Here is a 62848-nt window from a genome sequence, read left to right as displayed (position 1 = left end):
GACTGGCAGCTCTCAGAGGCAGAACAACAGAGGGACTCTTACCCAGCTAGACAGTCCTCCTGAGCCAAACAACACCCGCCCCCTGCTGTAACCTTGGACTCTCTGGGCTTTGGCCTCCCAGATAAAAGTCACTTTCCACCTGCCACACCACACATTTTATGGATAAACTGCTTTGATCCGGGAAAGGGAGTGGGAAGAAATTCAATTCACATTCATTCATTTATTTGTTTACATTTATATATATTTGTTATATATAAATATAAATATATATATGCCACTGTTTCATAGGAAAAATATCCACATGCTTTAGAATAATACATAAAACCATGCATTGAAAAATATATATTAAAAAATTACAATCAGACATCAACCATTGTGGCAGGATGTGCTGTTCTTACATGCCTGTGTAAGCTTGGCAGAACAGAATAGTTTTCAGCAGCTGTTTAAAAGCTGGCAGAGAAGGGGGCCTGCTGAATCTCTAGTGGCAGAGAGTTCCATAGGACTGGGCCAATGGAACTAAAGGTTTCTTAAATGTATAGTCACCTGTTCCCTTTTTCCATCTGGCCATTAAGAATCATCCCCATGTTACAGATTATTCCCCTTGCACCAGGTGACAAAATAGCATCCTGAATCTCACCTGAGGTCAGTAGACCTAGTTTGGTGGGGGTACCATACAGGGCAGGTCATGTAGCGCATAGCAGTCTCTTTCCCCACCCCTCATCACCTAGCAGTGGAGCCAGCCCTGTTCATAATACAGTGGTACCTCGGTTCTCGAATCCATTCTGGAAGACCATTTGAGTTCCAAAACGTTCGAAAACCGAGGCACAAAGGGCTGGCTGCAAATGCAATAGAGAAAATTGAAAAACACACAGCGGAAACCGTTCAACTTCCGAGGCGCGTTTGAAAACGGAACCATTTATTTCTGGGTTTTCGGCGTTCGGGTTCCGAAATGTTAGTCAACGGAGACGTTCAGGAACCGAGGCACCACTGTATATCCTACAATTCTAAAACAATTCAGCTATGTCCTTTTGATCATCGTGTATGAATTCAAGTCCCACTTATCTCTCTCGGATAGTGTCCCTTGTTATGTGTCCACTGGATAAAAACTTTTAAATTAGCCAAGGCACCAGGCTTAAAAATAATTGCAGAAGCAATTAAGCTGGGCTTTCTGATGGATACGCCCAAAGCTCTATAGCAGAGACTTAGGCAAATGAACAGTGTTGCAGAACAGGATGGAACAACCAGAATCGCAAACGCTCCATGCCGTAACAATTTCTTGCTGTTGTCGGTGGCAGCAGTTGCCCATTTTAACACAGGGAATGATCCACAGTGGATGGCTCAAAACCATCACGGTGTAATTAATTCGTGTGGGTGGGTGTGTTCATCTGCTTTGTTCAGCATGTTAATCTGTTGGCACGCCGCCCTTTGTTTCAACTGTGAATGTAGTTAAACATCAAAACCACCTCAGAAGGGAGTGGTGTTTTTCCTCCCCCACTCTTGCACCCATGAACTTACTGTGATTAGCGTAAAAGAAGGAGCTCAATTTAAAGCCAGTCCAGATTTGAGTGGGTGGAGATTAGACAACGCGGGAAGATGGCGTCCTTGATTTTTTAATCAAAATGGTTTCGGAAACAACATAAAACTTTATCTCTAACCCCATAAGAGTTTCGCTTCAGTTCCACGTGTGCAAAACATTGTACAGGGTAGGATTTGTCGAATGGTTGGTGGTAGAGTGTCTGCTTTGCCTGAGAAGATCTGAGGTTCAGTTCCTGGCATTCGTAGAAAGGGCAGCGAAAGACTTTGCCTGAAATCCTGAATAGCTGCTGCCAGCCTGTGTGTACAACACTGACCTAGACAGACTAATGGTCTGGCTTGATACAATGAAGGGCCACAGCTCAGTGTCAGACCATTTGATTTGCCTGCATTGGATCACCAGCATCTCCAGGTCGAATCGGGACCGACTCTTGGCACTGTGGGTTAAACCACAGAGCCTAGGACTTGCCGATCAGAAGGTTGGCAGTTCAAATCCCCGCAACGGGGTGAGCTCCCGTTACTCTGTCCCTGCTCCTGCCAACCTAGCAATTCGAAAGCACGTCAAAGTGCAAGTAGATAAATAGGTACCGTTCCGGCGGGAAGGTAAACGGCGGTTCTGTGCGCTGCTCTGGTTTGCCAGAAGCGGCTTAGTCATGTTGGCCACATGACCCGGAAGCTGTACACCGGCTCCCTCGGCCAATAAAGCGAGATGAGCGCCGCAACCCCAGAGTCGTCCACGACTGGACCTAATGGTCAGGGGTCCCTTTACTTTTACCTTCTCTTAAAACCCTGAAATTTCTGGCCCTGTGAATTATAATCCTAAAATTATAATGCTCACCCAGCATTAGGAGTGGCCAATATTTGTATTTCTTCATCCGAAAATATAGTAACATCACTTTTTTTAATAAAAAGAATTGTTCTAGCTTATTATTTTTCTGCCAACCCAAGTTGTGCCTTTGTTAGTTACCTTGAGAATCCTGTACTCAAAAGTGGCAGAAAGTATTTTAAATGAACGGAGGTGCCAGGAATTTCATCTGGAATCTTTGGCGTACAAAATGTGTATGGTGGTCCATCCCAGTTTAGGAAATGAAATGTCTGAGCTGCCTTTGACAATTATACATCTTGAATCTTATTGATAATGTAAGACTCTGCTGTTTACTTTGCTATCTTTCCCTCTTTACCAGGATGGGGGAACTTCAGGGCCTGGACCCAGATGTGGCCCTAGTCTAATGTTCAAAGACAAGATTCTTTTTGGTTCCAGCCCTGTCCACCTGCCTCTTGGAAAGTGATCCAGGCAGGGAATGCAGAGACCTCAAGACAAGGAAGAGCAGAGAAAGGGGTAGAGAACCCAGGTCACCAACACTGGAATGCCAAATTGGTTAGAACATGATGCTGACAGCAGCAAGCTTGCAGGTTTGATCCCCAACCTGCCACCCTCCAGCTGTTTTGGACCACAACTCCCATCAGCCCTCCAGCCAGCCACACCGAGGCCCTGCTCGGCAAGAAGCAATAGGAGGGGCAGAAGCTGACAGCAGGAAACATTTAACTAAAGGCGCAGGAACCCCAAAAGCCTCAGTCGTGCTTTGCCTGTCCACACCTGAGAGAACACAGCTATCACATTCATTTTTTTTAAAAAAAAAATCTCAACAAATCATGATTTAGCAACAGTGTCATTGAGATACTCTGCAAAATGTGGGTGAACATTTGGGAAATGTGGGTCCAGGCTAGTTTGAAAATAAATTTACTAATGCAGAGAAGAGCAGGCAGGATCTAATACCTAGGGAAGATCGAAGAAGCTCCAGTTCAGAATTATCTAGGAGCAGAGTTTGGGGGTTTTTTGTGGGGGGTGGGGGGTTGCTGCAGTTTCCAAGCAGTGTTGCTAGGCGACGAAGAAAAGGATAACCTAAAAAAGAAAAGGGGGAAAAGAGTGATTCAGAACCAGTTGCTAGAATTTTGTGTGTGAGAGAGTGTAAATCCAGAATGGCTTTAGTATAAATTGGTAGTTATAAATTTAAATTTAGTATAAATTGGACACGGGTGGCGCTGTGGGTTAAACCACAGAGCCTAGGACTTATTGATCAGAAGGTCGGCGGTTCGAATCCCCGCAACAGGGTGAGCTCCCGTTGCTCGGTCCCTGCTCCTGCCAACCTAGCAGTTCAAAAGCACGTCAAGTGCTAGTAGAGAAACAGTAGATAATAACAGTAGATATAGGGATAGGACGTTTTTTATGTACGCTACCACAGCGGCAAGGATCCTTTTAGCGAAGTATTGGAAGACACAAGAACTACCCACGCTGGAAGAATGGCAGACGAAGGTGATCGACTACATGGGACTGGCGGAGATGACTGGCAGAATCCGGGACCAAGAAAAAGAGACGGTGGAAGAAGACTGGAAGAAATTTAAAGTATATCTTAAGAACTGTTGCATAATTCATGAGTGCTAAAATGTCAAGGGAAAGGAAAATATAGAATTACAGCTGTAATTGATTAAGTGTGAGGAGAAACTAAAATAAGATGATGTTATTAATTGATTGGTGCGAGGGGTTGTTGAAAAAAGGTTAAAACAGGTTTGCAGAAAAGGGGAGGTAAGGGGAAGTCTGGGAAGTAAGGTTTATGAAAAAGAGGTTTTGAAATTATACATGTTTATATGTTTTTGTTTGTCTATGTGTGTGTGCTGTTTTGTTTTTAATTTGTGTTGGAAAATCAATAAAAAAATTTTTTTTAAAAAAAGATAATAACAGTAGATAATAAAACAGTAGATAGATAACAGTAGATAAACTGGTGGGATGGTAAACAGCGTTTCCGAGCGCTGCTCTGGTTCGCCAGAAGCAGCCTAGTCATGCTGGCCACATGACCCGGAAGCTGTATGCCGGCTCCCTCAGCCAATAAAGCGAGATGAGCGCTGCAACCCTAGAGTCGGCCACGACTGGCCCTAATGGTCAGGGGGTCCCTTTACCTTTTTAAAGCATGAGTAGGGAATCTACAGAGAAATGTTGGTGGACTACAACTCCCATCAGCCCCAGGAAACACGGCCAATGGCCAGGGATGATGGAAGGCCCACTGGTTCCTCATACCTGTCTTAAGATCGTGAAAGAACCTCGCAAACAAATATATCCTAAAATAGGCTGTTCTCTTCTATTGCTGTTACTATGATGCTACATTTTAAGCAGTCAAATTAGGTTAGCTTTTTTACATTGTTCAGTATGAGGCTCTATGGATTTATTTTATGTACTTTTTTTTTAAAAAAAGTTTTTATTTATACTTTTCAAGTTTATACATTGCATTAGTTTTACAATCAATTTTTTTTTACAATTTTTAAGAACTTCTGCAGATCCAAATTCATTTAATTCGCTCATTTACCTAATTACCTGCTTTAAATATATACTCTTATGAAACTGCAGGTTGTTACAATAATCTTGCCAATGTTTTTATCTGTTTGAAATTTATCTCTAAATATCAAATAAACCATTTCCATTCTTTTATAAAAAAGTTTGTTATCTTGAGTTATTATTCCGGTAATTTTCTGCATATTTCATACAAAAACTTAATGGATACACAAACTTATGGAATATTCTCTGCACTTGTTGACCTGGTTCTTTTTTTTATCGTTTACACGTTAATTTTGTTGTTGTTTATTTGGTAACTGTGAGGTGACTGGGGCACAGTTTTGTAGAGGGGTGGCGCACTGATAAACTGACTGTGAGCAGAGGTGTTGGGGTCTGGGGCTGTAGGCAGTCGAAGAGCTGCAGCTGTTTTTGCAGTAGGGTCCCTCTCTCTCCCACATCTAGCCTTGACAAGCTGACTTCTTAAGAGACTTAGTGGTTTCTAATGGTAGGTGACGTTGCTGTGTTGTATTTTTATTTCATATTAAACTGTATTATATTATTCATGTACATTGATTAGTTTCTGGGAGTTAAGAATAGGACTAGGATAAATTGTGTTTGCTGTACCCATATTTTATACAGTTTGTATATGTTGTTTATCAATGTGTGCTGTGCTATGCCTAATAAAGGATTTTGAATTGAAGCTGACTTCTTGATGCCTTCCAGTGAAAGTGTGAACAGTTAAGTGGAAAGGATGCTACCAATCTAAAGGTAAAGGTAAAGGGACCCCTGACCATTAGCGCCACCTGTGTCCTTTACAGCCCTTTTAATGTGTTGGCCTGGTGGAACTCTGATAACACCCCTTCCTTGCTGGTTGGCACAGAGAGACAGGTGTGGGTGGGTGTAAACTATCCTATGGGACAAAGGTAAAATAGACATTTATTGCTACACCTACATTTGTTTCCAGCCCCACCCACCACTGGCAAATGGCCCCCAGAAGCCTGCCAAGAAGGAAATATGGCCCTCATCTTGAAACACCTCCCTCACCTCTTTTGTTTGGCTGCATTAATTGGTTTAATGATTAGCTTGGTTGTTTCAATATGAATAAATAATGGCAGAGAACGTTTACAGTTAGCTCCTGTCGGGTGATTCTCCCTTTGAAACCTGTTCAGGTATCAGAATGGTTAACATCCAGAGATGGCAGACCTACTCCCTGGGCGAAACTGCTGAGCAACCCTCATTAGCGCAACAGCACCACAAAGACTTAATTTGTTATGTTGTTGTCAGAGCATCAGACCTGCAGTCATGAGGAAATCCTTGGAAAGGAGCCCAAGAGAGACGGACAGCATTGTCTCACTCATAATGTTTCTGACAGGAAAGGAGAAGCAGTTGGCGGGGGATGAAGAAATAGAAGTGGGTGCCCAGCAGGCCTGTCCCAACCGTTCTGTAAGCTGGCAAAGGACCATGCTGCAAACTGTTTCTGCCCCAGTTCCAGGAACCAAAGCTGGCAGGTGAATCTCATTTCAACAGGACAGTGGGATCCTCTGAGCTAGGCATGGATTGATCCATCAGTATCAGTTCTCTGTGCTTCTTGTTTTTTCTGCACTTTTCTGAACCAATTTGAATATATATTTTTAAAAGAATCCTCAATAAAGCTTGATAGCGAATTTCCCCTAATATACAAATTTTTGCAAAGCAATTTTCTGTACAGGCAATTCCTCATTTATGCATATATTGGGAACACCACTGGAAAAAGCCTTCAAACAACCCTTTGAACCTCTGGAAACCTTTGAAAACCCCTTCAGAACAAAACTCCACCAAACTCCACCACAAACCTCCTTGCTCTCCACAGGCCTCAAATGTCAGTGCAAAGGGTCCTGGGAATGCACTCGCAAAGGCTCATTAGATTGCTAGATCCTATTTTTGTGCTGCTTTTGCCATTTTTGTGCTCTTTCAGGCCCATTTTTGCCCCTTTCCATGCCACTTCCAGGTTTGCGATGATGTGCATGGGCGCAGTCATGTGTGCCTTGAACGCACATCAGTGGGGAGTTGTCTATAATTTAATACGTTAATGCAGCTTTCATTAATATATGCATTTATATGCACACAATTCCCAGAGCAGTTTAACTGTCAATCCCTCTTCCCCAGGTAAGTCTGAGAAATTTAATCTCTCAAAAATACTGATCTCCGGCAGTATAGAGGCTGCACCCTGGAATGCCGACCCTATCAAACCTGTTTGTTGAACCCTCTTGTCGCTTTTAGTGTGTCTGACCCTACGCTTTTGTTCCACTGTCTGAAAGGGGTGGAGAACGTCTCCTTGAATAGGAATGCAAAGTGAAGTGTGGTGTGGAATTATGCTAGTCTGGTCTTGGGGCCAAAACATAAATGTGCAGGCTTGGCTGCAGAGAGAAAGAAAAATGGCTTTCGATACCTTCAACCATGGTATCCTTCTAGATGTCTGAGCTGCTGGTGGGTGGCACTGTTGTGCAGACGTTCTGGTCTTACAGTGGTACCTCAGGTTAAGAACTTAATTCGTTCTGGAGGTCCGTTCTTAACCTGAAACTGTTCTTAACCTGAGGGCCTCCCACTGCCGCTGCGCCACCATCATGTGATTTCTGTTCTCATTGAGAGCCAGTGTGGTGTAGTGGTTAAGAGCGGTAGTCTTGTAATCTGGGGAACCGGGTTCAAGTCTCTGCTCCTCCACATGCAGCTGCTGGGTGACCTTGGGCCAGTCACACTTCTCTGAAGTCTCTCAGCCCCACTCACCTCACAGAGTGTTTGTTGTGGGGGAGGAAGGGAAAGGAGATTGTTAGCCGCTTTGAGACTCCTTAAAGGGAGTGAAAGGCGGGATATCAAATCCAAACTCTTCTTCTTCTTCTTCTCATCCTGAAGCAAAGTTCTTAACCCGAGATACTATTTCTGGGTTAGTGGAGTCTGTAACCTGAAGCATCTATAACCTGAAGCATCTGTAACCTGAGGTACCACTGTACTTGGATGGTCGTCTCCAGAGGGTGATGCTTGGGGAGTGTTCTTCAGCCCCTTGTGGGGTTCCTCAGGGTTTGATTTTATCCCCCATGCTGTTGAACAACAACATGAAACTGTTGAGTGGGGTCATCCGGAGTTTTGGAGGGTGGTTGTCAGCAATATGCCGATGACACACAACTCTATTTCTCCTTTACATCTGCAGGTGTGGTTGAGGATATGCTGGACCGATGTCTTGCCTGGGTAATGGACCGGATGAGAGCCAACAAACTGAAGCTCAATCCAGATGAGACAGAGACACTGTTAGTGGGTGGCTCCCTAGACCAGATGGATGGGAGGTTGCTTGCTCTTCACCTTCTCTCTGATGGAGCAGGTCCATAACTTTGGGGTGCTTCTGAATCCTTTGCTGTCACTCAAGGCTCAGGTGGCCTTGGTGGCTTGGAGTGCCTTACATCAACGACAGCTGGTGGCACAGCTCAGCCCCTACTCACACAGGGATAGCCTAACTTCTGTTGTCTAGGCTCTGGTAACCTCAAGGATAGATTACGCAATGGATTATACATGGGGCTGCCTCTGAAGTTGGTTCGGAAACTTCAGCTGGATTTGGTGGCCAGGTTGCCAACTGGAGAAGATGGTTTGGGCATATTACACCAATCCTGGCCTGATTTGCACTGACTGGCTGCCAGTTAGTTTCCGGACCCAATTCAAGGTGCTGGTTTTGACCTATAAAATCCTTAAATGGCTCAGGACCGCAAGACCTCAAGGTCCACCTCTTTCCATATGAACCATCCAGGACCCTGCAATCATTATCTGAGGCCCTTCTCCGTGTGCCTCCTCTATGACACATTGACAACATGAGAATGGGCCTTTTCTGCAGTGCCTTCCCATCTGTGGTCTACTCTTCCCAAGGAGGCTCACCTGGCGCCTTCATTACATATATTTTAGGTGCCAGGCAAAAATGTTTCTCTATAACCAGGCTTTTGGCTAATTAAACATTCCATGGCCTTTTTAATGTGTTTGTGGGAAGGGGGATTATTTGTTTGTTTTTATTATGTATTTTGTGTTATCCTTTTGTATTTTTATGTTGGGCACCGTCCTGTGATCTTCAATAATAATGATGATGATTGAAATATACTCGGAGTCAAGTGTGGATTTCATGCTCTTTATTCAGCTCATAGTAGTGAGGAATGGAAATTCCCCCGAAATGTTTGCTTTATATACATTATTTACATAATAGGCCCCACGTGATTGGCTAATTCTGTGATTCTCCTGTAGGCCAATCAGGTTGCAGATTCACTTCCATCTGGAGTTGGATTGGGTGGCTCCTGCTGACCAATCAGACTGCTGCATTCTGGATCCTATTGTTCTAGGACCAATCAGACTGCTGCATTCTGAATCCTATTCAACTCAGTACATAACAATGATAATGATAGTTTTGGCCAACTCAGAGCAACTGGTGGAGACAATTTTGCAGGCAGACCAAGATCCAAAGGGCCGGAGGCAGTCACTGTCAGCACTGTCAAAGGCCATGGTGCAAAGATGGTCAGGTTACAGAGGAGACAAGGTGTGGGGAACCTCTGGTCTTCTGGAAGTTGCTCAGCTAAAACTCCCATCATCATCCCTGGCCAGTTCTGACATCAGCTGAGCTCAGATCAAAGAGATGGCTCTGATGTTAGGGCTTTGTAGTTGAGGGTGGTCTTGCCTCCTACTTTGCATAGGCTAGTCTTCTGTTTGAAATGTTGTTCAGTTTGTGTCTAGTGCAAAGATTTAATGCTCCCAGTAACACCTTCACATTTGTTTGGTCATCTGTTGTGGTTTGTCGTAGTTTCCTACCCTTACAAATTTTATACATCACCTGATTGTAAGAAAACTTGGTTGGCCCCTGGACCAAGCCCATCCGCAGGTCACCTGGTCAAACTCCTTCCTGCCATGGTGAGGTTTAATGGACAGTAAGCCCGCAACTTAACACTCATGTTTCTTAGGTGATCGCAACCTTACACAGGCAATCAAAAAATAAATAAATAAATTGGGGAAACGTGGGGGAAATCAAAAGATGTGGTAGCAGAAATGTCAAAAGGAGGTGGGAGTGGGAACCCACAGTTGGAATTTCCATCAACCATTGCACTCATCCTGGGAGAATGTTTGGGGGTTGTCAGAGAGTTGAAGAGTGCGCCAGGGCCTAAAGAGACCACGGAGGTGGTCTGAGAGCAACAGTGAGTTATTTTTACATCAGGTTTTTAATGGGTTGTTTAAGGGGCTTTCCTAGCTTTATGCATTTTTGCATTTGTGCACAGTTCTCGGAAACCAAAGCTTCGCATAAGTTGCGGGCTTACTGCGTTTCTATTTAAATGGATACCACTGTTTTCTAAATTTGCTTCGGCGCAAAATTTCATTTTTCCAAATCTGTGCTCGTGTTTTGCGGCAGCGAGTATCCTGTTTCTGCAGGATACCAACCTCGGCAGAAGGTGCCATTTTTCAGGAGATCAAATGTCTAAGCCAGGACGGTAGGCGGAGGAGCAGCTTAAGAAAATGAGGTGCCTCCTTCTGAAAGTATGGGAGTTGGCCCCCAAACCTTAAGACTAAGGGAGATTCAAATGGGTGTTGGCCTCATTGGGCGAAACTGAGAATGACCCAAAAGCTTTTGGCGTTTCAACAGGGCTTTCCTTCCCAAGAAACTGAACTAATCAGTAGAGCTAAACTTTGTGGGTGTCACTAAGCAGACAACTGACTCCGCAGGATCTATGGGGGCGTGGATTCTGCCCAGCAATAATGCAGCATGTGGAACACAACACGCAACCCATTTTAGTAGGGTCATAAACAATAATGTGCTTCTTGGAACCAATGGGGCAATTGTCAAGCAGAGTAAATGAGCGTTGCTTTCCCTAATTGCATCATGTATCACATTTCATGATATGGTGCCCCCAATCTGGCACCTTGCAGATTTTTGGGGACAGCAACTCTCATCAGGCTCAAAGAGCACAGCCAACTTATGAAGCTGAATTCTTCTGATGCAGATTCCGGATGGATCAAAGAAAGGACTTCACACAGCACATAGTTAAAACCATGGAACTCCCTCTCACAGCAGGCAGTGATGGCCACCAACCCAGATGGCTTTAAAATAGGACCTGACAAATTCACAGAGGAGAAGGCTATCAGATGGCTTTGCTCTGCCTGCGCAGTCAAAGGCAGCAACACTTCTGAATCCTAGTTGCTGGAAACTACAAGTGCTCTTCTGCTCAAGTCTTGCTTGCAGATTTCCCACAGGCATCTGGTTGGCCACTGTGAGAACAGGATGCTGGACTAGATGGGCCATTGGCCTGATCCAGCAAACTCTTCTTACATTCTTGATAGACATCTTAGATTTAAGATCTAGAGAGCTTGGTAGTAAAAGGAAGAAAACTCTGCTTCTAAAGAGAACTATAGCCAGGTGATAATAATAATAAAATAAGAATAACAACAACAGTCAAAGTAACACAGTTTACATAAAATCACAATCAATAAATTGAAATGCATTCTAAAATCAATTCATTCTAAAATCAATTCAGAATCAAATTAATGGCAACCATTGGGCTAGAGATCTATGAGGATTACCAAAGGAGGGAGTCAGGCTGTGCCTTGGCCAAAGGCCTGGTGGAACACCACTGTCTTGCAGGCCCTGCGTCAAGATATCAAGTCCCTCAAGGCCCTAGTCTCTTGTGACAGAGCGTTCCACCAGATCGGGCCACAGCCGAAAAAGCCCTGGCTCTGGTTGAGGCCAGTCTAACCTCCCTGTGGCCCAGGGCCTCCAAGATGTTTTTGTTTGAAGACTGTAAGGTCCTCCGTGGGACATACCAGGAGAGATGGTCCCGTGGAATGATAAACTCAAGGAGAATACCTTCCACACTCAATGATATCCCACACTGATTTTTATTTTTATTTTTTTATTTTTAAGAAGGGCTGTAGTTCACTTGGGCTCAAAAAAGTCTCAGGACCAATCCTTAGGATCTCCAGCTAGGCCTGGAGGGTGGGGATAACATGCCTGAAACCCTGGAGAGCCATTCTCAGTCAATGTAAACAATACTGAGTGAGATGGACCATAGGTAGACAGGTTTCCTGGCTTGCTAATTACAATACTCTTTTTGGGGGTGGGGGGTGTAGCTCAGTGATAAAAGCATCTGAGGTAAGGTTACCAGACATCCCCGTTTCCCAGGGACAGTCCCCGGATTTTTCCCCTGACAAAATCCACTGAATTCAACTGAAGTTGAAAAGTGTCCCCCGATTCATTGAAAAAAATCTGGTCACCTTAATCTGAGGTGATCTACCGTTTGGGAACCCCTGCTCTACATTTTTCTGATTAAGACCAGGAAGATCATCCCTACAGAAATTGTAGGCTTAGCCTTTGTTCTTTGCAGTTCCACCTCTGACTGCAATGTCCCTCCTTTATTCGACCAGCTCCAACAGCGCAAGACAGCTCCCCACTCCTCTGTTTTGTCCTTCTTCAGAACGTCTGCCTATTGGGTTACTTCTCTTCTGGGTTTCCAACACGTCCATCGCTTTCCCACCCTTCTCAAAATTCTTCCCACAATGGGGGATTTACACACCTGCACAATTTCTGTTGGCAGTTCAGTTGAGCGGCTGTAGCTGCGACCAGGTGGCCTCTGATTCAAGGTGGTAGGCCAGCCTTCGCCAACGTGATGCCCTCCGAATCGTTTGGATTTCAGCTCCCATCATCAGCCCCTGTTAGTGTGTCCCTGCTGGCTGGGGATGATTGATGAGAGTTGTGTAGTGAGAGCTGGACCCTAAAGAAGGCTGATCGCCGAATAATTTATGCTTTTGAATTATGGTGCTGGAGGAGACGCTTGAGAGTCCCATGGACTGCAAGAAGATCAAACCTCTCCATTCTGAAGGAAATCAGCCCTGAGTGCTCACTGGAAGGACAGATCCTGAAGCTGAGACTCCAATACTTTGGCCACCTTATGAGAAGAAAAGACTCCCTGGAAAAGACCCTGATGTTGGGAAAGATGGAGGGCACAAGGAGAAGGGGACAACAGAGGACGAGATGGTTGGATAGTGTTGTCGAAGCTACCAGCATGAGTTTGATCAAACTGCAGGAGGCAGTGGAAGACAGGAGCGCCAGGCCTGCTCTGGTCCATGGGGTCATGAAGAGTCGGATATGACTAAATGACTAAACGACAACAACAAAGATCTGGAGGGGACCAGGCTGCTCTCTCAAGCTCTCAAGCCTGCAGGGTGGAGAGCAATACTGACCCACTTTGCAGGACTGTTAGGAATATAGGGTGCTGCTTCATACTGGGCCAGACCATTGGTCCATCTAACTTGGGATTTCCCAAATGTGGGTCTCCAGCTGTTTTTTGGACTACAGCTCCCATCACCCCTAGCTAGCAGGACCAGTGGGCAGGGATGATGGGAATTGTAGTCCTAGCTGGAGACCCAAGTTTGGGAAACCTTGATCTAGCTCAATTCTGTCTACAGCGACTTCAAGGCTTCAGTCAGGGAACACTTCCAGCCCTACCTGGAGAATGAAATTGGGGCCTTCCACATAAGGATAATCAAGAGTCTATTGCTGTTAGCTTGTAAGAAACAGCTCCCCACTTGCGATTCCCAGCAACTTTAACTGAAAGGCATATTGCCTCCAACCATGGAGGTTGAACATAGCCACCAGGGCTAGTAGCCTAGCCATGGATAGCTGTACCAGCTTGCCTGTTTCTGTCTTTCCACTTGCCTACTTCACGTGGACAGCTCATTGATTTTGCCTGCTGAAGTAAATCTCACTGGTTCCTAACGCAACTCTGCTAAGTTGTTATAGCTTCATCCAGCACTGCACGCCCAAGATCAGGCTCAGATTTAATTCCCTTCCAATCCCTTACAAATCCCTCACATGACCCATCTACTACCTGACACATTTATCCCTTCCTGGGATTGAATGGGAAGGTGGAATTGTCAAAAAGGCCCCAACAGGGCATGGGAGACCATTCTTCGAACCCTCTCCCCAGAAAAACTCGCCGGGCACCAACACTGTCCATTCTTAGGTACCAAGCAAAAACATGCCGGTTTACCCAGCAGTCTGGATATTAATTTAATCATAACACTGTATGGATGTGGACTCGTCCACCTTTTAGTGGAGTCAGTCTTTTTATTTTTGTTAATGGATTAATACTTTTATATTCCTATGTTTAATTTTGTGTTAGGGTTTTTAAATGTTTGATAAGTTTTCTGTTTTAATGCTCTGTAAGTCACTTTGAGGCATTTTGCAAACGATAAACAAGTATAAATAATAAGTGACGATAATTGAATCTAAAACAATTCTTCAGCTTAATGGACAATTTGACTTCATTTTCAGCTCCAAGCCATGGCGGTGCATTAAGAAGTTTCTTCTGAAATTCACTGCAATTCCTTAAGATCCATGTACATAATACATAATACCTTTAACCAAACCCAAATGTTTTATTTATTGATAAAATATTTATATAGTCATTCATTTTGAAAAATACCAGAGTGGTTTGCAACAATAGTTCATAAAAGCCATACAATAAACCATATTAAAAAGTTAGAAACATTAACCAGCTAATTACTGCAGAAACATTTATCCTTAATTGCTTGCAGAAGCATGGCAGCAGGTGTTTAAAAGTCAAATCAGAAGACACCTGCTGAATCTCTATTGGCAGAAGATTCTACAGGCCTGGGACAATGACACTAAATGATGTTTTTGCTGTTGTCAGATAGGCCTCACCAATAATAATAATAATAATAATAATTACTCTGGGTGGTTCCAACAGTTGATTAAAAATACATTAAAACATTAGTCATTAAAAACTTCCTTAAACAGGGCTGCCTTCAGATGTCTTCTAAACATCATAAAGTTGTTTATTCCTTTGACATCTGATGGTTGTTCCACAGGGCAGGTGCCACCACCAAAAAGGCCACCACCTGTAACTTTGCTTCTCACAGTTACAGATAGGTAGCCGTGTTGGTCTGCCATAGTCAAAACAAAACAAATTCCTTCCAGTAGCACCTTAAAGACCAACTAAGTCAAGAACTGACTTAGTTGGTCTTTAAGGTGCTACTGGAAGGAATTTGTTTTGTTTTGCTTCTCACAGTGAGGGAACCGCCAGAAGGCCCTTGGCACTGGACCTCAGTGTCATTGATGGGAATGGTCAATGATGCTTCTCCAAATGATCTCAGTGATGGAGCTGGGATATAATGTTATATATTCCACAGGAGATCCATGGTAGGGAGCCCCATCCAATCAAGAATCTTATATGTTCCTATGTTAGTGGTTACCAACCTTTTTGGGCCCATGGGCACTTTTGCAAACTGGAGAAACTGTTGGGGGCACAGCACACACACACAGCAACCAAGCAGTGGTACAATAGCATGCTTCTCTGAAGCCTAATTTCAGTAGGAGAACGGCCATGTGGTCATATGGGCACCATGTTGGTGAGCCCTGGTATTTATCCTTCTTGATTCAGGGTAGTCCAACCTAGCTAGACTCTCTCCAACTCTCTCATTCAGAGCGTTTTAGATGATATATCGATACAGTTGGATTAATACAGTAGGAAGATTGTGTCAATTGGAACAATTGATTGATTGCTTTTGGTGGAATGGAAAGAGATGGGAGAAAGGGGGCATTTAATATATATCACTGAGCTTCTGAGGCAAATTTTGAGAATAACCAAATATTGAAAGATCATCAGCATCTGCTGGTGTCTATCTCAAAGCCGGGGAAATATACATCACAAATAAAAATAAACCTCATTTGACCTAGTGAGTCCTACTCACTCAAAATTAAGTTTCAATGTAGCCCATGGGGCTTCCTCCCTAGCCAGCTTGTGGAGCTAGGATGCAACCCCCGATTGCTTTTAATCTATGAGATTTTTTTAAAAAATGCTTTTTACCCTAAGGAAAGGTCCCAGATCTGTTTCTAAAGCAAATAAAAGTAATACAAATTAAAAAACAACAATCACAATTAAAATCAGAGCCAGGTAACACAAAATCAAGCAATGGGCCAGTTAAAACCCCATATACCCCCAATTCTTTAGGGATACGTCTCACTGAGGCTTACTTCTGAGTAGACAACAGGATTGTGCTGTTTGTTTGTTTTTTAATATCAAACCTTCTATTTATTTATTTATTTATTTGCATTTTTAATACAGAGACAGAAAAGAAAAACACACATCCCTCCCCCCCTTCCTCCCCCACCAGTTGTACAACTTTCATATCAATCTCGACATACAACTAAATACCTGGTGACTTCCCTTCTCCCGGTTCCTTTTATTTTTCTATTAAATGGCATATTCAAAATTTTTCATATTGAAGAAATATTCAAATTTCTTCATTGGTTACAAATCCCATTAACTTCTATTCTGCTGGATTTACTCAAGACCTGCTAGGTTATTCATCACTTGTTTATACTGGATCTGAAAATATTCAGCAAGCATTTCCCAGTCCGCCTTTATATTCTTTATCATCCTTTCATCTCTTTCTCTCTCGCTCTCTGGCTAATTTTTATAATTTTTTTTTATTTATTTTTTACAATTTCAAATATTCATTTGACATCCTTAAGATCTCCATCCTTCTCTTTCCATGGTTCATTTTACACATCATATAAATCCCTGCATACTTTACAAAAGCTATACCATTCAGCCTTCCATTATTGCACCCATCAAAACTTGTTTACCCTGTTGAAATGATCTGAATGCTGCCAGCCTTTTCAGCGGGGATCTCTTTTTGTGCGTGCTTGTTTGATAGTTAGGCAGCTCCCAGCACTTCACCTGACAGCAAGCAAGTCGCCTTGCAAAGCTTCACTTTCTGAGCAACACAGGAAAAGGGTTGCTGCCGTTGCTGCAACCAGGTCGCGCGCATGATCCTTTCCCCACCGGGCCTTACTTCCGAGTAAGGCACCGCCAAGATCTAACCCAATTTCAGGCTACCCATCCTACTCAAAGCCAACTTGGGAGTGGAGAGGGGGGGTGTCTTGCGCACCGTTTTGCGCTGCCCATCCCGCGCGCCCTCTTTGCTTGAGAACGCAATCCCGGCTGAGCTCTACACCGGGCTTACTCCCGAGTAGACCTTTCCTTTGGCTGCCGGAAGTTTCTGCAAACCCGTCTGGGCTCCCGGGCAGACTTTGCTCGCCGTGCCCGGTCTGGGGGCTCCCCTTGCCGGGCCTTTGCTTCTGCAAGGGAGGCGGATTCCTCCTGCTCTTCCTCCTCCTCCTCCTCCTCCTCCTCCGCTCCAGGGCGAAGAAGGGCAGGAGAGGCGGGCCTGCTGCTCGACGACGCGATGATGGCGGCGGCTGCAGCGGCGGCTTCGGGCTCGGCCGGCCGGGCGCCGGTGCTGCTCTCCTGCCTGCTGAGCCACCTGGGCGGCCTCCTGGTGGCGGCGGCGGCGGGGCAGGCGCAGGTGGAGGTGCTGCTCTTGCCGCCTCCTCCTCCTTCTCCGCCGGCGCCCGAAGAGCAGCCGGCGCAGGCCGAGGGTAGCGGCGGCGGCAGCTACACTCTGCAGGGCGCGCTGCTGGGCAGGCCCGGCCTGGAGCCGGAGCCGGAGCGCGGGGAGAAGCGGCCTCAGGAAGAGGGCGAGGAGGCGGCGGCGGCGGAGGAGGAGGAAGCCATCCGGGGCAGCCTCGTCCTGGTGAGCGGCTGCCGCCCCCCTCCCCACGACCCTCCCCATCTCGCAGTGGGGCGACCCACTCCCCCCCCCGTCGCCCTTCTCAATGGACCCCCTTCCCCTCCCCAGATCTGTTTGGGGATCCCCCTCTTCCCCGTTAAAGATCCACCCTCAGGGCCCTTGCCAACCCCTCCACTCCCTGTAAAGAATAGGAATTAATAACAGCAACAAAACACCATCCCCTTCCCCCCCACCACCCCAGTAAAATGGCTGGGTAAGAACCTGCTGCTCTCTGCAAATAATTATAATTATAACCATTGTCTGTCTCTCTCTCTCTCTCTTCCCCCCACCGCCCCACAACAAAAGGGTTAGGTAGAAACAGGCTCTCTGTAAATAATAATACAGTAATAAAAACAATAACAGTAACAAATACCATTCTCTTTCGCTTTCCCATGGCTGGGTAGGAACCTGCACCCTGCAGATATTAGTAGCAGTAGTAATAATAATAATAGTAATAATAGTAATAGTAGTAACAACAACCATTGTCTCTTCTCCCACCCCCCAACAAAAGGACTAGGTAGAAACAGGCTCCCTGTTAACAACAGCAGCAGCAGCAGCAAATACCCTTTTTGATACCCCCCCCCATAAAATGACTGGGTAGGAACCTGCTCAACAGGAACAAAAACAACTGCCTCTTCCCCCCCACCCCCAACTAAAGGGCTAGGTAGGAACCGGCTCCTGTTAAATAATAGTAATAATGATAATAGCAGCAACAAATACTGTCCCGTCCCCCCAACAGACCCCATGATTAGGTAGGAATCTGCTCCATGTAAATAGTAATAATAGTAATATAAGAATAATGACAGCAACTCACCCTTCAGTATCAGGACCCCTGGGACAAGCTACCCTAATTTAAAATCCAATAAAGAAAACAGCTAAAACAAGCCACAGGAATAGGGTGGGCCGTAAAGCTCCCATCTCAGGTGTCAAAGGTCAGGGTAGACTTCTCTTAGCCTTCCACTCGCTCAGGTGAGTGGTGATGGTGATCCGCCAATATCTGCTAGAACCCCCTTGGAGGTTGTCCTCCGCAACTTGTCCATCAAATGTCAAATGCCATCCCCTTCCCTGCAGATAGGCCTGCTGGAGTCTGGACTCCCTGTCAGTAAGAGGGGTTTCTCCTGCCCCAGGTGAACCCTCTATCCCTCCCCCCCAGTTAAGTGACAACCCTCCAATATCTACTGTGGACCCCCTGATCCCTCCCACCAAAAACCAAACAGCTGCTACCTCTCTGGGGATTCCCCTTTCTTCCCCATCAATTAAGTGAAGACCCTCTAAGCTGCAGAGAGAGTGGCCAGTCATATCCCTTTCCTCTTGGGAGTGTTGGCAAGCTGGTCATGACCACGGGTGGCTACAGACCCTAACTTTGGGTGCTCACCTCTTTCTCTAGGTGGGGGACACCGACCCCGAGCTGAAGGATGATGACAGTTGGATTGGCGTCGTCCCAGTGGGCGAGGAGCAGGCGGATCTCCCACGAGGCAGCAAGGAAGAGTCCTTTACCACTGCTGTGGTCAACAAGGTGAATCTCCTATTTTTCCTCCTGTTGCTGTGACCCAACCTCCTCCTTTTGGGGTAGGTTCCTAGGATGCTGCATATATGGAATCAGATGACCATTGGTCAATCCAGCTCATTATGCTTCACACTGACAGGCCGCAGCCCTCCTGGATTTCAAATGGGAGACTTTCCCAGCACTACTTAGAAATGCTGGGGATTGAACCTGGGACCTTCTGCATGCCATTTTAGCTTGGTTTAGAGCAGGCATGGTGAAACTTGGCCCTCCTCCAGCTATTTTGGGACTACAACTCCCATCATCCCTAGCTAACAGGACCAGTGGTCAGGGATCATGGGAATTGTAGTCCCAAAACAGCTGGAGGAGGGCCAAGTTTCACCATGCCTGGTTTAGAGCATGGTTTCCCAAACTTGGGTCTTCCAGCTGCTTTTGGACTACAATTCCCATCATCCCTGACCACAGGTCCTGCTAGCTAGGGATGATGGGAGTTGTAGTCCCATCTTGGAAAATTCAGTACAGGTGAAAGAGCAAGTGCTTTTTCACGTAGCGCATAGTAAAGAGGGTTCAACAAATTTATGGAGGAGAAAGCTATCAGTGGCTACCAAGCGTGATAGGCATGCTACAGTTGGAATACCATTTTCTGGAAACCACAGGAGGGGACAGTTCTCTTGTGCTCAGGTCCTGCTTGCGGGCTTCTTGAAGAGGCATCTGGTTGGCCACTGGGAATAGGATGCTGGTCTAGATGGGCTATTGGCTTTATCCAACAGGCTCTTCTTACATTCTTATTTGAGTGAGGGAAAATTGCTGTTTCTCAAGACAGGGTCGGGGTTGAACATTTAACTACAGTGGTACCTCAGGTTAAGTACTTAATTCGTTCGGGAGGTCCATTCTTAACCTGAAACTGTTCTTGACCTGAAGCACCACTTTAGCTAATGGGGCCTCCTGCTGCCGCTGCATCGCTGGAGCACAATTTCTGTTCTCATCCTGAAGCAAAGTTCTTAACCTGAAGCACTATTTCTGGGTTAGCGGAGTCTGTAACCTGAAGCGTATGTAACCTGAAGCGTATGTAACCTGAGATACCACTGTATGGCGACCCTGTCAGTAGTGAGGTGTTACGTAACACATTCCTCTGATGTGTCCCCCAGAATTGAGTGCTTCTCAGATTGCTGGAGTTTTAAACGTTCTTGTGTTTTGAGATACATTTTCTCGTGCATTGCAAAGGCGGCAAGAGACTATTGGTATAAGGCACGGGTGAGGAACCTCAGGCCTGGGGGGCCAAATGTGGCCCTCCGGGTCTCTCTGACTGGCCCTCGGGACTTCACAAGGCCACACCCCTCATTGGCCCCATGTCACACCCTCCAGAAATGCTTTTGCCAAGCTGGAATTCGTCCTTGAGCTCTGATCATGCTTCTTGCTTGCCTGGGTTGAGTATAGTACCGTATTGGCCCGAATATAAGCCGCACCCGAATATAAGCCGCACTGTTAAAATTCAAGGGTGGGGGGGAAGGAAAGAAAAGAAAAGACAAGACAATACCCGAATCTAAGCCACTCCCTTAAAATTCCGTTATACTATGTGTCTGTTTCAGCAGTGCTATCATAAAAAAGCCAGTTTTTGTAAGGTCATGAATTTAAGCCGCGCTTTTAACTTTTCATGGTCAGAATTTGGGGGGGGAAAGTGTGGCTGATATTCAGGCCAATACAATGGTACCTCTAGATATGAACGGGATCCGTTCTGGAGCCCTGTTTGCATCTAGAAGCAAACTTAACTAGCGACAGCATGTCTGCGCACGCACGCGTTGCTTTTCGCTGCTTCTGCGCATGCACATGACATCATTTTGAGTGTCTGCGCATGCGCAAGCGGCGAAACCCGGAAGTAATGCGCTCTGTTACTTCTGGGTTGCTGCGGAGCACAACTCAAACGTGCTCAACCCGAAGCACATTCAACCCGAGGTATGATGGTATGGTATATAAAAACTAGCCTACTGTATCTCTGCGGTTTCTCCCTCTGCAGATGAAGCGTGCCCTTGTCTTGGGGGCCTCGGCTTTGCTCATCCTTGCGCTGAATCAGAACACCATCCGTGAGGTGAGCAGCACCCCTTCCCTCCCCTTTGTCCTTCTGGCTGAAGGGTGGACCTCAGTTGGCCTGAAGGAGCCACCAGCCCTACCAGCGGCCCCTTTAACCTCTCGCTTTCCTCTTCCCCGCTGCAGCTGGATGTCTCCCAGGTCCTCTCCAAGCCTGTGATTGTTGTCCAGACTTCAGAAAACGTTACCAAGCTCCTCGGAGCATTGCTACGGTGAGACTGGTTGGGTTTTGGGGAGGGCAGGAGATCCTGCATGAGGTTCCCATTGCTGGCTCGGGCAGGCAGGTCAACGTTGGTTTGTTTTACAGTGGTACCTCAGGTTAAGTACTTAATTCGTTTCTGGAGGTCCATACTTAACCTGAAACTGTTCTTAACCTGAAGCACCACTTTAGCTAATGGGGCCTCCTGCTGTTGCCACGCCGCTGGAGCCCAATTTCTGTTCTTATCCTGAAGCAAATTTCTTAACCTGAAGCACTATTTCTGGGTTAGCGGAGTGTGTAACCTGAAGCGTATGTAACCTGAAGCGTATGTAACCCGAGGTACCACTGTACTTTCTTGAAGGATCCGGAGCAGCTGATGAGAGCAATTTAAAAGCAATGGAGAATGTTGCTAAATTAAGAGATGAAGCAGGAAATGACATCAGTAGGCGCCATTATCCCTCCTCCCATCCATCCAATCACAGCAGCAGAGAAAGCAGAAACCAGCTTCCTAAAAGCACCTGTCTTGGCCTGGCATTGCAAAATGATTAGGGATGGAGCCAGGCAGGCATCTTTGGGGAAAGGCAACCCCATCACCCCCACTGTGCTCTCTCACAGAGAGAAGCTCTTTGCACCTTTCCTCTGTTCTGAACAGAAGGAAGGGGTTGGTGTCTCTTACGCATTGAGGATTTTCCAGGGTATTTGTACGGAGACCTTTTGTGGGCACCCTTTGAGGTCCTGGCAGACATACTGGTGCCTGCAGGGGCTGCATTGGCGACCCCTGATCTGACAATTCTTAATTTTCTTCTTAATTTTTGCCTGCAGAGGTCTTCGGGCAACAGCAAAGATAACATACCAAGCGGTGCTACTGGAAAACGTGGTATGTAATCCTCAAGGGAAATGGGAGCTTATCTTCCAGTTGGCACAGTATATCCCCCAATTCCCTCATTGTTCAGCAGGGGAACAAGATGGGTGGGCTGGTCATCCAATGGGTTAAATATTTGCGATCTATCCTCTTGCCTGTTGGGTGCCTCCCCTTTGTCTGCTTCCATGATTGGACATCAGCCTGAAAACTTTCTCTGTGTGTTTTTTCTTTACAAGGGAGTGACCTTGACTTTGTGGTCAACCTGTGGCCTGTCCCGGGGCGGTCTCTATGGAGAGTGGCAAGGAGTCATCTGCACAGGAGAGAACAGCTCGAGAGTCCAGGTTGGTACCCCTTCATGGATCGAAGGAAGCAGGCATTCTGCTTAAAACCATATTGATCCCTGCGCCATAGCCAAATTGGGCCAACTGCTCTGTGAAGGGCCTCCCTGCCCAGGAAATGAGAGCAGCAGTCGTCTACTATAATTAAGATTAATTTGTTATACGCCAATGGCAAAAGTACTGCATTCAATGATGTGCAGGAATTTCATTTTGTGACATAGAGATGGGGTAGGGCTGTAGGTGTGTCTTTAAAAAGTACTTGCATTCAGCTCGGACTCTTCTGGGGAAAATGGTTTCCAAGAAGATAGTGAGAGCAAATCTTGTATTCCATTACTGTCCTCCCACCCCAACTCATATAGGAAACATATAAGATCTGTTCTTACATCAGCTGTTGCACGCGTTCCTCTCTCTTTTTTAAACTGGTGCTTCGCAAACATGGACCAAGTGCATTTTCGAGGGTTTTTCCTTGCTAAAAGCAAAAATTGTAAAAATGAGATGCTATTAAATCTTGCTAAAATCAATCAATCAATCAATGAATGGAGGAGCAAGCTGTTATAGGTGGTTGGCAGCGCGCACACAGACTGTCCATTCAAGTTAAAATAATACTAGCTCATTTAACATCTCATAGGCTTTGCAGATGCTCACCACTGATGTTACTCTGATATGAAACCAGTTTCAGTATTGTGGCTCTCCTCAAAAGATCTCTAGGAACGCTATAGTTTAGCAGAAGGGCTAAAATTCTAGATTAAAGATCTCCCTTCGCAGGACAAGTTCTGGGGTATGTTGACTGGGAAACTTTCAAATCTGTATTGTCTGCATTTCAACATGCCGTGCGTTTGCATAAATCGCAGCCATTTTACAGAGCTTGGGAGTCCTGTCAGCACCTCACCTGGCTGTCTTCCAGGGAACTGCTGTATCTGAACAGTATTCCAGTACCTGGAAGTGCATTGCATGGCTATTCTTTTTAACTATCAATAGGTGGAGTTTTTCTTGCTATGCTGTTAAGAAATGCCCTCGTATTTAGTGGTGGTTCTGGTGCCCCCCCTTAAAATGAAAATGATGCGCCCCTCTGCAACATCGCTATAAGAATGTAAGAAGATCCTCCTGGAATCAGGCCAATGGTCCAACTTAATCCAGCGTCCTGTCCTCACTGTTGTCAACCAGATGCCCATGGAAAACATCTTGAGCTGTATAAATTGCATTGGTAGACCTGGTGCCGGGGTCAGTCCACCAACCCTTGTAATAAACAACAGTCAGCTACTTCCTTTCTCTCCTGACCTAGAACCGTAGTACGTGATGGGGCCATACTTCTTATGCAGTGTGTGTGTGTCCTCCTTGCAGAAGTATCTCCAACAGCTGTGGAACGCCATCTTGCTCATTGCCTTGATCCTGTGCACAGGTGTGATCATGCAGGCACAACGACAGTCTCGGCACAGCCGGCTTGACCAGGACTCCGAGGTGAGCTTGCTGTCTGCCCTGCTCACCCTTGGCAGAAAGCTCCCATCTGGGTTTCAGGCTGAGGCTCACCCTGGCCTTTCCTCCTGCAGCTTGATCTCAAGCAGCACATCGTGCAGAGACTCTCGGCGCTGAAGACTCGGCGCTACCACCCTGGGAAGCTGCCCCGGAGCTGGGCTCACGAGATCGACAGCTGCGCCATCTGCTTGGACCGGTTCCACAAGAACCAGGTAGCGCTTGCCGAAAGGCCGGCGCATCTCAGTGCCTCGCAGGATGCAGCAGGGGTTCTGTGGGAGGGATTCTGCATCCTCTGTGTTTTTAAAGTCTGTATCTAGAAGCCATGAGTGGAGTTGGAAGCCTATGGTGTATCTAGTCAGACGCAGTGGATGCGCAGCCACAGCCCTGCATGCGCAAACTCTCACACATCACCACCTCCCAACTTGTGTGTCTTAATATTGCGGCTGCAACCTTTCATAGACTTCACCGCCACGTAGATTAATAGATTAAAAGGTTATTTTAGCCACTAAAAATGAACACAAGAACATTGGAAGGGTCCTGCTGGATCAAGCCAAATAACAGTCTGATCCCAGATTCTTTTCTCACATATGTCAACCAGATGTCTGTGGCAAGCCTGCAAGCAGGACCTGAGCACAACAGCAGAAGATAGTCATCATGGCTAGTAGCCTTTGATAGACGGATCCTCCATGAAATTGTCTAAACCTCTTTTAAGGCCATCCAGCTTGATGGCCATCGCTCACTCTTGCAAGAGCGAGTTCCATAGTTCAACTACGCGCTGTGTGAAGAAAGAAGTGGTCTGTCCTCAATCAGGTACCCGAGATACCTGAGTTTTCAGGGATGCATTTATAAAACCTTCACGCCGCAAGCCTTCCGCAGTGGTGCTTGCTAGAACTCAGTGCCTGCTTAATGTAACAGCAAAAGAAGGGTGCTGCCCGATAAAGGCTCTTCCACTCCTCTCTAACCATGAGCAAATTTGAAAGAGACATAAGACAGGGAACAGATCAGACTATAGGTCCATTTTGTCCACGTCTTTGACAGAGAGCATTAAGTTGTCAAAGGCCATCTGACCACTTAAATTGGGTTTGCTGGGAAGTGAACCCAGACCTTCTGTATTCAAAGTTTGTGCTCTCTTACTGAGTTACAGCTCTTCCCTTAGAGTAGTCAACAAGCCCACACAATTGACTAACTTAAGATTTCTTTAATCGGGTAATGGGCCCTGCTTAATGTGCATTACATTGCAGTTTCCCCATATGGTGATCTTTCCCTTTTTCCAAGTGGGAGCCAGTGTTTTTTGGGGGGGTGAGACTCTTTCCTTCTTCCCTGCCCCGCAGCCTCTATGGGTTGAGCTCTTCAAAGTGGGACATGCAGCTCTTGAAACTGTCTCAATCTGCCCAACAGTGTCTCCGGGTGCTGCCATGCCTGCATGAGTTTCACCGGGACTGTGTGGATCCGTGGCTCTTCTTGCAGCAGACCTGCCCCCTCTGCAAACACAATATTTTAGGTAAGCCCCCTTTCCCACCCACCACAGAACCAGCTGCTGCCCAGATCTTCCCACTTCTGCTTTTCACCAGCCACTTCTGCAGACGTGGGGCTGGGAAGGTTAAATAAACTTGGGAGCTGAAACACCATATATAGACCTAGCTGGCTGCCCTCTCCCTTTCCAGTGCCCCACCTTGGCGCTGACGGACAGCAGAGAATTGCCCTGTCTTGAGTCTTGTCTGGAAGTTGCATCCTCTAATCCTGGCTGCATGGAGGCTGACATACTTGGCAGCAAGGGAAAGGCACTCTGCATATCCTCAGAGGCGGTCTTTATTATTGCTTTACAATCCCAGCATCACAACTTGGGTTGAGCCCCAAATGCCAACCCACAATTTGTATTTTCACTTCATGCTCTCCTGTGAGTTCACAATGGCCAGAGATTACTGCAGCTAGAAAAGCAATCTAGAATTGGCTTTGGTGATCTAGTTGCCGAGGTGGGAGCCCCACTCTGCCCTACCTACCAAGCCCAGAATTTCATCTTCCCATTCAGCCGCCGGAACAGCAGGATGGAAAGCCATAATGATGTTTGCTGTTACTTCCTCATTTCTTAAGTGCCTGTCCCTTAAAAGGGGGAAGTGGCTTCCTTTCTCAGGTGGAGGAAGCAAACGCACTGAGCCTTGGTATTGGTCGGTCGGTCTGTCTTTCTTTTCTTTAAAACAGCTTTCTCTCTGAAGGCTCAGGCCTTTTGCTCTTGGGTCTTTTAAAAAAGAACAGCAAGCAAGCGAGTTCTCCATTTGGGGAGTTTTGCTCTTTCTCAGAGGCACTCTTCTTCTATTTTGTTTTCCGCTGGCCATGCCAGCCGTTCATCCACTTCCCCTCCTGGGATCCATGTTGCACCCCCCCTTACCTCCCCCAACCCTAGAGCAAGGTTGGGGAACTTGCAGCCCTTGAGATGCTGGGACTCTTTACTCCCAGCCAGCATGACCCCAGTGGTCACGGCACCCGACACCACAAGGACCACAGCTTCGCAATAGCGGCCAGAGCGCTGTCTCACCAACAGGCCTCATGGCTTGGGGGATCTCTGCCTTTCTAGTAAAATACCCCCTTCTCTTTTATTTCCTTCCCTGCCTAGGAAACTGCTGTCAAGACAGTTAGCACGACGATTGCCCGCCTTTATGGATCAATCTGCTTGTATTTCAAGGGAGAGAGCAATTTTCCCCAGAGCGTTTGGACACCGTGGCAGCTGCTCGGGACATGGAGGAAATGACTCTCTTGGAACTTGGGGCTTCTTTGAGATGGGAAGCGTGTGTGTGTAAAAATAATAATGTGTTTGTTCTCTGGCCTTTTCTGTGCTGGGCTAAATCAATTGCACCATTGGTGGAGCATCTGTGCAGTATGAACCTGGGGAGGAGGGTGTATGTGTGTGCTGAGGTTTTTTTGAAACCCTGCTTGTACCTTGTTTTGCCACCTTGCAAGTCCCCCCCTTCCCAGCTTGCACTGTTCCTGATGGGAGGAGGCTTTGCTTGCTTAGGGTTGGGGAGGGTGGGGAATTTGAAATGCTTGCTTTATTTATACTAACTTATTAGAGAGATGGGGCTGGGCAAGACTGCAGGGGGTTATGGAGGGGCTGCAGAGCCCTCTCCGGAGAGCGTTGCAGCACTCGAGGCGCTGCTGGGGTGTGTAAAGAGCCACCTGTACTAATAAAAAGAAGGGAAAAAATCTAAGCAACAAGACGCTTGACTCAGCAGCATTCCATTGCAATCCCGTCTTTTCCCCTGCCTAGAACATTCCCCTTGGCGATGGAAGGGCTACAGGTGGGGCAGCCTGACCCCCACTTGCAGGGGCCTCTGTCAATGGGAGGAGGAGACAGCAGGGATCCCTTGATGGGACAGAGGACAGTCCTGAGCACATCCCAGGGCTTCAAATAAGTTGAGATTCTGTTTGGGGTGGTGGTTGTTTTTTTAAAACACTTTTTAGAATATGATCCCCCTGCATGAACCCTCCAGGTTTAGTTGTCTCATACCGATTGATTGATGTCATAATTTTATTGCACATGGTATTATTTTAATTATGTCCCAACTGTAATTAATAGAAGCTACTTTGTTCTTGTGAAGCACGAGTTATAAGGTTCAGAAATACTGTAAAATAATTCTAGGAAGCCTCAATCAAGGGGGAGCTGGAGGCAGTCGATGCAGCTGGAAGGCAGAGGGGCTTAGGAGGCCTGTACTTGCAGCAAACAGGTTTAGAAACATGCTTTAAAAAACAACAACATTGAGATTCTCCAAATGTTGAACTCCATTTACTCTGCTTTTTTGCTGTGTGTTCTTGTCTAGAATCCACACGCAGCCTTTAGCAGGAAAGAGTTCTTGGCCTTTTCCACCCAAGTTAAGACGAAGAACATCTGGCTTTACCCCCCTAGGTCAGAAAAGGAGCTAAGAAAAATTGGACATCTGTGTTACAGTGATCTGCTTCTTTTCTGCAGGGGATCCTTGACTGGGTCACTTCTCCTCTGAGGATCCCCTCCACCACTGCATTTCCTGTTGGCAGATGTGGGAGAGCTAAACACACAAATTACCTTAACTAGGGAGAAATTCCCCTCGCCACAGCCCCTCCTGGCCATCACAGTTGTGACATGCATATTGTTGAGGTTCTTACTCCCACCTTCCCAGTCTGCTTTTGGTCCAGTCACACTTGGAGAACCTTCCTCACCCTGCCAAAGAATGACAGTTCTGTGCTCAGGTGACTGTCCTACCACAATGGACTGGATTTCAGGGGAAAGAAGCTAATATCCTCTCTTTCTCGCTTCTCTGTCATTTACAAACTGTAATTGATTTTTTGGGGGGAGGGAGGTTGATTTTTTAAAATGGAAGCCAAATTCCCCACGCTATTTTTGGGTTTGTTTGGTTTTTTTGCAGGGAGGTTACTACATCTGGGAACTCGGAGCAGGGCAAAAGACACAGAAAGATGGTTCCTGCATCCTTGCCACAGTGAACTCATCAATTACCTATAAAGACTTTGGTGAGGCTCACCTGGAGGGGTCACCATTGCAAAGGTGCATGACCACCTGAGCACAGGAACAGCATTGTACCGGTGATTCTTTGCGGCCAGGGAGAGGTCCAGCCATTTGGTCTCCCTTTGCTGCTGCCCCCCCCCGCCCCCACTTTGCTTTGGAAATGTGGCAGCCTTCTGAACTTGCTCTGCAGGGCCTTTTTATTGTTATTTCTGGTGTTTCCTGTTGCAACGGGCCGAGTGGCCTGGGGTCCTGCTTTTCCCTTTCCCCCGGGCGTGGGCTCGGATGGCTTGTTCCTCAGAGGCGAAGATGAATGCCGCTTTCCGGGCGGCCTCTCCTGCAGACGGCTTTGACTGCTGGCTTCGGAAGGGGGAGCCGTTCTTTGAGGCATGGCGGGTGCTCTTAGATCTGTGTGGGGTCGGGCTCCCTGGGCTCTTGGGGCTGGCAGGAGGCCTCAGCGCTGCTCCCTGGGCACTCGTATGTGAGGGATGCCTACAGAAGGAACGGAAGCAAAGAGGGGGCTGAGGATAGGCCTTTCTTTGTTCATGGTCGGAGGATGCTTCAAACCAGAACGCTCACCTGGTTGGCATGTGCATCCCGCTGTCTTGGGGAGAGGACAGATTCCACAGCTGGGTTGGAGGAACAAGCTGCAGCGAGGGGAGTTCCATATTAAATTCAGGTATGGGTGACACCTCTGTTTTACTTATCTATACAGTGGTACCTCTGGTTAATTGGGACACGGGTGGCGCTGTGGGTTAAACCACAGAGCCTAGGACTTGCCAATCAGAAGGTTGGCCATTCGAATCCCCACGACGGGGTGAGCTCCCGTTGCTCGGTCCCTGCTCCTGCCAACCTAGCAGTTCGAAAGCACATCAAAGTGCAAGTAGATAAATAAGTACCGCTCCAGCAGGAAGGTAAACGGCGTTTCCGTGCGCTTCTCTGGTTTGCCAGAAGCGGCTTAGTCATGCTGGCCACATGACCCGGAAGCTGTACGCCAGCTCTCTTGGCCAATAAAGCGAGATAAGCGCCGCAACCCAGAATCGGCCACAACTGGACCCAATGGTCAGGGGTCCCTTTACCTTTACCTCTGGTTAAGAACTTAATTCATTCTGGAGGTCCATTCTTAACCTGAAACTGTTCTTAACCTGAAGCACCACTTTAACTAATGGGGCCTCCCGCTGCCGCTGCACGATTTCTGTTCCCATCCTGAAGCAAAGTTCTTAACCCGAGGTACTATTTCTGGGTTAGCGGAGTCTGTAACCTGAAGCGTCTGTAACCCGAGATACCACTGTAAAGCAATTTATATACAACCAACCCCCAAATTTGCGCCCGTCGCCATGGCTCTTCCCATTTTGGTGCTACCTTAGGCCCTTCCTGCTGGGCTGCCTCTCTCATTTTGGCCACTGCAGTTCGGAGGCGTGAGTTCTCTTCCTCCAGGATGCTGATACGAATGTTGTTGGCCTGCAGCTGCTTGCCCATGTCCTCCATGACGTCCCCAGTGCCTGTGACAGAGCCAGCGGGGACAGACTTGGCATCACGGGCTCACAGCATTGAAACGGGGGTGGGGGGTGGGTCAAGGCCGGACCCTCAACTCAGCAACCACTTTCTCTTCCCTAAACTATCCCTTTCAGATTACTAAGGAGGCCTCGGCCTGCAACAGGAGCACATCTGGACACAGGAAGGTTCCTCATAGTGAGTTGCCCCATCTTGCTCAATATTGCCTACTCAGGCCGGCAGCAGCTCTCCAGGGTTTCAGGCAGGAGACCCCTGGAAACTGAACCTGGGACCTTCTGCCACTGAGCCTGTTATTTGCTTATGTGCTTATTTAGGGAAACAGTTTTTGCTAAACGATAGGAGATGTTACCTAATGGTGAGAGGTATTAGCCATGACAGCTGTGGTCTGCCTCTGAATGCCAGTGACTGGGAATCACAGATAGGGGGAGATGCTCATGTCCTTCTTGCAGGGTTCCCTTGGGGGCATCTGGTTGGGCACTGCAAACTCAGGATGTTGGGACCAGATAGGTCCCCTTTGGACAGATCCAACACCCAGACTCTGATGATATTCTTAGGTGCAACTTCCAAGCCCCTCCCCTTCCTCCTATTAGCTCCTCCCCCTGGCACAGGGGACCTCCCCTCCCTTGGCCTCCTTACCTTCATACTGTGCCTCGACAGGGATGTGAAGGTCCGGGAAGAGGACCAGCAGCCTCTCCCTGTCCTTCAGCTCCTCAATCAGCTCTTTCAGCTCAGAGACGGTTGTCTGCAGCTCAGACACACGCTGCTCCAGGCTCAGCTTTTCCTTCTGCGCTCGCTCTGACTGCTTCTGCAGCGAGACAGATGGGAAAGGATGCTCACTTTTCTTTGGACTACGACTCCCATCAGCCCCAGCCAACACAGCCATAGGATGCTGGGGCTGTCAGGAGCACAGCTGATGGGAGTTGTAGTCCAAAACAGCCGGAGGCCACCGGCTTGGCAAAAGCTGGCATAGATTATGGCGTATAGAAGTTTAACACGGCAAAATGGCTAGAAATTTCTCTGTGCAATTTGTCCTGCGCTGGGGAGACATGGCCTGGGTCTCACCAGAGGAGCCCATGTCAGGCGTCCCTACCCTGCCCACTTCCTACAGACCTGCTGGGCTGCCAGCTGGTGCTGGATTTCCCACTTCTCCTCCTGCATCTCCTTCAGCCTCTCCTTCAAGATGTACTGGTCCTCCTCCCTGTCAGCCAGGCTGGTCTTCAGCTGCTCACACTCCTGGTCCAAATTATCCAGCTGCTTCATCAGAGTCATTTGCTTGGTCTGCAGGGACTTCAGCATGAGAGGGAGAGATCTTGTTAGTTTGGACTCAACAGATGCAAGGTGGAAAGCCAATGATTGGCCGATTGGTCACGTTGAAGGGGCGGGTTGTAAACGGTGGGGGGTGGCAGGTTAAAGGCATTCTGCAATGCTCAGCAGTAGAGCATCTGCTTCACCTTCAGAAGGTCCCAGGTTCAACCCCCAAGTAAGCCTGGGAAAGATTACCTGCGTGAAACCCTGGAGAGCCGCTGCCAGTCAGTGCAGACAGCACTGAGCTATATGGACCAGTGGTTTCACTCTGGGATAGCTTCACTGGTAGAGCATGAGACTTCATCTCAGGGTTGTGGGTTCGAGCACCACCTTGGTCAAAGGATTCCTGCACTGCAGGGGGTTGGACCAGATCAGTGTTTCCCAAAGTTGGGTCTCCAGCTGTTTTTGGACTACAACTCCCATCATCCCTAGCTAGCAGGACCAGTGGGCAAGGATGATGGGAATGGTAGTCCAAAAAAACCAGCTGGAGGCCCAAGTGTGGGAAACCCTGAACTTCCCTTCCAGCTCTATGATTCTGTAATTCTAAGAAGATTCCTATGCGCTGCAATGGGGAATGAGATCCAACCCGCCTCCTCCGCCATGGGGCTGCTGGGAGTTAGAGTCAGGGTGGTGTATTGGTTAGAGTGTTGGACTAGGACCTGGGAGACCAGGTTTCACACCTCTACTTGGCCATGAAGCTCACTGGGTGACCTTGGGCCAGTCCTATCTACTTTGTAGGTTGGTTGTGGGGAGGAGAACTGGTATGCAAGCCACCTTGAGCTCCTTATAGGAAAAGGTGAGAGATAAATGAAATAAATAACAGCATCAAGAATAGGTTGCCCACCCTGATGCCCCCAGCCACACCTCTTTGTGCCGGAGCACGCTCTCAGCTTTGGCCTTCTCCTTCTCCAGCTCAGTGATGGCCCCGTTCAGCTGCTGCTTGGTACTCTCCAGTTGGCTCGTGAGGACCCCAAGCTGGTCCTTCAGCTTGTCCACCTCTGCTTTGCACACCTTCGTCTCCCTTAACTCCTGCAACAGCTCGCGCTTCGCTCGCTCTGGGGAATGCACAATAGCTCAAGAGCAGCATGTCGCACACTAGTGGTTTGCAATTTCAGATTTCAGGCAAGGAAGCAAGAGTCAGACTGGTCCCAGAGGCTGGCTCTTAAATACAGTGGTACCTTAGCTCTTGAACTTAATCCATTCCGGGAGTCCGTTCGACTCCTGAAATGGTTCAAAAACCAAGGCGCAGCTTCCGATTGGCTGCAGGAGCTTCCTGCACTCAATCGGAAGCTGCGGAAACCATGTCGGGTGTTCGGCTTCCAAAAAATGTTTGCAAACTGGAACACTCACTTCTGGGTTTGCGCCGTTCGGAAGGGAACCGCCAGAAAGCCCTCAATGCTAGATCTCAGAGTCGGGGCTGAACGACAGATGTGGAGGCACTCCTTCAGGTATTCACCTGAGGCGGGGGGGGGGGGCTGGTCACCCTCTCTCAGCCTCCACGTAGAAGAGGAAGCAAGCTCATTTTCTGCTGCTCCAGAGGGTAGGATCTGAACCACCAGATTCAAATGACAAGAAAGAAGTTTCCGACGAAACATTCGGAAGAACTTCTCGATGGCAAAAGGACAGTGGAACAGACTCCCTTGGAAGGTGGCAGCCTCTCATTCACAGGGAATTTTTTAACAAGGTTTGATGGCCATAACAATAATAATAATCATTTATTATTTGTACCCCGCCCATCTGGCTGGGTTTCCCCAGCTACTCTGGGCGGCTTCCAACAAAGATTAAAAATACATTAAAATGTCACACATTAAAAACTTCCCTGAACAGGGCTGCCTTCAGATGTCTTCTAAATGTAAGGTAGTTGTTTATCTCTTTGACATCTCTTTGGCCATCTGCCCAGCTTTATTTAACTGTGATTCTTACATCGCAGGGGCATGGAATAGATTACCCTTGGGACCCCTCTCAACTTTACAGTTCTATACCTCTATGATCCCGTTTCCTCCATCTGCAGTACAGAGAAAATGACACTGGTCTATTATTTGGGACAGTTAGCAGGTCTGCAACAAGATACCGGTTTGTTTGTTTTTACAGTCAAGCAGTGTATTTTGTAAAATAAATTACATTAAATGTTCTGAGTCTTGGGAATGGCCTGTATGAAGTGCTGCCTGGTGTTCCTCTTACCCAGCCCTTGGATGGTGTCTTCCTGCCGTTGGAGCTTCTCTTTCAAGGTGGAAACATTCTGCTCCAAGGCAGCAGCTTCTGGAAGTAGTCAAACAATGTCACCGGTCAGCATGGACCGTAGAGGAAGACAGGAAGCTGCCTTATGCTGAGCCAGACCCATCGATCCATGTAGCTCGGTGTGTCTGCACTGACAGCCCGTTGCTGAGACGGAAATGCAGGAGGCCTTCGGAATCAAAGGTTTGGGACAGACTGGGGTCACATCCATACCATGCATCTAAAGGACATGGTTCCCCTCAGAGAGTCCTGAGAACTATAGTTTGTTGAGGGAGTGTAGCTCTCTGAGGGGTAAACTATAGTTCCCAGGATTCTTTGGGGGAAGCCATGTGCTCTAAAGATACGTATGCACAGCCACAGCCTGGCAGGTATCGGAATGGAGAATGGGCAACCTGTTGTCCTCCGGATGCTGTTGCACACCTAAATTGCAGGTTCAATCCCCATAAGGGATAGCTGCACATTCCTGAATTTGCAGGGGATTGGACGCAATGATCCACAGGGTCCCTTCCATCAAGATTCTATGATTCCCATCTTCCCGGACAACTGGCTGTGATGGCTGTAGCTGTTGACAGTCACAGTCCTTGGGGTCTCAAATTTCAGCGGTGCCCTGTGCAATGCCAACATTCAGCACACACCCACACCCCGCCTTGCACTTTCCTGTCTACAATATATTTGTGGCACTCCCAAAGCTCCACACCCAGTGCGACTCAACCGAACCAGTCGCGCTCCCTTACAGTTGGAGTCCAAAAAACATCCACAGGACAGGTTTTGAGATAGGACTATACAGTTCTACCTCGAAAGTTGAGCCGAATCCATTCTGGAAGTCCGTTCGACTTTCGAAATATTCGGAAAGCAAGGAACAGCTTCCGATTGGTTTCCGATTTTTGCAGGTGCACCAGAAACAATAGCGGAAGCCACGCCGGACATTTGGCTTCCAAAACTTCTGGTTTTCGATTGTTCAGGAGCCAGAACATTTGAATCCCAAGGCATTCGGGAGCCGAGGTACGACACAAGTGAGAAGTGCTAGAATTTTTGTCTCGCTCCTCTCCAGCTTCTGCTTCTGCCTCTGATGCTGGACTGCTCTCTGCCACAGACTCCCTGCTCACTAAACCCTGTTGCCTCTTTGGTTTTTGACCCCCCCCCCCGTCTGCTCCCTCTTCTCCATCTGACCACTCACCCTACTCCAATCCCCTGGGGGTTCCCTTGGGGATTCCCCAGCTGCTGCCTCCCACCACTCCTCATCATCCAGCTAGTCTCTGTGACCTAGAATTTCACTTCTGAGAGGGAGGAGAAGAAGAAGAAGAGGAGGAGGAGGAGGAGGAGGAGTTTGGTTTTGATTTCCCGCTTTATCACTACCCTAAGGAGTCTCAGGGCCTAGGGCTAAACCACAGAGCCTAGACTTGCCGATCAGATGGTTGGCGGTTTGAATCCCCGCGATGGAGTGAGCTCCTGTTGCTCAGACCCTGCTCCTGCCAACCTAGCACTTTGAAAGCAAGTGCAAGTAGATAAATAGGTACCACTCCGGCGGGAAGGTAAATGGCGTTTCCGTGCACTGCTCTGGTTTTGCCAGAAGCGGCTCAGTCATGCTGTCCACATGACCCGGAAGCTGTCTGCGGACAAATGCCGGCTCCCTCGGCCTATAGAGATGAGCGCGCAATCCCAGAGTCGTCTGCGACTGGACCTAATGGTCAGGAGTACCTTTACCTTTAAGGAGTCTCAAAGCGGCTAACATTCTCCTTTCTCTTCCTCCCTCACAACAAACACTCTGTGAGGTGAGTGGGGCTGAGAGACTTCAGAGAAGTGTGACTGGCCCAAGGTCACCCAGCAGCTGCAGGTGGAGGAGCAGGGAATCGAACCCAGTTCACCAGATTACGAGTCCACCTCTCTTAACCGCTACACCACACTGGCTCCCAGGGATTCCCTGGGAGAAGCCATGGCTATGAAAATGGTACAAACTTGCTTTAAATACATGGTGTGGAGGTGAGCTGGCTGAAAGAAAGAGACAGGAAAGGATGCTCACTTTTCTGGAGGTCCTCCTTGCCCATCCTCAGGGTGGCCATCATCTGCAGGTTCTCCGTATTCCTTCTTTCAAACGCCTGCTCTGCCTCCTTCCTCTTCTGCTCCTGCTCCTCTCTTTCCTTCTGAAGGCGGCTGTCAAAAGTCTCCAGCTGCCTCTTGAGCTCACCCTTCTCCTTCTCAGACTCTTCCAGCTCCCCCTTCAGAGGGTTGATGAGTTCCATCAGCTTCCGGAGGTGCTTGTTGATCCGAGAGAGGTCCTTGCTTTGCTCGGACGCCCAGTAGCTGATGTCCACAGCCGTGAGCGGTTTGCGGCCCAGGGTCTCCTCCACCATCTCCAGGAACCTGCTCAGAGACGACGGGAGGTTCTGGCTGTTGCAGATGCCGATGATGGCACTGCCCACTTCCCGGAGGCTGAGCTGCGCCCTCTCGCACGCGTCGCAAGGCACCAGGGATGACTCGATGGTCTGACAGTGGGTGCTGCAGATGGGCTTGGCGGCCCTCTGGGCTGGCGGTGCCTCTGAGGAGGTGGCAGGGCAACCGTCCAGCAGCCTGCTGCTGGCCGATGAGGTCAAAGGGGAGGACCGGAAGCTGGGCAAAGTCACATCTGACTCCGAGAAGCAGATTTTTAAAGACTCGTTCTCAGCTTTCACCTCCTGGAAGGAACCATTTGTGCCAACAGCATCCTCTCTGCTGTGTTTTTTCTAGGTATAAAAGAGAAAGGGTGGCATTAACTTTCCAGGTTTTTATTTTATTTCGGGAGGATCACATGAGAGGTTTGGGGGGGAAAGGAAATTTGGGCATGTGCTGTGATCAGACATAAAGGTAAAGGTAAATCTAAAGGTACCCCTGACCAGTAAGGTCCAGTCACGGATGACTCTGGGGTGGCGGCGCTCATCTTGCTCTATAGGCTGAGGGAACCGGCCAGACAGCTTCTGGGTCATGTGGCCAGCATGACTAAGTCGCTTCTGGCAAACCAGAGCAGCGCACGGAAATGCGGTTTACCTTCCCGCTGGAGCGGTACCTATTTATCTACTTGCACTTTGACGTGCTTTTGAACTGCTAGGTTGGCAGGAGCAGGGTCCGAGCAACGGGAGTTCACCCCGTCACGGGGATTCGAACTGCCGACCTTCTGATCGGCAAGTCCTAGGCTCTGTGGTTTAGACCACAGCGCCACCTGTGTCCCGTGATCAGACATAGTTTGATACTAAGAACATAAGAAATATAAGAACGTATAAGGAGACTTGCTAGATCTTGTTTGGCATCCATGGCCAACTAGATGCCCGCAATGTGAAGCATAAATGCAGGATGCATGTGGAAGAGCCCCCTCCCTACTTGCAATTCCTGGCAACTGACATTCAGAGGCGTACTGACTCAGACACTGGAGAGAGAGCATAGCCATTGTGGCTAGCAGCTACCGACAGCCTGATGATCCACCATAAATTGGTCAAACCCTCTTTTAAAGCCATCCATGTTGGCAGTCATTACCACATGCCCTTGGGACTGTGACTCTTAACTCTTCCCAAGGATTCAAATGATGGCAGCTTGTCCTGTGCTGATAGCAGAAATGGTTGACCCCACTTTTCCACCCGTAGAAGTGCTCAAAGAGCTTTTCCAGCACTGAGCGTATGATGAAAGATCATTTGTATCTTGCCTGCCTGTTTGGATACCTGCAATGCTTTGTGGTGCTGTAGTGTGATCAACGCAAGAAGGCATGGATGCGGCCCTGCGACCTTCCAGGTGTCAATGGAAGTCCAGCTCCCATCAGCCCCAGCCAGCAAGGCTACTGGTTGACTCAGGGATAATGGGAGTTGTAGTTCAGAAACATCCAGAGAACCACACATTCTCCACCCTTGCTGTAAAGGGCAATCCTGCAGCCTTTGAAACATCAAACCCTCCCTGTCAATGATTTTGGCAGCCTGAGACTACAGCTTAAGTGCGTTATTTATGTTGACAGGTGGGTATCGCCATCTCCAACTCCTCGAAAGATTCCATCAACGGTGTCTACAAAAAATTATACACATCACATGGGAAAACAAGTGAACTAATGCTAGTATACTGGAAGAATCAAAGCTCACCAGTGTTGAAGCAATGATTCTTCAACATCAACTACATTGGACTGGTGATGCCTGATTATTGTCTTTCAAAGAAACTACTTTATTCCGAACTTTTAAATGGAAAGCGTAATGCTGGCAGTCAACAAAAGAGGTTTAAAGACTCTCTCAAGGCAAATCTAAAAATATGTTGTATAAACACCGACAACGGGGAAACACTGCCCTGCCAGTGCTCCAATTGGAAAACAGCCTTTACCAAAGGTGTCTTGGACTTTGAAGACGCTTGAACTCAGGACGAAAGGGAGAAATGAGCTAAGAGGAAGGCACACTGGGCAAACCCTCACCATGGTCAACTCCCACCCAGAAACCAATGTCCCCACTGTGGAAGGATGTGTGGATCCAGAATTGGCCTCCACAGTCACTTACAGACTCACTGTTAAATCAGTGTTTATGGAAGACAATCTTACTTGGCTACAAGTGATCGCCAAAGAAGAAAGAAGAAGATCGGACAGCACCTGTACAGCCAGCCCTGCATCTCCTGAGGATCTTTCAGCAGCAGACCTCACTGGTGTTTTCAGATTTGCATGGAAATATTCTTGGTACTTTCTCACTGCTTGGAGAAGGGAGATAAACCACACCTATCTGGCCAGAGGAACGTTTGGTCAGTGTGCATGCAGAAGCAGACCAGCCCACCGGGGCAGCCTACCTCAGAAGCCAGCTGCTGGTAGAGGGATCCCAATTTCAGCATGCTGTTCCAGTACTTCTTCACAGCCAGCCCGATAGACATGCATGGTCCTGTTGTTCTGGATGGGGGCACAGCTTGTTCACTGATAAGGTTCTCCGTGTATCTGGTGAAGCTTTGGAGCAGCAGCAGCAACCTTCAGAGGACAGAAAGGACATCCTGCTTTAGTTTTGTAGTTTGTGTTTGAACCCCAATTTTCTTTCCAAAAGGAAAGCAGCCCAAAGCAGCTACTGGCAGCAGACCAAAAAATGTTCTCAAAACCAACCACCACACCCTCCATTGTGTTCTGGGCCAGCTGAAGTTTCCAGACAGGATTGTAGGAAGCTGTCATTGGTCCATCTAGCTCAGTACTGTCTACACTGACTGGCAGCAGCTCTCCAGGGTTTTCAGACAGCAGTCTCTCCCAGCCCTACCTGGAGGTGCTAGGGATGGAACCTGGCACTACTCTGCCACTGAGCTACAGCCCCTCTTCTTTAAAGAATACCCCATATATTGTGGGATATAACATAAGCAGTCAAGTACCCTGTTTGCCTAGAGTGGACACAGATGGGGACATTGATCCAGCCAGTTGAACTTCCTGTTACACCTGGTCTGGAGCATCCTCCCCCTGCATGTGACAAGGTAGGTGGGCGTGACCCTTGGAGATCCCACCAAAGGTAAGTCACGCAGCTACCTTCCTCTCTCGATGCCTTTTCTTCTCTTGGACTGCACTGCTGGCTCTCTGCCAGCAGCACATGGGCCCCTCCTTACAAGGATGTAAGCCACACTGTATCTGTAACTGCAAGCTAAAGCCTGCCTTCAGGGATCCAACTGTGAACTGAATGTGAGTAAACTTCTTATTGCTTTTAAAAGAAGCTTCTTGTGTCTTTATTCTTTTTAGGAGGGATAAAAGGGGTCTTACCAGGAATATACTCCAATCTGAATAAAACCAGATTGAATTGCTAAAGTAAAGAGACTCAAGCAAATCTACCAACTAGCTTTCTACTGTGTAAAGGGGAATGAGCTCTGATATATATATATATATATATATATATATATATATATATATGACTAACTAACGTGAGTTTGGAAAGATAACATTTAATCAATATATCCTCTCCTAGTATCCACAACATTCCCACATATATAATGGATGCAGTAATCTAATTCAAAACCTGGCGCATTCATTGGGGTTTACTTCTGTTCCAAGTTAAGAGTGGCTCAACAAGGAATCATTGCAGAACCGCCGGACCTACCCTCACCTGTCAATCACTAGTTCCAGAAGAACCACGTGGGAATGATGGGTAAACTCAGGGTCATTCTGTGCAAAGTCATAGTGCTCAAGCAAAGCAACCAAGTCCAGGTCACAGGACAACTTATCAGGAAACTTCCAGGACGGGTAGCGAACAGCCCCGGCTCGGGTGAAGACGCTGAGGACGGTTCCCTGCAGATCCGTGATGTCCTTCCGAAGACTCTCCATGTAGTTTTGGTTAACCAGCAAGGTCACCATGTTGCCACGCTGATGTCATTCCACCAACCATCAACCGGGTCTTAGGGCAGATGTTCCTGGGAAAAGCACAAGCAAGACCAACTACCTTCATCAGGCTAGTCAAGGCAGGGGGAAAGTCGCAAGAGGGGAAAGGGTAAGTTTCCTTCCTGAGTTCCCTACAAATCATGCCCAACCGCATTACAAGTATGGGGAACCTGTGGCCTCAGGTTTGAATGTAGCCTTTCAGCCGCCCCTTATCCAGCTCTCAGAACATTCCCCAGGCCACATTCCTCCCTAACCCTGATTTCACTAGACTGTACAACCAGAAAAACTGTGAGCCACTTGAGTTTGCAGCAGCATACATTTCCCCAATAAACACCATTTTTTTCTCCATTACTTTAAAGCAGTGTACAAAACACATTGTCTTGTCGGCAGTCTCAAAAACTGCCATGCAAAGTAGGCACGATTAACTTAATTTGCTCCCTGCTTGCTAAATTTGTGCTGCGTCTTGCAACTGGCCTCTTAACACTAGCATTTGGCAGGCATGCTACTGAATAATATGGGATGCAATCCTCCTACACACATTTTATTAGAAAGCAACCTTCACACAAGGAAACCAATTCCCAGGACATTGTGCATACTAAAGGTAAAGGACCCCTGGACGGTTAAGTCCAGTCAAAGGTGACTATGCAGCTGGGGCATTCATTTTGCTTTCAAGCCTAGGGAGCCGGCATTTGTCCACAGACAGCTTTCCGGGTCATGTGGCCAGCATGACTAAACCGCTTCTGGCTATACGGGACACTGTGACGGAAACCAGAGCACACAGAAATCCTGTTTACCTTCCCGCCGCAGCAGTACCTATTTATCTACTTGCACTGGTGTGCTTTCAAACTGATAGGTTGGCAGGAGCTGGGACAGAGCAACAGGAGCTCACCCCGTCATGGGGATTCGAACCACCGACCTTCCGATCGGCAAGCCCAAGAGGCTCAGTGGTTTAGACCACAGCGCCACCTGCACTTTGTATACCTTGCATACTAGGTTAGCATTTCCTATAAATGCTAAATATGATTTGTTAGGATTGTTAACGGCACCCCTGGGGATAGGAGGTGAAAGGAAGGAAGGAAGGCACTCTGCACATGCTCAGACACACTCTTGCTGAAGTGCCTTTAAAGGGTCCCTTTTGCGGGGGTGGGGTGGAGTGGATCTCTACCATGGAGGGTGGATGGGAGGAGGGTCCTGACTGGGGTGTAGTGCCAGGCTGGCTAGCAGAGGCAGCCACGAGTAGCCCAGGCTGGCGAGAATCCCTGTTGCCAATAGACTTCCTCACCTTCCCGCCCAAAGGAGGGACGAGGTGGGCAAGACCCACCTGCCAAACAGCCGCCGCCGCAGCCAGGCTCTTCCGCTCTTCCCAAGCCTCCGCTGCCATGGCAACCCCGAGAGCTTCTTAGGCTCTTAGGCCCTTTGCAACTGAGCAGATAAGCCCCGCCCTCTTTGCTGCTCAGCCGATAAGCCCCGCCCTCCCGCCTTCTCTATAGAGATATAGGAAAACCTGCGTTTCACAAAACGTTCGGTTCGCGTTTGACCAGTCGCTCTATGCAGAGCGGAGCCCATGTTAGGGAAGGAATCCGGGAGGGCAGGGGGATGTCCAAGCGTCTTCCGACACTTCGAAGACCCAAGATTTTTATTGTGGCACTTGAGAGACCTAAGGGATGTACATACTGCGATAGCAGAGTTTCCTTGATCAGATGCATTAAAGTTGGATAATTGGGCTGCTAGATCAGAACGAAATCCCGGTGGGAGGGGAGGGATGTGAGGAAGAGAATGCGAAAACGGGAAAAGTCTGACAAACTGTTTTTAAAAATCAGATGCACGCAATAATAATACTAATCGCACTTGCCCCCGCTCACAACAATATTGGCCAGAATTGGGTGGAATGAGGGGTTCCCTTGACACCCCTCAGGGTGAAAGTCATCTATACTGTGCTTGATATTAGAACAGGATTGAACAGCATGAGATTTACTTTCGAGTAAACATGCATAGGTCAGGTGTATCCTTTATTTTATTTCAAAATCATGTTTTCATTTGCAAGGACATAAACAAATAATGCGCTCGGGTCTGGAAGTGAAGGTCAAAGGCTCTGCAAGTATTTGCCTTAACTTTATGTGAAGAGTCAAAACAAAATAAAGAATTTTTTTATTTTGTTTTTTTATGTGAAGAATCAGGGGAGCCCCAGACTCTCATCGTCTCCGGTGCCTCAAACGGGCTCGAAGAGGACAACGCGCATGCGCCAAACAGCCCCCCCCTACTTATACCGCTCCTCCTTCCTTTGACGTGGCCGCTCTGCATGCGCGCGCAGCCACGGCTGACGGCGACGCCATTTTGTCGCCGAGCTTGGTGTTTTGTTGAGCGCCGCGCGTCTAACGTCGGAGCGAAGAGCCGCCATGCCGGCCGGGCCTGTGCAGGCGATGGCGCCTGCCCAGCCAGCGCCCCCTGAAGCGAAGCAGGTAATTTTCGGCCTGATCCGTTTAGCAGAAGCCCACTCTCCGAGGTTCCTTCATCTTTCCACCCCACCCCCCAACCCTGGTTAATGTCCGAGGCCTCCTGAAGGGGGAGGTCCTCCTCCCAGGATGCCTTGCGGGACGAGAGCGGTGCATGCTGGGAGGCGTAGTTTGCAGCCCGCGGATGCGTGGATGTATGGGAGTTTTCTAAAGTGGGGAATGGGGAACCTATGCCCCCCACAGTTTGCGTGACTGCCAGCTCTTCTCAACCCTAAACGGCCTCGGCCCAGTATACCTGAAGGAGCGTCTCCACCTGCATCGTTCAGCCCGGACACTGAGGTCCAGCTCCAAAGGCCTTCTGGCAGTTCCCTCCCTGCGAGAAGTGAGGTTACAGGGAACCAGACAAAGGGCCTTCTTGGTAGTGGCGCCTCCCCTGTGGAACGCCCTCCCATCTGATGTCAAGGAAATAAGCAGCTATCCTATTTTTAAAAGACATCTGAAGGCAGCCCTGTTTAGGGAAGTTTATAATATTTAATGCTGTATTGTTTTTAACACTCGATTTGGAGCCACCCAGAGTGGCTGGGGAAACTCAGCCAGATGGGCGGGGTATAAATAATAAATTATTATCATCATCATCCCTGGCCATTGGCCATTCTGGCTGGTGATGATGGGAAATGTGGTTGTTTATTAAATTTATAAGCTGCTTTTTTTGCCATGACGGCTCAAAGCCTCTTACAAAAACGGGTTAAAAACAAAACTGGTTAAAACTGGTTCATGAAAACATCCTACCCACTCTGAAAGGCCATAGATAATTAAAAGCCAAAGGCCTGCTTTAAGAAGGAAGGTTTTTGCCTGGTGTCTGAAGATCTATAACAATGGTGCTGCCACCCTCCAGACCCCTCCAGACTACTACAATTATTATTATTATTATTATTATTATTATTATTATTATATCTATCCGCACACACAAACACAGAGCATTCTTTCCCAGACCAGGACTCAAGGCAGTGTGAACAAATTAGAACAACACAGTTAAAATGTAGAAGATTAACAACATATAAAATATAATACTTAAGATAAAAGTAATTAAACTATAAAATAATTAAAACTATAAAAACAGATCCATTGAAAGACATAGTGAAAACAACACAACACTATTAAAAAAAAACCCAATTGGTTTAAAAACAGCCCCCCAAAGCATGTTGGAATAAAACAGTCTTCATCCGCTGACAGAAAGATAACAAAGGGTGGGATGGGGGCCTGAAACTGCGGTGATAGATACATTTCTAAGGCCATCCCACTAAGGAGCTGTGGGACAAGGAACTGTGATGTTTAGCTCAGTCTTTCACAACAGAACAATCCTGCAATAGAGACTATTGCTTTGGGTAATACTTGATTTTTTTCCTCAGCAAACTGGTTTTTGAAAGATCCTTGGTCTGCTTTCTTTTTATGCCATATTCACTTTTAATTGCAGCCAGAAGATGAACCGAAAGAAGAAGCAACACCAGCCAAGCCCGTGGTGGGAATTATTTATCCTCCTCCAGAGGTTCGGAATATTGTGGACAAGACAGCCAGTTTTGTAGCCAGGTAGGTCACCCTAGACTGCACTCTTGGAATATCAGCTTCTTGCAGAGATAAGCTAAGAGGGTGGTTGAGGCAGCCTCAGCATGCATAGCTAATCAAATGTGTTAAGGGACAAAGGCAGTGAGGACTCAGGGTTGGCAGTAATTTTTTGTGTGGGTTTGATACTGTGCCTGTCCTTGGTGGCTTTTGAGGAATTTTAAATTTTGGTTTGGTGCTGATTTTTGCTCTATAACTTTTCTAGAAATGGTCCTGAGTTTGAAGCCCGTATCAGGCAGAATGAAATCAACAATCCCAAATTTAACTTCTTGAACCCCAACGATCCTTACCATGCCTACTATCGCCACAAAGTCAATGAGTTCAAGGAAGGGAAGGCACAGGAGCCCTCGGCAGCCATTCCCAAAGTCATGCAGGCACAGCAGAGTGCACAACAGCAGCTTCCCCAAAAGGTAAGCGGTTCCTCTCTTGTCTTCATCTGTCTCTTATCTTTCATGGTGCTGCAGGAGGGAGGGCCAACTGCCAACAAATTTCTCTTGGCCTTTTCCTTCCGTTCATGCCTCACTGGCAGAAGTGAGGAACTTTTGGCCCCTCTAGATGTTGCTTACCTACAACAGCCATCAGCCCTAGCAAGCAGGGTCAGTGGCCAAGGGCATTGTAGTTCAGCGACATTTGGAGGGCCACAGGTTCCCCACACCAGCTCACTGTGGAGGTAAGAACAAACTTCACCAACCTGGTGCCCTCTAGATGGTTTGGACTGCAATTACCATCAGCCCCTGCCAACACAGCCAAGCCATCTGAAGGGCACCCGGTTGGCAGAGGCTTGCTAGGAATGGTTCTAAACCACAGAGCAGCAAATACAGGGACATCTGACCTGTGCACCTAAGTGAGGTTGGGTATAAGTGGTGATGCATTTCTGTGTTCCTTCCGCAGGTACAAGCCCAGGTGATTCAGGAGACTGTGGTTCCGAAAGAGCCTCCTCCGGAATTTGAGTTCATTGCAGACCCTCCCTCGATCTCAGCCTTTGACTTGGACGTGGTAAAGCTGACAGCCCAGTTTGTTGCTCGGAACGGCAGGCAGTTCCTCACCCAGTTGATGCAGAAAGAGCAGAGGAATTACCAATTTGACTTCCTGCGCCCGCAGCACAGTCTCTTCAACTACTTCACCAAACTGGTCGAACAGTACACTAAGGTAACAAATCTCAGATGCCGGGAGGATTCATTTGAGCAAGCTTGAGGACAGTTCTATTTATGCAGAGCAACATGTGCATTTCAAAGTGACAGACTTTGAAGGCTTACTGTCTGGGTTGAAGAGAAATGCTTGCAAGGATCCTGGAGGGGAAAGTAGGGACACCCCAGGCATTAAGGTGCCCTAATATTGATTGCACATTCTTTGTATGATCATGGCAAGATAAAAACAAAATCTGTTCTATAGCAAACAGGAGAAGCAGTGGAAATGATAGCAGAATTGTTCTGTTTTTGTTAAAACATAAGAATAGCCTGTTGGATCTGACCAGTGGCCCATCTAGTCCAGCATCCTGGCCAGCCAGATGCTTGTGGGAAACCAGCAAGCAGAACATTGGCATTCTCCCCTCCTGTGGTTTCCAGCAACTGGCATTCAGAAATTCTGCTGCCTCCAAATATGGAGGCTTTGTCTAATGGGAGCTGTCTCGCCTAAGTCATAGCTATACCCTTTGCCAATTATGGCAAATAGTTGTCAGCTTCTCTGCATCCTGTGCACATGTACTGTTCCTTAAAGTGTTCCTACTTTCAGGCAGAGACTGGGAGAGCAACAAAACGAGCACAGAATTAAGCTTTTCTTTGAAAATGACAACTCAGCAAACAAGTTTCTAGTCCTGGCTGCTAAGATATGCTTGAAAACGTGTGCCGTTTCCTGCTGATATCTCAGAAGCTGAGTGGGTGGTTGAATAAGACCTCAAGTGTTCCACATACCTCCCAGCCCATTACTGTGACTTGCAAACCTGGAATAAACTATAAAAATAACTGGCAGAAGTTATTTTGCCTAAATTATACATATTGCAAGCTTTTCTTAATGCAGACTATTGATTGTGTGGGTAAGAAGAAACCCCTAATTGGAACTGATGTCTCAGTAGCCTATTGAATTTCTTCCCCCCCCCCCCCCAGATCTTGATTCCACCCAAGGGTTTGATCATAAAACTTAAAAAGGAAGCAGAAAACCCCAAAGAAGTATTGGATCAGGTAAGCAGTTAAGAGTTTTTTACATGACTGCCCTTTGCTAGGTTTAAATAATCTGAAAACACTCTTATGAGCTAACCATCTTATATCGCTTTGCATTTCTGCCAATATTCAGTGCAGTCCTATAGAGGTATATACCGGTATGTTACCCAGGTGTAAGCCTTACTGAGTTCAGTGGAGCTTCCTCCTAGGTAAGCAAGTGTAGGATCTTACACTTACAAGTGTCTTACATCTCAGTGGCCTTATTTGTAATAGAGGCAAGGTGCACTTTTGTTTCTCCTTTTGTGATTGTATCACTTCGCATTACCACCATTGCATTTCTATTTCACCTTTCCTGCAAAGGGGCAAACCTTCTGTGTGGTAGGCTGAGAGGTAATGGCTGGCCCAGGTCACCCAGTGAATTTCATGGCTGAGTAGGGATTTGGACCCAGGACCCAGTGTAGCACGCTAACCGCTACGCTGCCTCTCAAAATATCAGATTCTTAAGTGCAGTGTCCCAATTAATCTGACCTAGCCTTGGTAGCCAGCCAAAATCTGCAATTACCACCAACCCAGCTCTTCCCATGACTAAAGTGGGAGGATATGGCCTTGTCAGTACCCTCAAGCTGAGTTTGGGGTGCACTTGAAAGCAGGCGACCTTGATGCTTTTTGAGAATGTATCCAAAAAACACAGTTACTGGTTTTTTTAAAAAGTTACTTGATGCTTTGTGCAGGCGTGTTACAGAGTGGAGTGGGCCAAGTTTCAGGAGCGAGAGCGGAAGAAGGAAGAGGAGGAAAAGGAGCGAGAGCGCGTTGCTTATGCCCAGATTGATTGGCATGATTTTGTGGTGGTGGAAACCGTGGACTTCCAGCCCTCCGAGCAAGGTTGGATCATTTACTTTGCTGAAATGCATAGCTTGACCAATCTCAAAGCCTCATTGAATCCAACATAAGAAGGCTCTGTGCATATGTCAGGAAGAGAAAAGCCGCTTAGACTCAATGAAAATATTGAATACCTCATCTGTTATCCCTCCAAGGAAGCACTGTATAGCTACTTTCCAACAAAGTCCTCCAGGAACCGTCTGTATATTATTATTATTATTATTATTATTATTATTATTATTATTATTATTACTACTACTACTACTACTACTACTACTACTACTATTTTATTATCATCATTATTCTAGTTAGCTGCTTGTTAAATATAAATCCACATTAATCCACAAAACAGCCATAGGAAACTTGGGCAGTAAACTTATTAACATCTCAAGTTTATTAAAAGCCTTGGGGGGGCGGAATATACGTCTTTACGTGATGTCAAGTAGATATCACTAAAGGTGCCAAGTGGACCTTGCTGGGGAAAACACACACACACAGAGCAACAACTGAAAAGGCCCTTCTTTCCCTCGTCATCATCCTCTGAGCCTCCCTCCTCAGGGGGGTCCTGGAGAAGACTGTAATATACTTAGAATCATAGAATCATAGAGTTGGAAGAGACCACAAGGGCAATCGAGTCCAACCCCCTGCCAAGCAGGAAATGCCATCAGAGCACTCCTGACATATGGTTGTCAAGCCTCTGCTTAAAGAAAAGCAGAGTGCAAAATAAAATGGAAGTGTGCACTTGAAAAGCAGGTGCAAATAAAATGGAAGCGGCAAGCAAGACCTGCATTTGAACTCTGCTTCTTGAATCCCACAAATATCAGAAAAAAGTGAAGCTTACAGAGCCCCCAGCCCAGAAGTCCAGTCACTTCCTACTGAGGTGGACCCTTAACAAGAAGCTTGTCTAGGGAAGACACATGATGCTTTTCTCAGCTGTGTAACTTAAGTTTCACCAAAGGTATGATTCCCCCCCTTTTTTTGCAGGGAACTTCCCTCCTCCCACCACTCCCGAGGAGCTAGGTGCTCGAATTCTCATCCAGGAGCGCTATGAGAAGTTTGGCGAAAGTGAAGAAGTGGAGATGGAAGTGGAGTCAGATGATGAAGATGAGAAACAAGAAAAGACTGAGGAGGCACCATCTCAGTTGGACCAGGATACCCAAGTGCAGGACATGGATGAGGTGAGCAGTTAGTCTGCGGGAAAGTCTTTTCGGTGTGGCGAAGCTTGAAAGTAGTCTTTCTGAATCTCTGTACTCAGTAAAGTAATGTTCGTAAGAGTTTGTTCCTGGTGCTGCATAGCTGGTGTCCTGGACCTTAATGCTCTGCTGAACTTAAATTGGGGCTCAAGTTTTAACGTCTGGTGGTGGGGAAAGGTTCCGAAAGTTTTAGAAGATCTTTGTCCTTTAGCCATAAACCTACAAGGGATGAGAGAGGGTTCTGAAAACAGTCTAGTCCAAGCCCTGTAAGGGTCCTTTGCATAACACGCTGCACATTCGTATTCCCACAAGTCTGCTGATGGTTCGAAGTGCAGCCTTTCATAAGCTCAAGGCTTGAACAAGCCAGCGGCAAAGGTATGATAGAATCATAGAGTTCGAAGGGACTCTGTGGATCAGTAACTCCCTGTGATGCAGGAATATGCACCCATATGGGGATCAAACCCATGACCTTGGTGTTATTAGCACCATGCTCTTAACCAATTGAGCTAACTGGTGCCAGCTTAAATCAGGGAAAAGACTTGCTTAAGCCTGGTTTGTCTTCTTACTAAGAAAACTGAGTTGAGCCTTTCAAGAGAATCATGCTTCATGATCCTTCACTTAAAAAAATTTTTTTGAAGGGCTCTGATGAAGAAGATGAGAGTCAGAAAGTTCCACCACCTCCAGAAACTCCGATGCCACCACCTCTTCCTCCTACTCCAGACCAAGTCATTGTCAGGAAAGATTATGACCCTAAAGGTAAGCTTGGGGTTAAGATCAGGTGGGGTTTTGTGACTGGGTTGCATTCTAGATCCAGTGGTCATGTAAAACATTTCTAACTGTATATCTTCTCTCTCTCTCTCTCCTCTCTCCAGCATCTAAGCCTTTGCCACCAACTCCGGCCCCAGATGAGTATCTTGTCTCCCCCATCACGGGGGAGAAAATCCCTGCCAGCAAAATGCAAGAACATATGCGGATTGGGCTTCTGGATCCCCGCTGGTTGGAGCAAAGGGATCGCTCTCTCCGGGAGAAGCAGAGCGATGATGAGGTCTATGCCCCAGGTCAGTCCAGCAAGGTTTTAGTGGTCTTTTATCGACATATTTTTTTCTTGTGTTAACCTTGATTACATGTTTATGCGTGTCTGAAGGAAACTAGTCAGATACTATAATGCTCTTCTGAAATAATTAGAATCATTCCGTGCTAATCAATTAATGATTAACTTTAGTTTATAAGAGGACAGCTATCAAGCGGCAGGTAGGCATCAAATTTCAAAAGGCGTTTTGGGGGCAGGTGTGTTTACTACACTGCAATTCATTTGATTCTGTAGTAAAACGTTTAACGTATTTTCCTCTCCAAACGGGGATGTTCAAAGCAGCTAATAAAGGTATATAAAAGAAAAAACAATACCCAGTAATAATTCAGAATGCAATAAGTATATATTTGAATATCAACTACATGTCAGCTGCTCTTGAGTTTTTTAATGAAAGAATGGGCTTTATAATTATAAGAAATATATAAAAACCTGTGCCTGGTTTGGGTTGTCCAGAGCCCTGACAAAGTAGTGAATGGAAAAGGTAGAACACTATCTTGGCGGCCAAAATTTTCAGATGGCTAAATTTTTCAGTGCATCCCATTTCTGTTTGCCCATTTTATGGGAGTAGTGACAACAGATAGCTTAGAACCTATGAGCAGTGCCCTATCTTTAAGGACCAAAAACAACACCACCACCATGGCAAACTCTCCCATTTTACTCATACTTTCCAGGCTTGGACATTGAAAGCAGCTTGAAACAGCTGGCCGAGCGCCGTACCGATATTTTTGGTGTTGAAGAGACAGCTATCGGCAAGAAAATTGGGGAAGAAGAGATCCAGAAACCAGAAGAGAAGGTATGGCAGGGAGCCAGGCTAAAAAGCGCTCTGCTACCGGAAGCGTGAAGGAAAGAAAGCTGCCTCCTCCAGTGGCTTAACTCTAGTTAGTGTGAAAGCAAAAGGCACTAAGACTCACCTGTTTTCTGTTTTACTAGGTGACCTGGGATGGCCACTCTGGCAGCATGGCCCGAACTCAGCAGGCAGCTCAGGCCAACATTACCCTGCAGGAGCAGATTGAGGCTATCCATAAGGCCAAAGGGCTGGTGCCAGAGGATGACAGCAAGGAGAAGATTGGTCCGAGCAAACCCAATGAGATGCCCCAGCCCCCACCCCTCTCATCAGCCCCAAACATCCAAACCAGTGCTCCGCCAATCGCATCAGTGCCTCGCCCGCCCTCGGTAAGCCCCACTTGTTCCATAGGAAGCTCCTCTGCTTAAAGGACTTCTTCTATTTGGCAGAGAGAGCCAGGTTTTAATTTACATCTTGTAAGCTGAATTGCCTTGCTTGGGGAAGGGTCACGTCTCAGTGGCAGAGCACAGGCTTTGCATGCAGAAGGCCTCTGGTTTGATCCCCAGTATCTCCAGGTAGAGCCAAGAGAAATTCCCTGTTTGAATCCCTGGAGAATGGCTGCCAGTCTGTGCCAGTCATACTGAGCTAGATGGACCTACATGGCATGGTTCAGCATAAAGCAACTTCCTGTATTCTTACATCTTCTAGATGCCACCACCTGTCCGTACAACAGTTGTCAGCGCTGTTCCCGTCATGCCTCGCCCACCAATGACTTCCGTGGTCCGCTTACCTCCAGGCTCTGTCATCGCTGCTCCGATGCCACCGATCATACATGCCCCTCGGATCAACGTAGTTCCGATGCCACCTTCGGCCCCACCCATCATGGCTCCACGGCCCCCTCCCATGATTGTGCCAACAGGTCAGTGCTGAACAATCTCACCGGGGGCTAAATAAGTTTTGGGAATTGTGGAAGCCCATCAGGATTCCTCTTGGTCTCAGAATTTGCTTCTGTTGGTGCATTTTCCTCAGTGGTCCTATAGCTACTGCATTCAGCAGTTGCACTTTACCTGCAAGTCTTTGATCAAAAGTTTTTGCAGGCTTCACTGGGATTCTCCATACCGAAAAGCCATTTCTGCAATGGAATTAAGCCCTGGAGGTCAACACTGCTAAAATTTAGTCACTGCATTTGCTGAATGAATAATAACAGTTGTGTTAAAATTGGTGACATATTTGGGTTTGATACGATGCCACAGTGACAGCCTTACCCTATGTATTGTCTTGTGATGATCACCATGTGTGCTTTTTTTAAAAAAAAAAATCTGTAGTTGGTAACAGTTATACAGGTGACTCGTTTCTCCCAAAAGTTTGAAGTCTAGAAAAGAAGAGGGAGGAAATGTTGGGCAGAAACAGAATTCCTCCTACTTGTTCCAAATTGGTTGTTCCCCTCTTCCAAAATGAACTTAGAATTTCATCCTCATTCTCCCTGGCCTTCCAATTCCTTTTCTCACATGAAGGGTTAAAAATTGTTGCATAGTCTATTGTTTATGCTTCATGACCTTTTCCTACCCATAGCCCCTTTTCCACAGAGAAACTGAGGCAGGCTGCTTTCAGTTTCTTCCATGGCCCAAGATCATTCTTCCCACCATCTACGGGGATGAGGGTAGACTAGATCTTGCATTTTCAATCCTCTAGGATGCTTCACTGATGTACAAAGACTGTGGTGCTGGCTGCATTTACACAGGAGTTGGCTTGCAAGTTTTCTTTCTAAATCAGAGACCTGTTCTTCCGCATAGGTATGGAAAAGCACACACCGCCAACCCCAGTTCTTGAACCCAATAAGTTGAAAGTGTGCTCTGTGGCATTACAGTATATTCTTGACCATTGTATGTGACAAAGGAGCGGCCTGGAACCTTTGTGCTTTCCTGTAGAGTTTTCCGTTTTAAATAATGAAATCTAAATAGGCACTATTTTATTATCTCATAGGTTTCAGGTGAGCTAAGCCATTGACTAATTATATTTAATTGTTACAATATAGGATACAGACAGGGACCAGTCAGCAGTCCAGGTAACTTCTTAAGTGTCATTGTGACCTCGGAGGTAACTCAGCTAATCACTAACCTTCAAGTTGAGCTCTTAATTTGCATGCCTTCACTTCTCGTCTGTCCAGAGTGGTACCGGGGATTCCTGGCTGTGGTGTGCGTCTCTGTGTGTCAATAGTTCTTGACCTTTTGTAGACTACTTGGCCTGATTGTCGCCGCTCTTCAAAGATTCTTGTGGCTGCATGCTAGCTTGGGTGCCAGTTCTCCAGACACTGTCATTTTGCAAGAGAAACAAAGGCAGGAATAGAGGAAGAGCCACTCGGTGCCCTTGGAAAGAGCCAGAGTCTTCTGTCTGTGTTTCAGTTGCTGCACACCCACTATAGTTGTTGCAAAGTAGCTTTAAGCCCTGCCCCCCTCATCTCGCCTTCATGGTCTGGCTGCTTTGTGTGTGGCTCTCCCTCTTTTCAATGACCGCCATCCAAGTTTGAGATAAGTAGCTGAAGGTACATAAATAAGATGCTATCGAGTCACTTAGATCCCTGGCTGTTACGTGGAAGTGTTCTTGTCTGAATTTTTTGTAATTCTCTTAAATGCTTAATACCCTAGTCATTCCAAGCCAAAGAGTTCACAGTGGAGTTGAAAGATCTGTGATTTTTTTAAAAAAACAACACTGTGGGTAGAAAGTAGTCGCCAGACCCAAATATTTGAAACCCAGGGAAAACAGAGCAAGGGCAGATTCACATATTTCATTTTCAGCTGTACACTTCTGGTCAGGCACATGTGCAGTTGCAGCCCAGGATAGTTCATGAGGACCCATAAGGAAACAAGGGCAACTTGACCATAGCAATACTTGTGTCATAAAGTTCACAACTAGCATTAACTTCCTACACAGCTGAAGCAAAGCCTAGGAAAGGGACTTCGGCCTACTCTGGGATAGCAGATGCATCACATGTGTTTAGGTGCGTTCATCCAGCCCCCCCCCATTTATTTAACCTTCATTTTATCGCTACAAAGCAGAGCTTTCTACATTCCCACATTTTCCCTACTCAGAAGCACTGAAGCTTAGACTTCCAGCAGGTGTGATGTCCTGACTTTCGCAGTGCTTGGATAGGAGAAGCTGACAATTTTCCTAGGCTTTTTAGCTCAACTAATCTCATTTTAACACAGCTTTTATGCCTTGGGAGTTTCTACTTACTCTTGCTTTTCTTTTTTCTTTTGGTCTCTTTTCTTTCCCTAAAGGCAATGGTGTCAAATGTAACTCTTTCAAGAGATTTCCATTCCACCTTCTTGTGACCAGGAAATGTATTTTAAGGATCCATACTTCTCTCTGGTGCCAGGGACAGACACCATTGGAGATTGCAAAGGCCACTGGTCCCTCAAGAGTCATTAAACTTTTTTTATTAAAAAAAACCCCTGCTATTTTTATACCCTGCCTTTCTATAAAAATCAAGCAAAATTGTTGCTTACATTAAAAAAAACACATATAAAACGCTTTAATATTTAAAGTAACCATAGCAGCGTTCAAAAGAATAAAAGGCATTTGATACATGAGAAGTAAAACAATTTTTTTTAAAAAAAAGATACAACTCCACACCTTCACAGTGACTAGTACTATGCATAACCAATAACACCATTCTGAAAGTGCTTTGGTTTTTAGCATACACCAAAAACATAAAATCACCTTATTTCTAAAGGCCAGGAGGTTGGGAGCAGAGACACAACCCCCCCCCCTTCTTAGTTATTTCTTGCAAGCAAGCTCATAAGTGAGTTGTTTTGCCCTTGATTAGCATTGGAAGATGCCTCCACACATGCTTCCTGTGCTACCTTCTCAAGCAGAAATGGAGATGGGACTATACCAGGCTTTTTCTGCATTTGACACCACTGCTTTGGGGTTCTGTCCACGTCTTTTGCTCCAAACGCCACTAGTGATTTTCTTGCAGAATAAATACTCCCCCCCCCCATCAGCTTTTGTTCCAGCTCCTCCTGTGGCACCAGTGAGTGCTCCGGCCCCTATGCCTCCTGTCCACCCTCCACCTCCCATGGATGATGAGCCGGCCTCCAAGAAGCTGAAATCTGAAGAGAACCTGATGCCGGAAGAGGAATTCCTGCGCAGAAACAAGGTGTGTGCTTAAATAAATAATGGTGTTTTGATCTTAGGCCAGAGGAATCTTCTAGTGGGTTGGGTGATCAGCGACCCTTCACATTCCGATTAAGCTGGGTTGCTAGCCCGAAGTTCTCCACTTGCAATCTGAATGGGGGAATTTGCAAGGGAAGGAAATTCAAAAGGGCAGCCTTCCAGGAAGAAGCAGAGGTTTCTTTATCTATTTTATCATTGGTTCTCCCTTCTTCTCCTTTGTCAGATTTGACAAATTCATGGGGGAGATGGCTACCAATGGCTGCAAGCCACAATAGCTGTGCTCTGCCTCCACAGTCAGAGGCAGTAATGCTTCTGAATACCAGTTGCTGGAAACCACAGGACAGGAGAGAGCTTGAATCCAGATTTCCTACAGGCATCTGGTTGGCCGCTGTGAGAACAGGATGCTGAACTAGGTGGGCCATTGGCCTGATCCAGCAGGCTCTTGTGTTCTTAAGCACACACACACCCTTAACAGTGTAATTCTGCTTACTCCCTTAGGGCCCAGTCACGGTCAAAGTTCAAGTTCCTAACATGCAGGACAAGACAGAATGGAAACTGAATGGCCAGGTGCTGGTGTTCACCCTCCCTCTCTCTGACCAGGTATGTGGCTCAAGCAATGGCTGGCTGGTTTCTCTGTTGTCAGTGACTGCTTTGCTCTTCAGACACTTATCTGGGGTTTGGAAAGAGTATTTTGCTGCATAAAATGATCCCCATCTTTATCAGTGGCCAGGTGCCATTAATAAAACCAGCGAAAGCTATAAATATTGTCTTACTGACTTGTGGAGTGCAGGTGTTGCAGCAGAGTTACATATAAAAATGTTAGATTATGTGACTCTTCAGGAACTGCAGCTGTTGCAGAATGCAGTAGCCAGATTAATTGTTGCAGCCAGGTGATTGTACCTTTTAACACCTGTTCTGGCTGCGCTTTACTGGCAGGCCGTGCATTTCCAGGCCCAAATCAGTGTGCTATAAGGTTTACACAGTTCAGCACCACACTGCGTAATGGAATGTCTCTCCCAATATGAATCTACCCATGCATTAAGATCTACACCAAACTCTCTCTTCATTCTGAAGAGGTTCAGAGAGTTGCTCCCTGTTTGGGGGGGGGGGGACTCCGCAGCAAGACCCACATGGTGCTGATACTGTCTTTTTTGGCCCCAGTTTAAAACTTTATTCTGTTCTCAAGCATTTGATGTCATCTAATGGGATGCTTTTCCTAATCATCAGTTTTTAATTTTGGGAGGAAAGGCTGCTTTGTATATTCTTCCAGTTTTTATATTGCTGATTTTAATGGGGTGTATGTGTTTAGTATTAAATATTGGATTGCTCTTTTACTGCTTAGTTTTAAACACTGTATATTTACATGTATTTTATATTTCTATAAGCCAGCTTATAATAATAATAATGCTAACATGTAAAGATGCACAGCAGGCATTAAAAGAGAACAGTGTGTGGCTGTTTATAACCATGAAGTAGCAGGCAAAGCTTTTACCATTCCTGGGTATAAAATACCTGACCAGATTTAATTGATGAGTCACCATTTGGCATCCCTGCTCCCTGATTCATTTCTCTGTTGATTGATACAGCTTTCCTTTTAATAATAATAATAATAATAATAAATTTTATTTATATCCCGCCCTCCCCAGCCGAAGCCGGGCTCAGGGCGGCTAACAACAATCAACAATCAAACAATCAAATATTCACACATTCTAAAAATATTACATTATAAAAATCAATTAAAATCAAATTAATGGCAACTAATTAAGCAAGATTCTAAGCAGGTTGCCAGAGGAGGGAGTCAGGCTGCGCCCTGACCAAAGGCCTGGTGGAACAACTCTGTCTTGCAGGCCCTGCGGAAGGATGTCAGGTCCCGCAGGGCCCTAGTCTCTTGTGACAGAGCGTTCCACCAGATTGGAGCCGCAGCCGAGAAGGCCCTGGCTCTAGTTGAGGCCAGCCTAACCTCTCTGAGGCCTGGGACCTTGAGGATGTTATTATTTGCAGACCGTAGGTTTCTCTGTGGGGCATACCAGGAGAGGCGGTCCCGTAGGTACGAGGGTCCTAGGCCGTATAGGGCTTTAAAGGTTAAAACCAGCACCTTAAACCTGATCCTGTACTCCACCGGGAGCCAGTGCAGCTGGTATAGTACCGGTTGAATGTGATCTCGCAGCGAAGACCCCATAAGGAGTCTCGCCGCGGCATTCTGCACCCGCTGGAGTTTCTGGGTCAGTCTTAAGGGCAGCCCCACGTAGAGCGAGTTACAATAATCCAGTCTGGAGGTGACCGTCGCATGGATCACAGTGGCTAGGTCAGGGCGAGAGAGATAAGGGGCCAACTGCTTAGCTTGGCGGAGATGAAAAAATGCCGCCTTTGTTATAGCTGTAATCTGCGCCTCCATAGAGAGGGAGGTATCGAAGATTACACCCAAACTCTTAACGGACGGTGCTGGCACTAGTTGCACCCCCGCAAGAGATGGGAGTTGCCCCCTCAATCCCATATCATCCCGCCCCAGCCAGAGGACCTCTGTCTTCGAAGGATTTAACTTCAACCGGCTCCCACGTAACCATCCAGCCACAGCTTCCAGACATCTCGCCAGTGTATCGGGAGCCGAGTCAGGATGGCCATCCATCAACAGATAGAGTTGGGTGTCATCGGCATACTGATGGCAACCCAGCCCAAAACTCCGGACAAGCTGGGCGAGGGGGAGCATAAAGATGTTAAAAAGCATCGGGGAGAGAATCGCACCCTGAGGCACTCCACACACCAAGGAGTGGCGCGATGACAATTCCCCCCCGAGCGCCACCCTCTGTCCCCGACCAGGGAGAAACGAGCGCAGCCATTGAAGGACTGTGCCCTGGATCCCCACGTCGGCAAGGCGGTGGTCCAGGAGTTCATGATCGACCATGTCGAAGGCTGCTGACAGATCTAGAAGAATCAGCAGCCCCGACCCGCCTCGATCCAGCTGCCTACGGAGATCATCTGTTAGGGCGACCAGAGCCGTCTCGGTCCCATGGCCAGCACGGAAGCCGGACTGGAATGGATCCAGAGCAGATGTTTCATCCAGAAACCTACCAAGCTGTTCAGCAACCGCTCTCTCAATCACCTTACCCAGGAATGGAAGATTCGAAACCGGGCGGTAATTGGATAGATCTAAGGGATCTAATGATGTTTTCTTTAAGAGCGGACGCACCACTGCCTCCTTCAGTTCCCCTGGGAATATCCCGGTGCCAAGGGACAAATTGATGATATCCCCCAGGGGGGCCCGCACCTCGTCTGGACACGCTCTAATCAGCCATGACGGGCACGGGTCAAGAGGACAGGTGGTGGGCTTTCCAGCTTGGAGGAGTCTGTCCACATCGGCTGGAGATATCCGGTCAAAATGGTCCAATACTGAACCCGAGGACAGTCGAGGGGCCTCCAGTTCCTTTATTGTATCCAAATTGGCAGGGAGGTCATGGCGGAGCAACAGGACCTTCTCCGCAAAAAAGCTCGCAAATGCCTCACAGCTGTGTGTCAGATTGTTATTTAAATTTGGCTGTCCTTCAAGGGACGTTAAAGACCGAATTATACTAAATAATTGCGCCGGGCGAGAGCTAGCGGATGCAATGGAGGCCGAGAAGTAAGACTTCTTAGCGGCCTTCACAGCCATCTCATAGGTTTTCATAAAAACCCTATAAGATGTTCTTGAGGCTCCGTCACGGGCACCCCGCCATACTCGCTCTAGCCGTCTGAGGTCCCGCTTCATTTTCCGAAGCTCCTCGGTAAACCAGGGAGCCCGGTTTCTGCGGGGTCGCAGAGGGCGCTTAGGTGCGATCTCATCGATGGCTGCCAGGAGCTGGGTATTCCAGCCCTCAACAAGCTCAGTCAATGAGTCGCCAGGGAGAGCAAGGTCCCGCAAGGCTTGACGGAATCTATCAGGGTCCATCAGCCTCTGCGGGCGAGCCCAAATCGGCTCGCCACCTAAGCAGGGTGGGGGTGGAAAGTCAATCCTGGCTTTCAGAGCATAGTGATCAGACCATGGCACCTTCATCGAAGGAGACATGATCACATCTATACCGGCACCAAAGATCAAATCCAGCGTGTGGCCTGCTTGATGTGTGGGGCCCGAAACAAACTGGGAGAGCCCTAGTGTCGCCATGGAAGACACCAGGTCCAGAGCCTGTGAGGAGGGAGCGGCATCAGCATGGAAGTTGAAGTCTCCCAATACCAATAGGTTAGGGAACTCCAAGGCCCAGCCGGCCACCGCCTCCAGCAGGCCTGACAGGGTGGCTGCTGGTGCGCTAGGTGGCCGGTACACCAGCCAGACAGCCAAGCTCTCCTCGGAGCCCCACACTAGGCCAACACATTCAATGCCGGGGATCGATGGCGATGGTAGAGCCCTGAAAGAACAATCTTCCCGGATTAATAATGCCACCCCTCCCCCCCGGCCCACAGTCCGTGACTGGTGGAGGACAGAGAAACCCGGGGGCGCCATCTCTCGTAAGGTAACTGTTACCCCTTCGCGCACCCAGGTCTCCGTCACACAAGCCAGGTCGACCCCCTGCGAGGTAAAGAAATCTCGCAGGGTGGCGGTTTTGTTGCCTATAGACCTGGCATTGCACAACACCAGTGAAGGAGGTGAGTAATCCTTGCTCACCCTACCCTCGTCTCTTGGGATGGGGCGCAGATTGGAAGGGGTACGAGCATATCCGTATCTCGATCCCCTTCGCTTATAACATCTGCCCCCACCGCCATACCTCCCTCGCCCCTCCACGGTAGCAATCCCAAGCCTCATAGTAACCTCCATTTACAAAATAGAAAAACAAAACAACCAAAAAACAATTGTGCCCAAACAAAAACCGATCCCCACCCCACTCAATATCCCACCCCAAAACAGAACAAGATAGAACGAAACAAGAATACATAGATAAAACCCACCATTCATGGTGGTACAACAAAATAAGCAATAAAAACACGTTTAAAACACATTAAAATATATAAAACATCTTTAGCATTTGCTGCAGCAGCACCGTCCTTATCAGGGAGGTGAGCCTGGGCCCCACCCCCTAGGCCAGATGGAATTCGCCTGAGGAGGGAGAGGCCTTACACTCCAAGCACTCACGATGCAGCAGCAGCAATGTCCCTGGCCTCAATGAGGCCTCTTAAAGCCGTGGCGAAGGTGAGCCTGGGCCCCGCCCCCTAGGCCAGATGGAGTTAGCCTAAGGAGGGAGAGGGAGAGGCCTTACACTCCAAGCACTCACGATGCAGCAGCAGCAATGTCCCTGGCCTCAGTGAGGCCTCTTAAAGCCGTGGCGAAGGTGAGCCTGGGCCTCGCCCCCTAGGCCAGATGGAGTTGGCCTGAGGAGGGAGAGGCCTTACACTCCAAGCACTCACGATGCAGCAGCAGCAATGTCCCTGGCCTCAGTGAGGCCTCTTAAAGCCGTGGCGAAGGTGAGCCTGGGCCCCGCCCCCTAGGCCAGATGGAGTTAGCCTAAGGAGGGAGAGGGAGAGGCCTTACACTCCAAGCACTCACGATGCAGCAGCAGCAATGTCCCTGGCCTCAGTGAGGCCTCTTAAAGCCGTGGCGAAGGTGAGCCTGGGCCCCGCCCCCTAGGCCAGATGGAGTTAGCCTAAGGAGGGAGAGGGAGAGGCCTTACACTCCAAGCACTCACGATGCAGCAGCAGCAATGTCCCTGGCCTCAGTGAGGCCTCTTAAAGCCGTGGCGAAGGTGAGCCTGGGCCCCGCCCCCTAGGCCAGATGGAGTTAGCCTAAGGAGGGAGAGGGAGAGGCCTTACACTCCAAGCACTCACGATGCAGCAGCAGCAACATTCATTGCAAACCTTTTCCTTTCTGTCATGTTATGTTTCCCAAGCATGTGCTGTACAAGTCCCTTGTATAGTGCCCAATTTCATTGAAGGTGTTTGTGGGTTTCCTTTGGTTCCTAGGTTTCTGTTATCAAGGTCAAGATTCACGAGGCCACTGGAATGCCTGCTGGGAAACAAAAGCTCCAATATGAGGTGGGTGTGTGGTCCCGTTGGCCCTTAATTAGTTAGTTAGTTTGCCGTTCTTCATTCATAGATCTCAGGATTCACAACATAAAAATACAAGATACAAAAGACATAATAAAAACAAGAACAAAAACAAACCAATAACCTCTCTCCTCTCCACTGTCTCCCACAAACACATTTAAAAGGGTATGTAGCATGTTAATCAACTAAAGGCCTGGCTGAAGAGGAACTTTTTTGCCGGGCGCATAAAGGTATATAATGTAGGCACCAGCTGAACCTCCTTGGGGAGAGCATTCCACTTAACCCTGAGTGTCTTAAGATCCCAGCCCTGTGCCTTATCTGCTCCCTTGCCTTTTTCAAGCTTAAATCGCAAATGCCATGATTTGCATTCCATGCTGAGATATGAAGGAAGGGCTATAACTCAGTGGTAGAGCGGTTGCTTTGCATGCAGGAAATCCCATATTCATTCCCCAGCATCTCCAGGTGGGGCTGCTGGTCAGTGTAGACAGTGATGAGCTAGATGGACCAATGGTGTGACTTTGTGCAAGGCAGCTTCCTGTGGTTTCCTTCTGGTGCAAAGGGTGGGTTTTGTTTTCCTTGCCAAGCACAAAGCTTAGCACTGTTGAGACCCTCTTGTGTCTTGTCTTTTCAGGGCATCTTCATCAAAGATTCCAACTCTCTGGCTTATTACAACATGACCAGCGGGTCAGTGATCCACTTAGCACTCAAAGAAAGAGGTGGTAGAAAGAAGTAGGACTCCATTGGCAAGGCAGCTGCCACACAGCATATGGCATAAGACAAGCTGCCAGAATCTGCCAGCTCCTGAGTAACATCTGCATGGCGTTCCCACATGGGCAATGCTTTGTACCTTCAGCTTGTATCTGGTAATCCCTTCAGCTGGAGAAAGTTGTTCATGCCCTTGGAGTCACTGTGAATTATTTTTCAAGTTGATGTGTGTATATTTCAGCAGCTCGTGCTATATATTCACAATGTTATCAGAATCGCTGCTTGGCTAGCATTTCTTTTCAGTGGTCTTCTGTTTTAATTTCTTGCAACGTTTTGCCTCTGCGGCTAAGATCTCTCTTAGCTTTGATTAGATCTGACCATGTGCATTAAACTTTTGGAAGGGGCTTGCTGGCATATAAGAGAATGATACCTTCTGGATGAAACATTTCAGTTTAACTTCCTTATTCCAAATAACTAGTGTAATAAAAACATTTGTGATTTTCCATGTGAAATCTCTGAGCTCTGATAATCTCTTGCAACAACCTGGATTTCCTGGGAATGGTCAGACAACAGAGATGGAAGAAGCTGGTAACACAGTAAACCTGCAATGTGAGCCCTTATTCAGAACAGTGGAAACGGTCAGGATTCCTGGAAGCGGCTTGCATTAGTCCAGCATAATTTTTTACTCCCCATCCTCCTGCTTTGGAGCAACTTACCTCCTCCATTGCATTGCTTTTGAGTTGAGAGAAAAAGAAGTCACCTTGTTCTTGGCTCCTGGCTTTCTGTATTAAGTGTTTGACCAACACATGAGCTTCAAGGGGCTTGCGCTAGATTCCTCAGAATCTTGCCAAGATTTAACCCTCTTAGTTTGGGAGATTACTCATCAAACAATATGAACCTGACACAAGTGTAACACACTTTCACTGACTTCAATACAAAATATGGAAATGATTTTAAATCTGTGTGTCTTTTTTGGAAATCGCTCCTTGTCTTTCCACCCAAGACGTTCTAAAGGCTGAAAGAAGCCTTCAGAGGGCAGTAGATTACGATGCTGTTCAAGTCTCTTATCTTTACCCCCTGCAGTGCAGCCACACTTGCTTATTGAGTCTGTAGGTTTTTTATAATCGAAGGCTGTAATTTTGGTGGCAGAGGCTTTTGGAGCCTTTTCTTATCATGGCTAAAGAGTTACATAATACAGTGGTACCTCTGGTTGTGAACGGGATCTGTTCCGCAGCCCCGTTTGCAACATGAGCAGAACGCAACCTGAATGTGTGCGGGTCACGTTTTGCCACTCGCGTATGTGTGTGACGTCATTTGGAGCGTCTGCGCATGCGCGAGCGGCAAAACCCAGAAGTAACCCTTTCCAGTACTTCTAGGTTGCCGCGGGACGCGACCTGAAAAGACATAACCTGAACCAAACATAACGAGGTATGACTAGGTTCTAAATTAGCCTGTCCCAGGCTGTTGCCCTAGAGATGTTTTGGACTACAGCTCCCATCAGCCCCAGGCAGCATTGCAGCTCTAGCTGAGACTGATGGGAATTTGAGTCCAAATCATTTAGAAGGCGCCGTCCTAGAGAAAGCTGTTTAAATCATTGGTCTTTCAACTGTTGAGGCAGTTTACTATGCAAATAGATGGTAAAAAGATTACAAAGCAAGTCCCAAAGGGCGTGCTTGGGCTAATGTTGGGTGCCAGGTCTTGAAAGCCTGCTTCTCTAAATGCTGCTCCACATTCTCCAAATCCCCCCTGCATCTTTGGCACCTATTGTTTAGGAGCTCACAGCTAGAGGCCCCCCCTTCCAGCCTTTTCCTCCCATACCCCTGATCCTTAGAGAGTTGTTGCTTGCTTCCCTTAAGAGTGTCCAAATTAAATGGCTATCACAAAGCAGTGTTGCTTTTTCTCTCTCTGCTTTCCACAGGGCCAAAGCTTAGTGGCAGAGCTCCTGCTTTGCATGCA

General features: G+C 47.4%; 3 protein-coding genes and 1 long non-coding RNA gene across 5 annotated transcripts; 2 read left to right on the top strand and 2 right to left on the bottom strand.

Annotated features, from left to right (window-relative positions):
• Positions 1-14261: 14261 nt before the first annotated feature.
• LOC309330514 lies at positions 14262-17028 on the bottom strand. Its single transcript, XR_014151462.1, has 2 exons — positions 16886-17028; positions 14262-14562 (listed from the first exon to the last, which is right to left on the bottom strand). It is a non-coding gene; the product is annotated as an uncharacterized lncRNA (long non-coding RNA).
• Positions 17029-17101: 73 nt separating this feature from the next.
• RNF215 (ring finger protein 215) lies at positions 17102-27173 on the top strand. The gene is made up of 10 exons (XM_081842033.1): positions 17102-17464; positions 18888-19016; positions 21019-21090; positions 21216-21301; positions 22111-22165; positions 22387-22491; positions 23830-23946; positions 24036-24173; positions 25360-25462; positions 26573-27173. Exons 1-10 carry the CDS (start codon positions 17117-17119, stop codon positions 26593-26595), a joined length of 1176 nt encoding a protein of 391 aa, XP_081698159.1. The 5' UTR covers positions 17102-17116; the 3' UTR covers positions 26596-27173.
• Positions 27174-28280: 1107 nt separating this feature from the next.
• Positions 28281-41306, bottom strand: CCDC157 (coiled-coil domain containing 157). Of its 2 annotated transcripts, none has more exons than XM_081841831.1 (11): positions 41152-41306; positions 39559-39862; positions 38282-38453; positions 35526-36225; positions 33452-33529; positions 32135-32325; positions 31076-31252; positions 30602-30770; positions 29813-29952; positions 29030-29097; positions 28281-28942 (listed from the first exon to the last, which is right to left on the bottom strand). In XM_081841831.1, the coding sequence occupies exons 2-11, from the start codon at positions 39804-39806 to the stop codon at positions 28657-28659; spliced, it is 2229 nt and encodes a 742-aa protein (XP_081697957.1). In that variant the 5' UTR covers positions 39807-39862; positions 41152-41306; the 3' UTR covers positions 28281-28656. The 2 variants fall into 2 exon arrangements, with proteins under 2 accessions (XP_081697957.1, XP_081697956.1); XM_081841830.1 differs by having other exon boundaries at positions 41113-41253.
• An 826-nt stretch (positions 41307-42132) lies between these two features.
• SF3A1 (splicing factor 3a subunit 1) lies at positions 42133-61843 on the top strand. The gene is made up of 17 exons (XM_081841809.1): positions 42133-42289; positions 43758-43870; positions 44109-44313; positions 44795-45052; positions 46006-46080; positions 46791-46941; positions 47923-48116; positions 48770-48887; positions 49004-49189; positions 49893-50014; positions 50152-50394; positions 50714-50924; positions 52041-52070; positions 54010-54164; positions 54680-54781; positions 60104-60175; positions 60819-61843. The coding sequence occupies exons 1-17, from the start codon at positions 42227-42229 to the stop codon at positions 60918-60920; spliced, it is 2400 nt and encodes a 799-aa protein (XP_081697935.1). The 5' UTR covers positions 42133-42226; the 3' UTR covers positions 60921-61843.
• The last annotated feature ends 1005 nt before the right edge of the window (positions 61844-62848 follow it).

This window comes from Podarcis erhardii, assembly GCF_964252035.2.
Source record: "Podarcis erhardii genome assembly, chromosome: 15".
In the NCBI taxonomy this organism is placed as follows: Eukaryota; Metazoa; Chordata; class Lepidosauria; order Squamata; family Lacertidae; genus Podarcis; species Podarcis erhardii.
The sequence above is the reverse complement of the archived record's forward strand: the minus strand, read 5'-3'. Positions and strand labels throughout refer to the sequence as shown.

Coding starts and splice junctions, on each gene's coding strand:
- RNF215 (XM_081842033.1), top strand. CDS start 17,117: ATGATGGCGGCGGCTGCAGCGGCGGCTTCGGGCTCGGCCGGCCGGGCG. Junction 17,465..18,887: donor TCCGGGGCAGCCTCGTCCTG/GTGAGCGGCTGC, acceptor CTCTTTCTCTAG/GTGGGGGACACCGACCCCGA. Junction 21,302..22,110: donor CTCCTCGGAGCATTGCTACG/GTGAGACTGGTT, acceptor TTTTGCCTGCAG/AGGTCTTCGGGCAACAGCAA.
- CCDC157 (XM_081841831.1), bottom strand. CDS start 39,806: ATGGTGACCTTGCTGGTTAACCAAAACTACATGGAGAGTCTTCGGAAG. Junction 29,953..30,601: donor TGTCGAGGCACAGTATGAAG/GTAAGGAGGCCA, acceptor GCTCTGTCACAG/GCACTGGGGACGTCATGGAG. Junction 29,098..29,812: donor CCCAGCAGGAAGGGCCTAAG/GTAGCACCAAAA, acceptor CCCTCGCTGCAG/CTTGTTCCTCCAACCCAGCT.
- SF3A1 (XM_081841809.1), top strand. CDS start 42,227: ATGCCGGCCGGGCCTGTGCAGGCGATGGCGCCTGCCCAGCCAGCGCCC. Junction 45,053..46,005: donor TGGTCGAACAGTACACTAAG/GTAACAAATCTC, acceptor CCCCCCCCCCAG/ATCTTGATTCCACCCAAGGG. Junction 52,071..54,009: donor GGGACCAGTCAGCAGTCCAG/GTAACTTCTTAA, acceptor CCCCCCCATCAG/CTTTTGTTCCAGCTCCTCCT.